Consider the following 72,089-nt stretch of genomic DNA (forward strand, 5'->3'; position numbering starts at 1 on the left):
TTTGCACTCCATCTCAACCTATCATTTACTCTTTATCCCCTATCTCCTGCAGTCTAAATATGCAGGTTCGGTAAATTGGCCAAGCTACATTTCCCGTAGTGTTCTGGAATGCATAGTTTAGGTGCATTAGTTAGGGGAAATGTAGAGTAATAGGGTCGGGGAATGGGTTTGGATGGGATAATCATTGGAGGGTGGGTGTGAGCTTGTTGGGCCGATGGCCCTGTTTCCACATGGTAGCTGGGAAAATTTAGAATTCCTACAATCGGATCTAAGGAAGGGTCACAGGTACCAGAATGACCCTTGGTGTGTGAAGGAGGTGGAAACGGGAAAGGGGGAGTGGCAGCGGAAACCGAATTAAATGTATCAGTTTAGACTGGGAGGGGTTTAATTACACTCTGTACAGGTCGCTAGTCCTGAATTAGAAACTCCTGCTCCCACGTTTGCAGCAAATGGGAAAATGTCTGTGGCCCTCAGGCAATGATAGGTCCTGGGTTATAGCCGCCATCTTTATTGGGGGCAAGGTACAGTGAGGCGCATGGACATGTCCTCTTCCTGGGTGGAGACGGGGCGATTTGAGGAGGAGCATTTACACATCAAACACATAACAGGGAAATATTTGTCTTTAATATTCATCTTGTACTGACTGTGAGCTTTGTCGTGTGAATTTTTTTATCAGATATTAATTGAGAATAATTGAGACCTGGATCTCAAAAGCATGTTTCTACAGTCAGCGGAGTCATCAGGATCTGAATATCATTGGCATTTAACTGTGGAACGAGAAAGGTTTGTCTGTTCTGTCTGTCGAAAAGTGGCTCATATTCTTAGGTAAAAATAATGTCCTGTGGCCCAACATTTCAACTCCCCTCCCACTCAGCAAGGACACGGAGGTCCTTGGCCTCATTCACCGCCGCTCCCTCACCACCCGACGCCTGGAGGAAGAACGCCTCATCTTCCGCCTTTGAACACTTCAACCCCAGGGCATCAATGTGGACTTCACCAGTTTCCTCATTTCCCCTTCCCCCACCTCACCCCAGTTCCAAACTTCCAGCTCAGCAGTGTCCCCATGACTTGTCCTACCTGTCTATCTTCCTTTCCACCTATCCACTCCACCCTCCTCTCTGACCCATCACCTTCAGCATCACCCCACTCACCTATTGTACTCTTTCCTACATTCTCCCCACCCCCACCCTCCTCTCATTTATCTCTCCACCCTGCAGGCACCTTGTCTCTATTCTTGATGAAGGGCTTTTGCCCGAAACGTCGATTTTACTGCTCCTCGGACGCTGCCTGAACTGCTGTGCTTTTCCAGAACCACCTGATTCCAGACTCTTATATTTTTGTCAAGCAAATAGCAGAAATATGTACAAATTCATGGTTGGATCACCCTTGGGGTATGTGCTCTGTTCTGGGCCGTGCAGCCCGAGAAGGAGATATTGGTCTGAGAGGGAACATAGATTTATCCAAACTACATCTCGACTCTTTGCAGGAACTCTCATGTTTAGACCCAGTCAACCACTTCATGACTTTAACCTGTGAACTCCTTATTTTCAATTCCCTGTAAATTTCCTCTTAAGATTTCTTATGGACTCAAATTCCAGTACCTTTTCAGATGGAATGTTCCAGATTCTGACAATTATCTGTTCATCTAGAAACTGCTGAGGTCCATGTTGACTCTGGGGTTACAAAGGGCTGAGCTGAAAGATGGGATGCTGTCCCTGAGCTCCCATTGCGATGCATTGGAACAGGACAGGAGGCTGAGGGCAGTGTAGGTGTGACCAGACAATAAAAATGACAGGGCTGTACTGTGGGTGCTGCTTGGCTCAATGAGAGTGTTTTAGAGTTGGGTGAAAACAGAGTGAGATGAGACAGGGAGAAGGTGACGCTGAAACTCAGTTTTACTTCAGGCCATTCAGAATTTCGCATGGTCCCAATGGGAACAGCCAATTTGTAAGCGACACTGCGGAGTATTTGTTAACAGTTTTTAAAGTATAATATATCAGCTTAAGTAAAGATTGGGGCTATTGATTATAATGGACATGTTTGAAGTGAAGGAAGGTTGAAAGCTCTTTTAAATTCTCTTAATGGGAGTAACGAGCTGAATCTAGAGAGACATTGAGACAGGAATCCTCAGACCCGTGGCGGGCTCCTCTTGTGCAATGTGGGAAATAAGGGAAGCCTCTCGTGTCCCTGACGGCTATGTGTGTAGGAAGTGTGTCCATCTGCGCTACTGGGAAACTGCTTTTCAGACCTGGAGCTGTGAGTGGACCCACTATGATACTGAGAATATTATGGACAGCACGTTTAGTGAGTTCGTCACACTGCAGGTGAGGGTTACACAGGCACAAAGGGAATGGGTGACCATCACATCAAGTTAAAGGCTCAGCAAGGGAGTGCAGGAGTCCCCATTGATCATCCCCTACTCAAACAGATACTGTATACCGATTGGAATTCTGTTGGGGGTGAATGAGTGGGGTGGCCTCTCGGGGAAATCCGCAACAGCCAGGGTCATGACACCACAGATAGTTCTGCTGCACAGAACAGGAGGAAAGACAGTTGCAGGGCTATAGTGACATGGGATCAATCGTCAGAGTAAGGGCAGGTACTTCTGTGGCCACAGACATGAATCAAGGATGGTATGTTACCTCCCTGGTGCTAGGATCCGTAATAGCATGGAGTGGCTACAGTGAGTTCTGCAGCTGGAGGGTAAATAACCAATGGTTGTGGAACACACAGATACCAACGACATCGCGAAATAAAGGGATGAGGGCCTGAAATATGTATAAAGGAAAATCAGAGATATATTAAAGTGAAAAGTAATAATGTCAGACTTACACCCAGTGCCATGTGCTAGTGAGAGCAGGAACAAGAGGATAGATCAGCTGGATGTGTGACTGGAGAAATGGTGTACCAGAGAAGGGTTTAGATTTTCCAGGCACTAAGACCGTTTCTGGGTTAGGTGAAACTTGTACCAGCCTGACTGGTTACCCCTGGGCAGGGCTGGGAGAAATCTCTTGGTGGGGTGATTGCCAGTTCCATTGGTGAGATTGTAACTAGTCTGGCAGGGGGTTGGGAGCTAAAGAGTGGCTTAGATGGGCCAGATTCAGGTCAGGGGATAGGAGATAGAGTATTCGTGATGCAGGCAACAGCTCAGAAAGACAAAGGAAAGGAGAATTAAACGAGGATTGAGTCCTCTTCATCCATCAGTTCTGCCATCCCAGGGGTAAGAGTCAACAAAATATGAAACCTTTTAAATGTCTATGACTCTAAATGCCTCAGCAAAATCGTGGAAATCTGAAATAAAAACAAAAAAAAAATTGCTGGAGATCCTCAGCAGGTCTGGCAGCATCTGAAATGGTGACAGTTGTATTTTTGGAAACATTGCAGTTTGAAGCCGTTGTATAATGCCATCCCACATCGTCCACTACTCCAGGCAAAATGTCCTCAGCCCCTCCTTATGGTTCACATGTTTCAATACTGGCAGCACCCTTATAAATCTTTTCTGGACATTTTCAGGTTTCCCAACATCTTTCCTATAGCAGGGAGACTAGAATGTAAAGCAGTCTGGGCATTCCAAAAGTGGCTGAGCCAATAAACTGTACAACCGAACCATAATCTCCCAACTCCTATACTCAATGCACTGCCCAATAACAGCTAGCATACCAAACAGCACCTTCACCGACCTGTCTACCTTCAGCCCCACTTTCAAGGAACTATCAAACCACTCTGCACAGTGTATTTGTTCGTCAACACTTCCCAGGAACTTGTTATTATGGCGCTGAGTCCTATCTTCCTGAAATCAGCGAGACTAGAATTGAATGTAGTATTCTAAAACCGGCCTTACCAATGCCCTGTACAGCCACAACGTGACCTCCTAACTCTTATACTCAGTGACAGAATCCATACAGTGTGGAAGCAGCCCATTCAGCCCATGAGACCTTACCAACCATCGGAATAGCATCCCACCTGAACCATGTGACCCAGCATTACCCACAGTTAATCCACCTAACCTGCACGTCTTTTGATTTTTTGAGGAAACCAGAGCGCCCAGAGGATGCCCGTGCAAACACACAGAGGGAGAATGTGCAAACACGACACAGAGTGGAATCGAACCCAGGTCCCTTTATTGATGAGTGCACAGACCAATAAAGGTCAGCGTCCCAAATGCAGTCTTCAGCACCCAGTCTCCCTGAAACTCGACTTTCCAGGAACTATGCAGTTCTGAGCTCTTCAGAGGGATTGAAAGTGAGGAGAAGAAAACAGGAACAGGGTTGAGTTGTAGATCTATAAAATAACTTTCTGTTTCCCCCCCCCCCACCGTTTCCCTCCCCCTCTGTTCCACTCCCCGTTCTCTGATTCTCCCCTGCCTCTGCCTGTCCTCCCCTGCCCCCATCTCTGTCCTCACCTGTGCGACCACTCTCAATCCCCACATCCTCTCTTTCCCCCCACCCTTAGCCCACCTTCTCTGCCTACTCTCCCCTCCCTCTCACCTAGTTCTGTATACTCCAACCACAGGGAAAGTACCTTGTCTATTTGCCCTACCCATGACTAGCTGATTTTATAAATCTCTATCAGGTCACCCCTCAGCCTCCGACGCTGGAGGGAAAACACCCTATCCAACGCTGGCAATATCCTTGTAATTCTTTTCTGACACCTTTCAAGTTTGAGAACATCATTCCGATACGAAGGAGACCAGAATTGCTGGAATATTTCAAAAGTTGCCTAATCAATGTCCTATACAGCCACAATATGATATCCCAACACCTATACTACATTCTCTGACCAAGAAAGGAAAGCATACCAACTGCCTTCTTCACTATCCTATCCACCTGTGACTCGACTTTCGAGGAACTATGAACCTGCACTCCAAGGTCTCTTTGTTTCGCAACACTCCCCAGGAACTTACTATTAACTGCAAAAGTCCTGCTAAGGTTTGCTTTCCTAAAATGCAGCATCTCACATTTTTCTAAACTGAACGCCTCAGCCCATTCGCCCATCTGATCCAGATCCCACTGTACTCTGAGGTAATCTTTTTCACTGTCCACTACACTGCCAATTTTGGTGTCATCTGCAAACATGCTAACAATACATCTTATGTTCACATTGATATATTTGGCAAACAGTAGTGGATTCAGCACCGATCTTTGTGACATTCCATTGGTCACAGGCCTCCAGCCTGAAAAGCATCACTCCACCACCGCTCTCTGTCTTCGACCTTTGAACCAGTTCTATATTCAAATGGCTAGTTCTCCCAGTATTCCATGAGATCTAACCTTGCGAACCAATCTCCCATGAGGAACCTTGTTGAACGCCTTACTGAAGTCCATGAAGATCATGTTCACCGCTCTGCACTCATCAATCCACTTTGTTACTTCTTCAGTAAGCTCAGTCCAGTTCATGAGACATGATTTCCCACGCACAAGGCTGTTATTGATATCCAGGACTTAACTCTGTACATTGGGGTCTGTGTCGTCCAGTTATAGGAATTAATATTCTGGATAATGTTCACATACACCAGCTTTGTGTTTGTGACTGCGTATTGAGTCTTGTTAATAAAATCAACACAGGTGAGTTCCTTTTGAAAGGCAGTCCCTATATCCCTACCCCCTCCCAGCTGCTCTGTCTCCTCCATCCCCACCATAGACAGTAAGTACGAGGAGCTCATGGAGTTTCCATGTGAGTGAGGTTGAGAAAATCTTCCTTTCTTTCCACTAGCCCACTATGAAATGGTGGTAGTGTCCTTTCCTCTGGACCAAGAGGATCGGGTTCAGAGTTTGGTAACAGCGGCTTTGAAGAGGCTGATTAGTAAACATGCCCAAGCCACCAGGCCATACTGTCTCCCAGCTGTCCCAGCCTGAGTCTCCAAACAGAACCTTCCTGTAGTTCTCTCCTGTCAGACTCTCCCATTGCTCCCTTTGTCCAGGATCCCCTCCTGCTGCTGCACTGAACCTGTCCCTTACTGACCTGTCCATCCCCCAGTGTCCTCCACATTCATTCATTGTTTACAATCCCATTATTTCCTGTCCTCCAGCCCCGGCCCCTCCACTCTATTGGGCAGCAACTGATGTCAATCCTCCAGGCTCCTGTGTGATCGAGAGCATGTTCCGTAGGAAGGGAGATCAGTGCACGGGCGCAGTGCTGGCCAGTTGTTGGCGTATGTGCAGGGCGGGTCAGTGCCAGGGAGGGAGGCTGTGGGATTAATCTGTCATTAGCAGCTCCCTTCCTTCTTTCTTCTGAGGACACGACCCAGGGGAATAGCCCTTTGCCTGGTATCCTGACGAGTGGTCAAAGTATCAATGGGGGAGCATTTTGCAGCAAGTTGTCAGAACTCTTATGAATAGTCAGCATTGTTATGGAAAATGACAAGGATGGGCCTCTAATTGGAGTTCTAATTTGGTTAATTTTAGTTCAACCAGATATGATTTGGCCAGTGTGTGCAGAATGGTTCTCAACAGAGAATGGGGGTTCTGGGAGATGGGGGGAGGATTCACCAACACCCTGGAGGCTCCAAGTCAAACTCATTAATTTGGTTCTTAGTCTGCAGACAGCAGCTGGGAAACTGAATTCAAGGCGAGGAAAGAGATTGTGAGAACTGGGTGTGGAGGAAAGGAGGAATGAGATTGGTTTGGATTTCAGTTAACGAGAGAGAAATTGTGAGACTGAGATTTAAAGCTTTGGGGGAACGAGGAATCTACAATTTAATACTATCATTGTATTATAAAGTTCCATCCTGTATTAACAATGGTGACTTGTTTTTTTCTGTTGTAGGGTACTGAAAGGGTGGATTTGCAGATGAGAAATTCAAATTGAACTTCATGGTCAGATCTGATAGTTACTTGATCCGTGCCGATCTGAATATCATTGGCCTTTTCATCTGGAAGGAAAGGTGTGCATTCTGTCCGTGGGCGAATATTTCAAATGTCAGTGTGACTGGAAAAAGTACTGAGACACAGCCAAGTCCATGTTAACGTACTTTGTGGCTTTGAATGGAGGCTGGTTGTCAGGATTATCTCCGTGGCAACGGCAATTTAAAAAGTCTAGTTCTATTCAGCACTTTGTGTTTAAACAACACACTCCTCCCCAACACCTCCGTGGCTCAGTCAAGTACTTGACAGGTACTTCAGTTTCGTTGGGGTTGTCTGTCAGGATTCTCATGTGGAGGAGCCGGTGTTGGAATGGGGTGGACAAAGTTAAAAATCACACGACACTAGGTTATAGTCCAACAGGTTTATTAGGAAGCACTAGCTTTCCAAGCACGATGTAATTTTTAACTTTATCAATTAAATAGGCCATATGTTCCCCACGCAATAGGTTCCCTCGAGCAGTGTAAACTGCTATTCTTGCCCTGGGGATAGCTACTCATTTGTAGACCCAGTCAAAATCCCATCAAGCTTTTTGTTGATCTTTAAAGTTTTTCTAATCTCCTAGTTTCTCCTTGGTCTTTGCCAATTTGTATGCCTTCTATTTCAATTCGATAGACTCCCTTATTTCCTTAGACACAAATGGCAGATTACCCCTTTTCCTACAGTCCTTCTGTGCGAGATAAGTGGCTGTCCAGCCCCATCTACGGCACTTTTTATTTCCCTTCCCAGGAACAAAGACACGGAGGAGTCTGTCCAAAACTTTTTCATTCAACTTTGCAAAGTCGGGTGTTGTTCCCAAAGGTACACACACACAAGCATAGTAATCTCCACGCATTATATACATGTATATGTGGGCTGGGTCTACTACTGCTGTCTTGACCAACGAGTGCTCGGGTTCCCCACTGTTTTCCTTATTTGGGTTCTGGTGCCTGCGATTATTTTGTTAGTCACTTGGCCAATCAGTGTTTGAGCTTCCCGTTCTTCCCTTATATGGATGATGTTGTCCAACTGTGATTAAGGGCGGCCTCTCAACTATCGAGGAAAGCTGTTACAACTGTTTCATTCATATAAACGTGGGGGAGGTCCGGCAACAGTTTCGAGTGTCTGCTTGTGTTTACTATGAGGTAGAAAAGACTAAAAGGCAGCTAACCGTTTAAAAATTACACTACCCCCTACAAATCCCCCGTGTCTTTTCTTACGGCCTGTAATTTTTCAACCGTAAGTTTCTTCTCCAGGGCATTTAATAACTCCCGAGCTTGTTCATCAAACTGCCCGTCTCTAATACTACCCCCGCCCAAGAGGGATTCACGTTGTTCCATCTAGAGATTTATTCGTTCAACCTGCCCATAGGGAACATCCTTCTTAGTAAGGGCGGTTTCGATCAGTCGTTGAGTTAATCCCCGGACACAGGGAATAACGCAACACCCAAGGGCAGTGAGTACCCCTGCCACCACTATACATGAGACAAGAAAGGGAACGACCACCCCCGTCCATTTACCGAACCAAGCTTCCAACCAGTCCGTGAGGCCAGAGTCGATGCCCGAGTTTTCGGCCAGTTCGTCCGCCAATGTGGTGAGTCCATCCAGGGCGCGGGTGATGGACCCATCAGGGGCTGTGTTGTTGGGGATGAAAGTGCAGCACTGAGTGCCTATCATGACACAAACACCCCCCTTCTCTGCCAACATCATGTCTAAGGCCAACCTATTTTCCCACGCCATCCTACTAGTGGCGTCCAGTTGTTCTGCTATTCCATTCACTGCATCCCGGGTATAATTAATGAACCTCTGCTGATTGTAGTAAATATACTTAATCCAATCCACATTCTTATTGATGGTCACCCACCAGAACAGTGACGACTGAAAACCTGCCGCTATCTGGTTCCTAGCCTTGTATTCGTCAGGAACACCCCTGGGGACCCCTATGGCATCTAAATATATGTTATCATCGAAAGAGGTCTCCAAAGCTCTCTCAGTTCTTCCACTAGAACAGGGTTGCTCTTGTTTTTCGAATACCAGGGTGAATGGGATGGCCAATTGAACGATTGCACAAGTGCCCGTCCATTTTTGGGGCAGGGTCGGTCGCAGAACCCTCCCACCACAGTACCACCAGAGGTCTGCCCTAGGCACATGAATGTGGGAGTAATTCCCGCCCCCGGTAGTTTCATTGACCAGCCGAATTGATCCGCTGCACTTGTCAAATGTCCCCACATCGTCGTCCCACTGTAGTCCCGTCCGAGAGACGCAGGCCTGGTGCGTACCCGTTACCCCTGAGAATGATGGCGGGCGGGGCGCCCCCTCAGACCTGACAGGGGGGAAACTTCAAACTCAAGGGTCGACAAGTGGGGTCGTTCCAGGCCTCTCGGTCCTGGTACAGCCTTATCATGCAGTCCATGGCTCGTGGGTGTTTCTCCCATCCCAACGGGAATGGGACCACCTGAGGGTTAGGGCGGGCACTCGTGCATGCGTAGCAATCACTCTTTTTCATGCTCCTCACAGTATATTTGACCCATTCCATCCAGGCATTCGCCTCCCCGTATCCCGTTTCTATTTCAAAGGTCTTTTCCAAATCCGTCGTCTCAATTATTCTAATCTTTTCCTGCTTATCAGTGGTGGATGAGCCCCCAGACTCAGCTTCAATGACCGTGATATACGTGCAGCACAGCTGCATCCCCCCCCCATCCTGCCTGGCCCCCAACTCTAATACCCAGTATTGTTCTATTAAGGCTCACCTCGTTCTTTTCCAAGTTCTTTATGGTCAGATAGAGCGGATTGCACTGATTCTGCCCACAATCTCATCCAGGGGTGATGGGATCACGGACAACTGACACCATAGCCTGGACCCCGGGGGCTGGAGGCCTATTTAGGCCTTCCCTACCATGCAATTGTAATACTAACGTCTGACCTTGGAATCCGCTTTCTCTCTCTAGGTTCCGCTTAGTTTGATTCAGTTGACTTTTAGTCCTACAGGGCACCAACTCACATAGGTCTAAGCTAAATGTCTGTGTTGATTGGTTGGCAAGCACGGAGATGGTGAACCACTGACGGTCCTCTGCTTGTTTTTTCCAGAGGCCAAATTGGGTAACACGCACACTATGACCCAGCCCAAGGATAATGGCATAGCAATTTAACAATACGATTGACCGCATTTTTTTTTTCGCGACACCCGTAGCCCAAGGGCACAGTTCCTTTAGACTCGCAAAAGTCCGATTAGTTCGTTCTCAGGGTCTCTGTTCCTTAGATGCCTTTGTCAGAGAGGTTCGTTTGTCCTCCGTCGGTTGTGGCACTGGTCCCTTGACTCGAGTGTAATGTGTCCAGCCCTTTTCGGCCGTACGGACCGCCGTTTCGGTCATCAAAAGTACCAGGAAGGGACCGTCCCAAGTTGGTTCGAGGGTACGTTGCTTCCAGCTTTTAATCAGGACCCACTGACCCGGCTTGACGGTGTGCACCGCAAACTCGAGGGGCGGCGTCTGTGCCAAAAGTCCCTGTTGGCGTAAACGAGATAGAGCAGACCCCAGAGCCACCACATATTTTTGCACAAACATATCCCGAGACTCAAATACAGGAGGTTCCCCCTTTGGCCCATGGAACGGGAGGCCAAATAACATTTCGAAAGGGGAGACGCCCAAATCCCGCCTTGGCTGGGTGCGAATTTGCAACAGGGCAAGGGGTAGGCATTTGGTCCAAGGCAGGCCGATTTCACTAGTGAGCTTGGTTAGCTGCTTTTTGATGGTCTGGTTCATTCTTTCGACCTTGCCCGAGGAGGAGGGATGCCAGGGGGTGTGCAAATCCCAGTCAATCCCCATTGCTTGCACTACATTCTGGAGGACGGTCGAGGTGAAGTGGCTCCCCTGGTCAGAGTCAATAGCGCGGGGTAGCCCAAATCGTGGGATGATTTGCTCGAGTAGAATCTTGCTAACCTGAGTTGCCGTTGCCGTGGTAGTGGGGAAAGCTTCCACCCATCCTGTCAGGTGATCTACCACTACTAATAGATACTTCAGGCGACCTATGGGGGGAGCTCAGTGTAATCTACCTGGATATACACAAACGGCCTATAGGCCGGACTCCTACCCCCTTGTCTTGCATGCTGCCGCAGCCCCCTTTTGTTAATCTTTCGACATGTTATACAATCTCCTGTGACCTGCTTGGCTACCGTGTACAGACCAGGGTGAGCATATCGGCGCAGGAAGGCATCACACAGTGCCTGGGCGCCCCAGTGACCCCCTTGGTGTAAACGGGCAATAATGTCCCGCGTCAACGGTCGATTTAGTAGCTGGCGGCCATCGGGTAAGGTCCACTTGCCTTCCCTATCCTTTGTACCCCCCAGAGACGCGAGAAGAGTTTCTTCTTTGTCAGTAAACGTGGGCACTTCGGTAATTTCGGATATCTGTGGAATCCTTACCAGGCAGTTTATTACTTCCTTCCCCATCCCAGCCAATTTTGCCTGTTCATCTGCCAATTGATTCCCCAGGGTCTCTATTTTATTGTCTTTCTGGTGTCCTTTCACATGTACTACAGCAATCTCTTGTGGCAGCAACAAATCCTCCAAGATCATGGCTACTAGTTCCTCGTGGACCAACTCCTTTCCTCTACTATTTATCATTCCCCTTTCTTTCCAGATCTTCCCAAAGGTGTGTACTACCCCAAAGGCATACTTAGAGTCAGTGTAGATTGTCCCGGCTATTCCCTTTAAATTCCTCAGAGCCCGGTGCAAGGCGTACAATTCGCACGTTTGTGCGGACCAGGCATTCGGTAGCCGTCCACTTTCCACTAATTCCCAACCAGTCTCACTAATGACTGCATAACCGTTGTGTCTCTTCCCATCTATCACTCGAGAGGACCCATCAATGTACCAGCGCCTACCTGCATGTAAGGGGGTATCCCTCAGATCTTCCCTCACTTTACTCTGGTACTCTATTATGTCTGAACAGCAGTGTTCCAGTTCCTCCTCCCCTTCCCCTTTCCAAAGAAAGTCCGCCGGGTTCTGGCAGCCCTCGGGAGACTGGATCCAGAATTTTTGACAGGAAAGCCACGGGCTTCCTTTTCCCCCCCCAGTCCTGGGTCAATACTCCAAGAGCAGTTCCCTTTCTGGAGTTCACAAAGAGGCGAAATGTCTTACTAAAATCCGGCAAGCTTAAAACAGGTGCGGCCATCAATTTTCCTTTTAGGATTTCAATTAACTTTTTCTCCTCCTCCTCCCATTTTATTCTGTTGGGTGCCTCCTCAATGAGTTTTAGGTACAAGTCTTTAGTAAGGGGGGCATAGTTGTCTATCCATAACCGACAATAGCCTAAGAGTCCCAAGAACTTCCGCAACTCCCTCTTGGTCGTTGGGAGGCCTAGTTCGATTATTGCCCGCACTCTTTCCGGACTTATTCGTTTCTGTCCCTGGCTTATCAAGTGTCCTAGGTACTTAACCTCTTTCTCGACATATTGGAGCTTCTTCTGACTCACTCTTAACCGCTTCTCAGCTAGGTAATTTAACAGGGCATTAGTCCCAAGTAGGACGTCCTCCTCCGCCGGTCCGGATAAAAGGAGATCGTCCACGTATTGTATAAGCTTAAGGGCCGGGGACAAGGTTAGTCCCTCCAATAATTGTTCCAGAATCTGCCCGAACAGAGTCGGGGACTCAGTGAATCCTTGGGGGAGTACGGTCCACCTGTACTGTTGTTTTCTGCCAGTATCAGGATCCTCCCATTCAAAAGCAAAAAGATCCCTACTGTCCTTGTCCAGGGGACATGCCCAGAAGGCATCCTTTAAGTCTATAACACTAAACCAGCCGTGGTCCGGGGGGATTCGCCCCAGAATAGTGTATGGGTTCGGTACCACAGGGTGCCGTACTTGGACAATTTTATTTACTTCCCATAGGTCTTGGACCATTCGGTAGCTCCCATCCGACTTCCGGACCGGCAGGATGGGGGAATTGTATCGTGACATACAGGGCTCTACCAATCCATCTTTTATTAGGTCTTCCATAACTGTCTTCAGGCCCTGCCTCCCTTCCCAAGAGATGGGGTATTGGCGCACTCTGACGTCGGGGCTCTGGGGCTTTAATTTTACCTCCACAGGTCGAATTGCGAGTCCTCCCCGGTTCCCTTTGGCGACCCAAACCCTAGGGTCTATCTCTGTCAATCGGGACACACTAAGGTATGACATGGTAACGGCTAATTCTTCCTCTTCTCCCACTTCTATTCGCAATCCGAAACGGACTATCAAATCCCGTCCCAACAACCCATAGGGAAGATGGGGGAGGTGAAGGAGTTCCACCTGGAGCTCCTCCTCCTCCAGCCGCAAGGGTTGTGGTTCGAATATTTTCGCATTTAAAAAAAAAACCACCCTTAACTCCTGAAATGTTTAATGTTTTAGCTTGGAAGCCAACCCCCCTCGGATGGAGGGGAATTGAGGACCTGCCAGCGCCTGTGTCAACTAAGAAGGTAACATCTTGTCTAAATGTGCCCACCCGTAAATTTACCAGGGGTTCTTGGTAGGCCCGTGTTTCGATCCTCCCCTGACTTCCCTAATCCATTTGTTCACACTCCATTTCATACATCCATTCTCTTTCCCTTTTAAACTCGGGACAATCCCTTTTGAAGTGTCCCAGTTTCCCGCAATGGTAACATCCGGCTTTCTGAGGGCGCTCAATTCCATAAGATCCTCCTCTCTCACTTCTGCCCCGTCTCGCTTCTCTCCCTCTCCAACTTTTCTTCGACGTTCCTCTCTCCACCCCATAATCTCCCTTATTACATCCCTCTGAACGTACACCTTCTGTGCTTCCCGTAATAATTCTGCAACATCCTTTTCAGCCCAATCCTCCACTTTCTGTAATTTCTTCTGAATGTCAGGCCATGACTTAGTCACAAAGTGCACCTTAAGCATGCTCTTGCCTATTTCCCCATCGGGGTCTAAACCTGAATACTTTCGCATGGACTCCCGCAAACGGTCTAAAAACTCACTCGGGGATTCATCCTTTTTCTGTCCAACTTCAAATGCTTTTGCTAAATTCCGCTGTTTGGGCACGCAGGTTTGGATCCCCCTGATTATAAGGCTTCTGAGGTCTGTCATATTGGCCCTTCCCCCCGCATCGTTATGATTCCACCGGGGTCCTCTAAGGGGTACTTCTGCTCTCCACGCTGAGGGCCGTCCTGATGCTCCCTATCCCAAATGGCCATTGCACTATTCCGGATCATAACAATTTCATCGTAATTAAATAGTATTCTCATCATGGCCTGCAGTTCAGCCCATGTGTATATACTGGGCCCCAGAAATTGGTCCAGTTGTATTCCCACACTGATGGGGTCATCCAGGAGACGGGGTAGTTCATTACGGAGTTGCCGGATATCCCCAGAATTTAAAGGTTGTACTACGAACCCGGTCCGTTCGTTCCCAAATGGCACCTCTCGTAAGGGGTTCAGCTGTTCAATATTGTCACTCCTCCCAGCTCTCAATCCCTCTTCTCGACCTCTCCGCATCTCGAGTCGGACTGATTTCCTAGTGCCTGGGGTGAGTTCTGCGCCCCCTCCTGTGCCCCCCCGCCCCCAGCAGTCCCTTCTTCACTGGTCGTAGCCTGCTGGGACTCGGAATTATCCGTCGCAGGAGGGAGGTCCGCGCTGGACGCCTGGTCGTGCGCGGGTGGTATATACGGGGGCGGGGAAGACGGTGGCAAACCGTCAGTGAGGATGTCCCAAGACTTCTGGGGCTTCCTCGGGTCTGTTTGGGGAATCAGAGGATAGAGACGCGTGGGACTCTCGCCGTCTCCCGCCAACCAGGCGGCCGCATATTTGCTCTCCTCTGGGTCAAACGGTTGTTTTCTGTTAACATATACATTTAGGATTTGACACACCCAGTCTTCATCAGACCCATACTCGGGCCAAACTACCGAGGGGGCGCGGATAGGTTCTTTGGTCCATATAAAACAACAATATTTTATCATGGTCTCTTTCTTTAAGTCCTTCGTTCTACTACTGTCCGTCCATAGACTTAACTTCCGACCTAATGGACTATCGGGGGGTATTTATTTCCCATGGTTTATCTTCGGTCCTGGTCTTAAACGCCCAAAGCGTTTTCACAGATGACCGTCAAAACCACAATTTCCCGTGGTTTATCTTCAGTCCTGGTCTTAAACACCCAAAGCGTTTTCACAGATGACCGTCAAAACCACAATTTCCCGTGGTCTATCTTCAGTCCTGGTCTTAAACGCCCAAAGCGTTTTCACAGATGACCGTCAAAACCACGCGGCCAACAAGGAAGAACAAAAGAATCTCTTACCTTGATCCGTGCACGGAGTTGTCTGGCCTTTTTAAATGTGTGTACCCCCGTGTACAGTCACTAACCGGTCGTCCCAGCACTCGTCCGTGTGTTCCTTTTCCAGGATTCAAAATTATTTTTAAATGAGCCGGGTCACATCGTCTCTTGGCCGACGGCCAACGGACCAAGCCGATCAGTGAGAAGTATAAATATATACTAGACGCGTCTTTGTTGTAATCAGGCTTGATCCGTGAGCCGAAGAGACTGCCCCCCCGGCAATAATTATTTCATCCCGGAGGAGCCCCCAATTGTGCGAGATAAGTGGCTGTCCAGCCCCATCTACGGCACTTTTTATTTCCCTTCCCAGGAACAAAGACACGGAGGAGTCTGTCCAAAACTTTTTCATTCAACTTTGCAAAGTCGGGTGCTGTTCCCAAAGGTACACACACACAAGCATAGTAATCTCCACGCATTATATACATGTATATGTGGGCTGGGTCTACTACTGCTGTCTTGACCAACGAGTGCTAGGATTCCCCACTGTTTTCCTTATTTGGGTTCTGGTGCCTGCGATTATTTTGTTATTCACTTGGCCAATCAGTGTTTGAGCTTCCCGTTCTTCCCTTATATGGATGATGTTGTCCAACTGTGATTAAGGGCGGCCTCTCAACTATCGAGGAAAGCTGTTACAACTGTTTCATTCATATAAACGTGGGGGAGGTCCGGCAACAGTTTCGAGTGTCTGCTTGTGTTTACTATGAGGTAGAAAAGACTAAAAGGCAGCTAACCGTTTAAAAATTACACTACCCCCTACACTTCCTTTTCACTAATATATATAATTTTGCTGTGCACTTTGAAAAATTACTGCCTCATCCTGTTGTAGTCTACTTTGTTTAAGCACAGGATCTTGGGATTGGACTTAATCTTCCAGCTTGCCATCTGTGTTATAAATTCATACTGATTTCTCACACATTCTTAAAGTGCCTCTTTGGATTTATCCTAATCTTCTCAGCCAAGGTTCTTTCATGTCCACTTTGTCGCCCTCCTGATTTCCATCAAAGGTAAACTCCTATATCCCTTATTGTGCGCCAGGGACTCCCTTGATCCCAGTTGCCTGTGCCTGAGCCACGCATCCCTCTTTTTCCAGTCAATGCCTAAATATCTCTTGTCATCCTGGGTTCCCCATTCCTGCCAACCTTGCCCTTCACCGTCACAGAAACATATAGACCTTGAACTCTAGCTATCTCAAGTTTAAAGGCTTCCCACTAGCCAGCGGGCCATTTACCTGCAAACAAATTACTCCAGTCGACCCCTGCAAGATCCTGTCCAATCCCATCAACATTCCCCTTGTCCCAATTTAGAACTTGAAACTGTGGAACAGCTTTGTCCCTATCCATAGCTATTTGAAAATTAATACGACGATGGTCACTGGTCCCAAAGTGCTCCCCCACTGTCACCTCAGTCACCTGTCCTGCTCTGTTTCCCAAGAGTTGTTCGAGTTTTGCCCCTTCCCAAGTACGACCCTCTACATACTGCTGGAGGAAACTTTCCTGAATTCACTTATCGGATTCCACTCGATCAAATCCCTTCCCTCTCTGGCAGTCTCAGTCTGTTACAAAAATTAAAATCCACACTTATGGCAACCATATTGCTCCTGCATGTCTCCCTTCTCCCTGCATATTTGTTACTCAACTTCACGTTGACTATTTGGAGGCCTGTGGTACAACCCCGGTGACATCATCATCCACTTCCTACTTCTTACCTCCACCCGCGAAGCCTCACTGGATGATTGGTCAGTTATTTTATCTCTGATTACTGCTGTGATAATCCCCTTAATCAAAATTTCAACTGCTCCTCCCCTCCTTCCACCATCCCTGTCCCGCCTAAAGCACCTGCACCTGATGCATGAAGCTGCCAGTCCTGACCCTCGCTTAGCCATGTTTCTATAAAGGCTATATTATCCCAATCCATGTTCCTATCCACGCCATTAGTTTATTGGTCTTACCTGCCAACCCTCTTGCACAGAAATAAAAGTAGTTTAATCCAATAGGCATTCCTTACTCCTTATCATATTCCAGCCTGACCTGTCTCTTCACTTTATTGTTTCTGATTACTGTATCTCCTACTAGCCTCGTTCTTGCCTCCCTGATCATGACGGTATTGCTCCTCGCCAATATAGTTTAAATCCTCCCTTGCAGCATGAACAAAATTCGCCAACAAGATACTGGTCCCCTTCCCAGTGCATGCACCACCTGTCCCTCCTGAACAGGTCAACTCTGTCACAGAAAAGTCAACAATGAAAAAATCTGAATCTCCCTGCCCCCCCACCCCTGCACTAATTCTTTAGTTACTTATTTATCTGCTATATCCTCCTGTTTTTACTTTCATTAGCTCATTACAATGGAAGTAATCAGGAGATTACCACCATCAAGGTCCTGATTTTTAACTTTTCTCCCAGCTCTCACTAATCACTCTGTACGACCTCATTCCTACATCGACCCGTGTCATTTGTGCCAACGTGCATAATGATTTCTGGCTGCTCCCCCTCCCCCTTGAGAATATTCTGCAGCCGCACGGAGACATCCTGGACCCTGGCACCTGGGCGGTAACTCAACATTCTGGATTCCCATTTGAGGCCACAGAATCTCCAATCTGTCCCTCTAACAATCGACTCTCCTATCTCTAAGGTCCTGTTAACTGTTACCCTTTCCCACTGTGCCCCAGAGTCAATGGTTATGCCACCAACCTGGCTACTGCTGCTTTCCCCTGGAATGTATTTCCTCTGAACAGTATCCAAAACGGTGTACTTGTTTTCGCGGGGAATTGCCACAGGAGATTCCTGCATTCTCTGCCTACTCTGTTCGCCATTCCAGGTGGTCGCCCTCCTCCTCTCTGTCTTGAACACAACAGGGAGCAAGGACTCCTATTGGATTAAATTGCCTTCATTTAAATGCAACAGGACAGATAGGTAAACCTGATGTACTCACAGCATGGATCTTAACGCGGGACTGGGATATAATAGTCATTACAGAAACATAATTGGGGCGAGTCTTGGATGTGACCACAACACGAAAGCTCTTATCTATGAAGTTCTCAATATCTCAGATGATCCTGAGGGCATCCAGCTCCAGCTCCCGAAAACGGTCTCCCCGGAGTTGCAGCTGGGTACATTTTCCACACGTGTAGTCACCAGGGACTGTGAGAATTTCCCTGAGCTCCCCACATCCCGTAGGAGGAACGTTCAACAGTCCTAACTGCCATCTCCATTGCTGCAAGACTAAAGTTGAAAGGACTTTATTTGAGCTTGCCTGTAGTTTTCTCTGAGCTGCTGCTGTCCAAAACCTCTTGAGCCAAACATTACTACTGACTCTGCTACCAACCGCATGTCTCTCTACCCCTTCATATTTAGCTTTGGTTAGGGAAGGAGGGAGACACTGCAGTGATGTAGCACTTGGGCATTAAGCACTCCTTGACACCTGGCCACTGACGACCTGCTCTCCATCCAAGATCACTGATTGGCCTTGGAAGATGTCTTCCTGAGATTTTCCTTCTGGTAGTGCTAACTGCGCTGATGCTAATCTTCACCCCGACAGCCAATCTGCGTTGTCACAGTCCCTTGGTCCTTTCTGTCTAAGAAGACTGCATTTATTAATTCCTTTAATCCATCGACTGCATTCCAAACTGTGTCTCATTCCACAGCGAGAGAGGTTAATGTTCCAGTGAATACAAGGCTATTGTAAAAATGATACAATTCGACATAGGGACAACAGTATGTCTATCCGCTCACTGAGTCTGCTTTTCCACTCAATTAGGTGAGATCGATTTTGATAATCCCCCATTCCACTTGTCTATATTTTCCCCATAAACCTTGTATGAAAATCAGTCTGCCTCAATCCTGAAGATATTTAATGAGCCAGCCTCAACAGCCCGAAGAATTTTCGAAAATGATTTCCCTCTCACTGATGTGAGACTTGGTGGTCTTTAACTCCATGCGGTATTTCTAGCACTCTGTTTGAAAGTTGTATCAATATTAGATATTATCCTGTCCTATCACACCTTCTCTGTGGCCAGAGGCAAAACAAAATTGAAAAGTTAAGAGTCTGTAATATCCTTACGTCACCCTAAGATACAGCTCATCCTGGTCTGTGCATTTGCCTACTCTCTATCCCGCAAAAACTTCCAATTCATTGTCAGCCTCTGTATCAATTCACTCAAGGATCACACGGTCACTCTCCTTGAATCCAGGAACTCCTTCTTCAAACTGAAAATCGGAAGAAAGTCAGTGTTTAACATATTCTCTGGCTCCGTGCACAGGCTGTCCCCTTGGTCCCGAAAGCTCCCCATTCTCTCCCGCGTTATCCTCTTCCCCTTAATAACCCCAAAGAATGTCTTTGAATTCTTGCTAATCTCTACCATCGAATGTTTTAACTCCCCGCCACCACTTCTGCTCTTCTACTGACTTTTTAAGTTTTGCCCTACACTTTCTATATTCTTTTCGGACCTCCGTTGACCTGCTCACTTTGTCACTGCTTTAAGCTTCTTTTTCCTTTTTAATTCTGTTCGGAAATGTGCCGAAACCCGAGGTTCTCTGGGCTTGTATTCCTAAAATTCATCTTAGGTGTAACATGCTGGGCCGACACTGTCATCAATTACATTTTGCTCAAGTGACGCTCTAACTCGCGCCCAACGCTGTTCTGCTACAGTTGCACCTAGAAACATCTGCACTTTGGCCAGATCCTGTCATATTTTTTCATAAAATCGGTCTCCCAAATGCAAAAAGCTTTTATTTTTCAAACATTTTTGGGTCTTTTCCTTAGTAAACTCAAGACATAGGAGTCACGGACACTGGTCCTTTCATGCTCAACCCAACCCTGCCTGCAACATCTGACTAGCTTCGTTCCCCACGGTGAGGCCCAGCACAGCCCCGCCCATTGTTGTATCTGCTACACGTTGACATAACAAGCTCCCAGGAATAAATTTCAAGGCATCTGTCCCATCTTAATAATGTTATCTCTGTCCGAATGAATGTTTGGAATTGAAATGCCTGAATATAATGATCCTATTGTTGTATTAGCACACCTCAGTAAATTGGTTCTATATCAGCTCCTGTATTTTCTTTTGTTTGGGAGTCTATAATATATCCCCAGCGGTGTGTCTTCATGGTTTTGATCCTGAGCTCTAACCAACAAGCTTCATTAGATCATTCTTACTGCAGTTACTAACTCCACAATTAGTAATGCAACCCCACTTCCTCTTTTACCACTTCTCCTGTCGATCTTGTATCACAGGATACTGAGCTGTCAGTTCTGACCTCCCTCAAACACATCTCTGTGATGGCAAAAATGTCACACTTCCCCATTTCACCTCATTCCATTATCACATCTGTTTATTGGATATTCCCACCGTTAAGGTAAACAACATCCAGCCTGGAATATAACACCTGGAATGCTCTATAACGCGGAGATCTTTAGTCATTCATTGTTTGTTCTCACGCTGCCCAATTCATGAACCAAAACTGTAACTCTGGGAATGAATGAATATTTGTTGAATTGTAATTTCTCTTTTAATAAATGTATTCGTCAAATGCAACTTTCCAGAGCTAAACAGTCAGCTTCACATGCAATGAGTTTCTGCTAATGAATTCCCTGTTCAGTGTGCAGAGGGGAGAGCTCTAAGTAATGGAGAAAGTAAGAACTGAAGGTACTGGGGATCAGTGTTGAAACGTGTGGCGCTGGCAAAGCACAGCATCTGAGGAACAGGAGAGTCAAAGCTTTGGGCATCAGCAGTTCATCAGGATCTGCAGGTCTCACTTTCTCCATTACGTAGTTCTAGAAAGTTGCATTTGATGAATTCAATGGAGGATGAGAGATGACTTGATAGAGGTGTATAAGATGATGAGAGGCAAATATAGAGTGGATAGCCAGATACTTTTTCCCATGGTGCAAATATCTATCATGAGGGAAAAAAAAACTAAAGGTAAGTGGAGGAAGGTTGAATGGAGATGTCAGAGGTAGGTTCCATGCACAGAGAATGGTGGATGGTTGGAATGTACTGCTGGCAACTGTAGTAGAGTCAGCTGCATTGGGGATATATGAAGAGACCATTGGATAGGCAATTGAATGATAGCATAATGAAGGGTATGTAGGTTAGTCTGAAGTTAGAGTAGGATAAAGAGTCGGCAGGACGTCAAGGCTAAAGGGTCTGCACTACTGTTCTATGTTTCACTCAGCATGTGGATTCTTTTCAATTGTTGAATGTGTGAGAGAGTGATGTGTGTGAGATCAGGACGCTCTGTAGGGGCGTTAGGCCAAGGCGTCCACTTCTGGGGTGCATTCTTACAATCATCTGAGTACCAGTACAATATGTGTGTGATGACCTACACCAGACAGAATCCGTCAAGTTCTGTTATTAAGGTGATTCTAGACTTGTCATTTTCTGCTGTGTTCTTCAGATAGATTTTGTTGGTTGACCCATGTATTAATTTTTATCCATCAACAGAGATGTACAATTTTATTTGTATACTGGTGAATGTGAAGGTGACATTTATTGGACATGGTTTTGGAGCTTTCTTTGCCAGACACAATTTGCTGCACAATACTGTCAACTTGTTAACATCTTTACCCAGTGTCTGGTCCAGATAGCAGATGCTTGGAGTCTGGGAGGCAGGCCAGATATCATCACCATAATTAACTTGTGCGATGTGATTCTGACACTCCATGTCCAATCATCTGCCCCTAGTCAAGTCGCAGACCGAAGATGGAGTCGAAATAATTTGTTGTGAAATAATGTTTGAATGACTGCCGTGACCAGGTGGAAGCTCTCTGGATTCATTTAAGAGCAGACAAATGTCTTACCCAGTATCACAGGCAGCTGTGACTGAATTCAAATCTTTTAAAGTCTTTTTTTCAATGTAGGTTATGATTGTAATCTGATCTGAAAAAATCAGATATTTGCTATGTTCGTGAATTGTGATTCACAAAAGTGTGAAATATCATTATTCAACCAAACAATTATTGCATCAGCTCTGAAAACAATTAGGTTGATGTTATATTTATGGAACTAAAATATACTTTCCTGCCAACATTTTATGATACAAAAATAAAGATTGTATGTTTTATTTAATACCGAACAAAGAACATGTTATCTGACTATAGTGTGGATCACAATTACATGCTTTTGCATACATGAACATCAAGTAACCACAAAAATACATCATCCTTTCTCTAGTATTCTCATATACAGATGAGAAAGGACACCACTTCAACTGGGACAACACATCCATCCTAGGACAAACCAAATAAAGGCACGCACGAGAATTCCTAGAAGCATGGCATTTCAACCTGAACCGTATCAACAAAAACACCGAGTTAGACCTCAACTATCACCCCTGAGAAAAGGACCAGGATGTGACTTCACCACAGGAAATAACATCACACAGGAAATGACATCACCAACCCAAAGAAACTCAAACATATAAATAGAAAGCAGGAATTTTCAGCGTTGGTTCCCCTGAGGCCGACTGAAGATGAAGATGGTAAAACATCTCGAAATGAACCTCCCAGCTCAGCGAAGAAGCCTACATCCAAAACTGCAACCTGAGCTACAAATCTTCTCAAAACTCGATACAATTACATACTCATTGTCAGTATTCAAATGAATACATCGTTTTTTCCAACATTTGGAAAGTCGTTGGCTTCTGAATGATTGTACTTTTCGAGTGAGAAAACGATTGAACAGTCATATAGAAATTGCGTTCTTACATATTTATACATAATCGATCAGTTTGATTTCTCACTAAATGTGCGAGCTTCAGTTCTTTTCCAACAATTGAAAAATGACAATAATTCAATATGAACATAGAATATTAGATTAAATAAATGATTTGTGTTATTAAATTGAAGTGAACAACAATTTGAAACCTTGCAATTTTCAGAATGAATGGTATTTAATGTGAAATGTGAAAAAGAACGAAGAACATATGTCTGTGTGAGTGAACAGTCAGACATTTTCGAAAGAGTTTTGTGGCAAAGCAAGGGAAATATTTGTTTTATTTGTTGGGATACAAAATTTAAAATATTCGTGTGCTGAGTACTAATTAGACTTCATCATCAAGCTGAACTTGCAATACTTGCATTATAAATGGTTATGCTGCAGCAAAATGATCAGATATTTGCCAACATTTACAGCTGGAAATAATCTGATACTGGCTTTGACTTGCATCTGTACATGATAGAGAACAGAACTTTAATGTACACAAGGAGGCGATTGGGACAGTGTGTATGCATCAGCTGATGAAGTGTCTCCCAAATCCTCCCATTTGCCACCTCTATCACTGTTGCCCTTTAATTTGGGAACGTTAAAATATATATCCAGTTCCCTCTTGAGTCTTCATTCACAAATCTCCCAGGTAAGGCATTCCAAATCCTAACAACTCTCTCAATAAAGAGCTTTTGACTTATCTCACTCCAAGGTCTTGTGCCGACGATCTTGAAACTGGGATGCTGTAATGCCAGCTAAGAGAAACAAAGTATTCTTATTTTTCCCTGTTTTATTCATAATTTTGATTACTGCAATAAGTTCACATCTTCGTCTGTTCTGATCAATCAGGAGTAATTTCATTACTCTAATTTCTCGCATCCTACCTTTTACTAATTTCTTCATTCCACTTATCATTCTGATTATTTATAAGGTTCCAGGTATTCTTCTTCAAAGTAATGAAGGGTGTGTGTGTGTGTGAGAGAGAGAGAGGGAGAGAGAGAGAGAATTCTCTGTAATGTCTGAATTACACACAATGCCTCGTGTAAAAGAGGCAAGGATTAGGTAACGATTAACGAACGTATGGTAAAAGAGCTAGTTCAGGAGCGATGGTTTCAGATTTCTGGATCATTGGGCACTCTTCCAGGACAGGTGGGGGCTTTAAGAAATGGAGAGATTGCATCTTAACTGGATGAGCACCAACATCCTAGTGGGGAGGTTTTCTCGTGCAAATTGGTTGGATTTAAGCTAATAAACCAGGATGCTGGGAAACAAAGCAGCAGGTCAGGAACGGAGTAGAATGTAGAGGTGAGTAGGACATCAGGCCCGGCCAGTCTCATGCTGCGAGAAGGAATAAAATCAGTCCAAAATGTGAGTTGGAGATTGAAATAAATGTATGTATTGGAGATGTATGTCAGCGATTAACAAATGAAGATGGAATGTATGGGGTTAGTGAAGGAGTGAGGTGTGTGAGATCAGGAAGCTCGTACTCAAGAAACTATTAAAGGGGAAAAATAAATCGAAAAAATCTTATTTAAAATCCTTAGGCCTAAAAGCACACAGTAATTGGAGTAAAATTGATGAGCTGGCAGTAGGTACTGAGATAAATGGGTATGACCTGGTAAGGATGATTGAAACATGGTTACAGGATGATCAGGACTGGACAGTGAACTATCCATGGGTACTTGGTATTCCGAAAGGATTGACATGAAGGTAAAGGAGGTGGAATTGGTGTGTTGGTTAAGGATGATATCAAGGCTATATTAAGAAATGATATTGGCACGAGGGAACAAATTAAAATCAGTCCAGGTGCAAATAAAAAGCAACTGAAGAAACCTCTTTGGAAGAGTAATTTTCAGCTACCGTCTCCCCAAAGTACTTCTGAGGTCGGAAATAATGAGGGCTTGTGACAAGGTAACAACGGTGGGATGAACGTGCATATTGAATCAATTAATCAACTTGGCAAAGAGTAGGCTCCAAGTACAAATCGTAGAGTACATGAAGGATTGTTTCTAAGAACACATGTCATGGAGCCAACCAGAGAGCAGGGTACTTTAGATTTGATATAAGCAAGGAATGAAAAACGATCTTGCAGGAAAGGATCCTCTTGGAAAGAATGACCACAACATACTGGTGAGAGCAGAGTCACATACGAGAGACTTAGTGTTGGGTAAGAATACTTACAGTGGCCTAAGGAAGGTGTTGGTGTGTGGTGGGGGAACAGTCAAAGGCAGGACAGATGAAGAAATTTGGCAAATACTTAAGGGGATACTAAATACGTCTCAAATAAAGTATGTTTGTGAGAGAAGAGGAATTGCATGACAGAGAAAATTTATCCATGTCTAGAAAAGGAATTCAATGACAGCATGAGGGCAAAAACTAGGGCAAATCGTACTGCACAAGTTAGTCATGCTCCGGGGATTGGATAAGGCGGTGGCCTAGTGCATTACAGCTGAACTGCTCATCGAGAGACCCAGATAATGTTCTGGGGAGCTGGGTTCGAATCCTGCCATGGCAGATGGTGGAAATTGAATTCAAATTTGGGATTAACAAACTGATGGTGAACATGAATAGATTGTCAGGAGAAGCTCACCTGTTTCACTAATGTCCTATGGGGAATGAAACTGCCATCCTTACCTGGTCTGACCGATATGTGACTCCAGACCCACAGCAATGTAGATAACTCCTAACTGCCCTCTGGGAAATCAAGGATGGGCAATTAATGCCCGCCTACGCAGCAATGCCCACTTTCTGGGAATTGATCAAAACAAACAAAAACAAAATCAGCAAAGGGCTAACGCATAACATTAAAAGAAGCTATGACAAGAAATGAACGGAAACATAAATACTGATACCAGTAGCTTTCACTAGTACATAAAAAAGAATCGCAGAGTGAAACTAAGTGATGTCTCTTTGCAGGATGAAACTGACAAGATAACGATGAAAAACTCAAAAATGGCAAAGGCACAAAAGCAATGTTTTCTGTTTTCACAGACTACACTAAAAACTGTAGTTCCTACAGAGGAACTTGTTGGGATTACTGCTGTTTGTCATTTTAATAAATTACCTAGATGAGGGCATAAAATGATGTGTAAGTAAATTTAATGATGATACTAAGGTTGGTGAAGTGTGGATAGTGGCGAAGGATGTTGCAGGTTACAGAGGGACATAGATAAGCTACAGAGCTGGGCTGAGAGGTGGCAACTTCAGTTTAATGTGCAAGAGTGTGAGGTGATTCATTTTGGAAGTAGCAAAATGAATAAAGAGTACTGGTCCAATGGTAAGATTCTTGGCAGTGTCCATGAGCAGAGCGATCTCGGTGTCAATGTACGTAGATCACTGAATGTTGCCAATCTGTTTAATAGGCTTGTTAAGAAGGCGTAGAGTATGTTAGCTTTTATTGGAAGAGGGATAGAATTTTGGAGCCACATGATCATACTGCAGGTGCACAAAACTCCGATGTGGCCGCACTTGGAGTACTGTATATTTCTGCTTGCTACATTACAGGAAGGACGTGGAACGTTTGGAAAGGGATCAAAAGAGATTTACAAGGATGTTGTCTGATGGTGATGGAAGGAATTATAAGGATAGTCTGAGGTAGTTGTCGCTGTTTTCATTCGAGAGAAGAAGGATGAGAGCTGTCTGAGTTGATCTACATTAGATAATCAGAGGGTTAGATAGGGTGGACAGTGTTATGAATTTTTAAGTGTACTATACCTTCAAGAGAGTTGAAAGGCTGGCCAGAGTACTGGAAAAATTAAAAATGTAATATTTGGTCAAACAGTATCTGGGTTGCTATGAGACAAATTCAAATTCAAATTCAGCCAATCAGTTTAAATAATGTGCCAAGATGCCAAATGCTAATCAAGTTTGTATTAGCGTTTTTACGATATTAAAACTAATGAAACAATCCAATCTTTTGGAGTATAAATATGAAGCATTTTGAACAGTTGGCCAGAGCAGCAAAGAGCAGCAAGCCGCCAACAAGTCCAGCCTGGCAGCAGAAAGATCTGCTCTCTGACAGGGACCTTTATCAACCAAAGACCTGGGAAGCGGAATCCCCAAGAATAAGAAAAGAAGACAGGAATATGGAGACGAATCGACAGCTGCCTGGTTTTGAAATAAGAGTTTTTTTTTAAATCTTCATCAGGATTTTTTGATCGGACTATTATTATAGAGGTGGAGGTATCAGTGTGCATATCAGTCTATTGGTGCGTAAAAACGGCGAACTTGCAAGATTTTGGGCAATACCATGATGACCTTTGAAAAGGTAAGGTGTTTTTCGGTGATTAAACAGAAGAACGAATGTCTGTGGGTAAACAGTTTGCAGGTGCCCAAATTGACAGAATGGATCAAACCCGTTCAGTTAGCAGGCCCAAGCAGCTTTTCTATCCAGGCAACAGTTCAAATGCTGCCAATCAACTTAAAACGACGCTTGGAGATTAAGGATCCATTTTAGCGTTAACAATATGAAACCAATCATACACTAAGAATTTCTTGTGTCAAGGAGATATATATATATATAAAACAGAGAGGCAATTGGACAGAGGGGGAGAGTCCACTGCTAGCTGAAAAAACGATGACAGGGAAGTGTCATCTGTGAAAGAAATATTGGGGTCTCACAAAAAAATCTCCATGCTCTGCCTAAAAAGCCCTATCCATCAATAAAGGTACACAACACGCTGAACAAATATTCTTGGAACCAGAAAACAACTGAAAAGGCATTTCAGACAGAGAAAGACGAGGGACTAAGATACAGAAATTTCAAGAGATTCCATTCTGGATTAACTTTGAGAAACTAAGTTTTAATTTTACTCTTAGTAATAATGGATTTATGAGTGGAATCTGCATTAGTGAAACCGCATATCAGGAAAGTCTTGTTTTTTTTCCGGAAAACGCAATTAGTTACAGACTGATTGTTCAGTTTGTTCGTGATTTGTTCACTGTTAAAGTTAGAATCATAGAATACGTAGAGTAGGGAAACTATTTTACTTGAACAGATATCTCGAAGTCGCTGTATACCAGAGAACAGAAAGAGATAATGTATGATTGTGACCTGTGTCACAAGCTGAATCAGCTTGTCTCTACAGGCACCTAACATTTTTATTGTGGGTCAAAGAACCACAGAATTAATAGAGCACAGACGGAAGCCATTCAGTCCTTCGTACATCCACGAGCTCGCCAACTATGCAATCAGAAAGCAGAGAGAGTTATTGGAGATAGACAGAGAGAGAGAGAGAGAGAGAGAGAGAGATGAGTGAAATAGAAAGAAAGAATGTGAAGGGAGATGAACAGAGAGGAGAGAAAACGGAGTGACCGAGTGAGTGAGAAATGAAGGGGTGTGAATCGGGGGTGAAATTAGATAGATCAGGAGACAGCATGAGGAGAAATAGACAGAAGATGGACGTTTTATTTAAACATTTCCCCCGAACCATAAGCTCTTTGTTTGGGAGCCCTCCCCTGTGAGCACCATGCTAATACTGGTTGTGATCCCAGATCACTTATCTCCTATAATATCACAGAGTTGAGTGGCTGACAGCTAAACAGAATCCAATAGACCAATTGACTGGCTCCAGAGAGAAGGTAGATTAATTTAAATATACTGTTCCAATAATAGCAGGAACTGATAACCCCCTGAGACACTGTGCGAGTGACTGAGCCAGAGAATCTCAGTGAGGGGGATCACTGTCAGAGGGGAAATCAGCATCTCAGCTGTGGGTCAAGTAATGACTGAAAAGGTTTGCACACCACTTCCATGGTTTAGTAATCCACATTTCACTTCATATAGCTCGGTATCATGAGGGTATTTTAACAATCTTATCTCTTTGTACATTTCATATTTTGGTTTGTCAACAAAATCATTTTGTCGCTGTATTTTGTGTTGAATAAACGCATCTCATTTTTGGGGAAGAAAGGACCTGTCCTGATGGGACAGCCTTCATCGGATCCATGTTGGGACCAGAGTCCGAATGAATCGCTTAACTAGGGCGATAGACAGGGATGTGAATGGAATAGGAGTGGGGGAACGGGAATCAGTTATAGGGGTAATTAGAATCCTGAATTAAAGAGGAGGTAAGAGTGCAGAACTCAGGATAGATTATTAAAATCTCCATCACAGACAAAAATAGGATAGAGTATCTAGAAATGATTAACAAACAAGCTTCTGGCACACTGGAATACGAATGACAATGAAAGGAGAGATGGTTATACAGGACTGACAGTGTTATGTCTGAATGCAGGCAGTATGAGGAATAGGGTAAATGAATTCGTGACCCAGATCGAAATTGGCAGGCTTGACGTGATGGGCATCACGGAGACATGGCTGCAAGGGGATCGGGATTGGGAGCTAAATATTCCAGGATATGCACCCTATCCAAAAGATACACTGGTGGGCTGACGAGGTGGGGTTGCCTTATCAGTAAGAAATGAAAATAAATCAATAGCAAGAAATGACATAGGGTCAGATGGTGTAGCATCTGCATATGTAAAATTGAGGAAGCACAATGTTACAGCAACCACAGTTGGAGTCTTATACAGGCCTCCAAACAGTAGTGAGTTGCTGGGCCATCAGATATATCAGGAGATAGAAAAGATGTGTAGGAAAAGCAAGGTTACAGTGATCATGGGCGATGTCAATATTCAGGGGGACTGGGAAAATCAGATTGGTCGTGGATTGTAAGAAAAGAAATTCATGAAATGTCTAAAGATTTTTTTTAGTAGCTTGTGGTGCAATCCACGAGGGAACAGGCAATGCTGGTTTTAGTGTTGTGCAAAGATGCAGACTAGATAAGGGATCGTAAATTGAAGCAAGCCGTCGGAAGCAGCGATCATAACATGGTTGAATTTATACTGCAATTTGAGAGGCAGAAGATAGAATCAGAGGCAACAGTACTTCAGCTGAATAAAGGCAACTGCAGAGACATAAGGGAGAAGTTGGGTAGAATTGACTGGGAGAATAGCCTAGCAGAAAAGACAGTAGAACAGCAATGGCAGGAGGCTCCAAGGGTAATTTAGGAGACACAGCAGAGATACATTGCAAGGACAAAGAGGTATGGTACAGGGAGGATGAGGCAACCATGGCTGACAAGGGAAGTCAGGGATAGCATCAAAGCAAAGGAGAGAAGTATATAATGTGGTGAATGGCAGTGTGAAACCAAAGTATTTGGAAGCTTATAAAGACCAACAGTGGCAACAAAAATGTTCCAGGAGGGAGAAAATTTAATAAGGAGGGAAGCTAGCCACTTAGATATATAAAGTACAAAAGAGAGGCAAAAGTAGATATTGTAAATGATGCCAGAGAGGTCGTGGTGGGGAACTTTGCGTCAGTCTTCACAGTGGAAGACAGGATTACTTTCCCAAAAAAATCAACAGAGTGAGGGGAAGAACGGAGTATGGTGGTCATGACCAAAGAGAACGGGTTGGAAAACTGAATAACCAGAATGCAGATAAATCATCTGGACCAGATGGACTACACCCAAGCCTTGTAAGGGAGATAGCTGAAGGTGCAGTGCAAGCGTTAGTTGTGATCTTTCAGGAATGACATAATCAGGAAAGGGCAAAGTGGACTGGAAAATCGCTAACGTGACACCCCGTTTAACAAGAGAGTAAGACAGAAGACAGAAAATTACAGACTGATTAACCTAACCTCAGTTGTGGGTAAGATTTTGAAATCCATCATGAAGAATGTTATTTCTGAATACTTGGATTTAGATGGTAAAATAGAGCAGAGTCAGCATGGCTTCATCAAAGGGCGGTCATGCCTGACAAACATACTAGAATGTTTTGGGGAAGTACTGAGCAGATTAGGAGAGCCAATGAATATTATCTACATGCACCTCAAGACGTCCTTTGACAAATTGCTACACTGGAGGTTATTGAGAAAGGGGACCCATGGTGTCAGAGCCAAAGCATCGATTCAAGCTAGCAGAGAGTAAGGGTAAAATGTGCCATCTCACGATGGCAGTCAGTGACAAGCATTGTTCCACAAGACTCAGTGTTGGGAGCACCAAATTTCACCTTATACAGCTAACGATCGAGATGAAGGAACAGAGGGTACTTTGGCTAATTTTTAGTATTAGAATCACTAGAGTGTAGAAACAGGCCTTTTGGCAAAATAAGTCCTACATCAACCCTCCAAAGAGTAATCCAAGCAGACCCATTTTCTGCTGACTAATAACGTAATATCTGGGCAATTTAACATGCCCATTTCACCTAATCTGCACATGTTTGGACTGCAGCAGGAAACTAGAACACCCACAGGGAACCCATGCAGATATGGAGAGAAGGTGCAAATTCCAAAATGGCAGTCACCCGAAGTGGGAATAGAACCTGGGTCCCTGGCACTGTACTAACCACTAAGCCACCGTGCCACCCTCAGCCTGATGTACAGACAAAACAAAGATATGAAGAGGGTCAGGTAGCATCGAAGAGATGGAGAGCTTGCAGAAAGGTGCTCCACCGATTCTCTTCAACTTCCCAAGCCTCTGTACTTGAAGACCACCCTTCCTACCACATCAAGGATAGACCGCCATGGTCCTCAAATTCCATCCCACCAACCTCCAGATACAAGTCATCATCCTCCACTATTTCTGCCACCTCCAGTCAGACCCCACCACCAGAGATATATTTCCCTCCCCACCCCTATCAGCATTCTGCAGAGACCATTCCCTCCACCACACCCTCATTTGGGCCACGCCCCCAACTCCGCCAAGCCATCATCCACTCCCGGCACCTCCACTTCCCATCCCAAGTTGTGCAAAACGCGCATACACCTCCTCCCTCACCTCCATCCAAGGCCCAAATGATCCTTCTACACCCCGTAGACATTGTACTGTGTCATTGTTCCCTGTCTCCAGTACATTGAGGAGACAGGATGTCAACTTTTGGAACGTTTCAGGGAACATCTCTGGGACACACACACACACACACACAGACACACACAGACACACACACACACACATACACACTCACACACACACAGAATGACCCCACCACCCTATGGCCGAATACTTCAACTCTCCCTCCCAATCCGTCAAGGACATGCCAGTTCTGGGGCTGCTCCACTGCCAAACCCAAGTCACCCAACACCTGGAGGAAGGACATCTCATCTTCCACATTATGTGCAACCATATGTTGTCAATGTCAATTTCACCAGTTTCCTCATCTCACCTTCCCCCACCTTATCTCAGGTCTAACACTCCAACTTCGCACTGCCCCTTTGAACTGTCCAATCTGTCCATCTTCTCTGACATTCACGATCACAATCCACCTTGGTCTAACTATCGCCTTCCACGCTTCCATCCTCCAAGACTCACCCTCTCGTATTTATCTTTCAGCCCCCTGCCGCCCACCCTCCTCAATCCTGATGAAGAGCTTATGTCTGAAATATTTCACCTCCTGCTCCTCGGATGTTGCCTGACCGGCTGTGCTTTTCTAGAACCACTCTTTTGGACTGTGATCTCTTGCATCTGCAGTCCTCACCCTCGCCTGCAGAAAGATATGGGTAGTTTGGGAGATTGGGTAAAGAACTGGTCGATAGAGTACAGTGTGCAAAAGTGCGTGGTCGTGCTCTTTGGCAGAAAGACAAGAGGCATGGACTATTTTCAATTTTAAGAGTAAAATCAGAAGTCTGAAGTGCAAAGAAACTTTGGAGTTCTCGTCCAGGAGTCTCTCAAGGTAGACTTGCAGGTTGTCAGTAGTAAGGAAGGCAAATACAATGATGCTATTTATTTCAAAAGGGTTTGAATATAAAAACAGGGATATGCTTCTGAGGCTGTATAAGGCTCTGGTCAGACTACATTTGGAGTATTATGTGCAGTTTTGGGCTCCATATCTCAGGAACGATGCACTGGCACTGGAGGATGCTCAGAGAAGATTCAGAGGAACGGTTCCATGAATGAAAAGCTTTACATATGTGGAACATTTGAGGACTCTGGGTCAATATTTGATGGAGTTTAGAATGATCTGGGGCATCGAATTGAAACTTACCAAATACTGAATGATTTGGACAAAGAGGATGTTCGAAAGATGTTTCTATTGATAGGAGAGATTAGGACTCGAGAGCCCAGCATAAAGGGAAAACCTTTTAGAACAGAGATAAGGAGAAACTTCTTCAGCCAGAGAGTCGGGATCTATGGAAGCTGTAGAGACCAGGTCATTAAGTATATTTAAGACTGAGATAGGTTCTTGATTGTCAAGGGGATCAAGGGTCATGGGGAGAAAGCGGGAGAATGATGTTGAGAAGCTTAACAGTTATGATCAAATGGCGGAGCAGACTCAATGGGCTGAAAGGCCAAATTTCTGCTCCTATGTTTTCTGATCTTATGGTTAATGTTGGCTGTCCTCATCCCTCACTAGAGATGCGTCCTGAATCTGACCTTATGATTTATAAAGTGGCACGTTCTAATACTGATGACTGGCAATATCATTATCTCTCCCTCAGTCGCAGCAGCCATTTCCTCCAATTCTCTCTGATTTCTGTCTCCACCCCAATGTCATAATCACACATTAATTGAAGTCCAATAAATGATACTTCATCAGAGTTCATTGACATCAATAACATCAACAGCATGACCCTCACTTGCCACTTCTGATTCTTCAATAACAATCTGAATTGTATTTGTCACGTACAATTCTCTGTTAACATATCCATACAGTTTACCTGTTATCATCCATGTTTTCTAAAGCACATTTTCCCATCATATTATGGACTAATAAAGTTCACTCATCAATATAATCACTGATCAATAATTTCAGGCTATAAGTTTCCATTTATAAATTTATAACTGGTTTATGTTCCAACAATCCTCTGTCATTACTGTCATATCCAAGGCAGATTGAATGATTACAGTCTGCCATCTCCAACATCCCTTCCCTCAGTCACTCCCACATATCCCATGCTGAATGCATAAATTTTAAAAATTATTTTGAATTTTAATGAAATTAATATTGAATTGAAAGGGGTTAACTGGACCTATTTGTTCACCGACTGTGATTATTTTCAATCTCTGTGGTTTCTAATTATCACATTGGAGGGTTTCCATTGTTAAACGATAAATGGGCTCTATCAATGCATTATCCCATAGTGTGAGAGGGAGTATCACTGACAACACTAACAGGGATCAGCAGCTCCAAAGGGAAGGGAGGAGAGATTAGAATCTGAGAACATTACACTCGAATGTTCCAATAATGGATCAGAATCTGTGAACATTAGACTTGAATGTTCCCACAATCAACAGGAGTTTATCCTTGGGTCTTTACTTTCTTTCTCAGCCTTGGATATCATTAGCATGGCGGATCCAGGAAATCCTTTGGATTATTCAAGGTGGTTACTATCCCATTTTAGCAAGTCATTCTCTTTGACTGCTAAACTGGGTTGAACTGAATTTCTGCTCATGATATGTAAATTTTAGAAAATGGAAATCAATGTCTTCGGTTCCAATCAAAAATTCCTTTCCTTATAAATTATATAAAGCAAATTACTATTTACAAATTACTCACTGATATGCGAGAAGGAACCGGACTGTCCTCAAACTCCATAACCCTTTCTGTCCTGCACAAATTTGCATTTCCATATCTTCCCCACCCACCAATCCTGTCTAATACCACCATTATGATATCCCAGTCGTCGCCTCAGCCTCAGTGCAATTCCCGAATGAACCATCGTTTGTGCTTTTGTTAAATCCGATACAGCTGTTTCATCAAGTCTCTTCAAACCACGTGCCAAATACAAAATAATTGCACTTGAGATGTTTAACTTGTTCTCTGCACAGAACCTGTCACATGTAAGACAGTGTATAGTACTCAAGTCATACACTCTTAACCCACTGCCATCGAATAATAATCCATTGATATCTCATGAAGGAAATTGATATAATTAAAATGAAACCATTATCATTTGTGAGAAAAAGCCCATCTGCTTGCCTTATGTCCTTTTGAGAAGGCAATGGGTCATCCTTGGTTGGTCAGGTCTCCGTGTGACTGCAATCCCACAGTAATGTAGTTTACTCTTTACTGTCCTGTGGAACAGCTGAACCAGCCACTCAGTTTGAGATCGATATAACATGCTGGCCTGACCAGGGCTGCACAACATCCCGTAAGGGCAGAACAAAAGGAAAGAGAGCTCCTCCCTCTGCCTGTTAACCATATTCCGACAGCTCATTCCCATTGGGGTAGGTGACCATTCCTTGTTTTAGGTGGATTCTATATCTTTGAAGTTCTCCACAAGAGTGATGTTCATCTCCATCTCTGGTGTTGGATTTATTTATGTTGATGTACAGACGGAAGGAACTTGTAAATTTCACGTCAGTCTCAGGGCATAGAAAAGGAATGGTTTTTTCACACCGCAGGGAAGAAACAGAGACGGCAAAGTGAGGGAATGGAATGATTATGATCATCCCTGAGAGTGTTGTTGAGGCAGTATTTAGGGTATTGTGGGCAGATTTTCTCTCCTTTATAAGGAATGATCTCCTCGTCACAGAGAGAGTGTGAAATAGTATCAATAGACTAATCACTGGGATCAAGGCACCATGAGGAGCGAGTGAAGATTAATCTCTAGCGCTGTGAGAGAATAAGAGATGATTGCATTGAAACTTGAGGGGAATGGACAATTACTCATTATGTTCTAAACAGACACTATGAACATGATAAATTCCATAGTTTTTTTTTACTCGGATTATAATTCTCGACAGTTTAAATGCCTCTGAGAACGTTTCCCCCACTTCAGCCCCACTCTCCATGTCGATTGACAGAGACAGGTTCAGGCTTTGCATGCAGTGTCCCCGCATTAATACAGTGCATTTGGTGTGTGATTCTGCACTGAACGGCATGTTATCCACAATCCCGACAGCAGCCACAATACCTTCATTCTAAAACAGTTAACTATTCTCAACAGCTTCTGCCCTTGATGGAGAACATGGGTCTGTCTTCTCGGAGGTGGAAGATGCCTCCTTGAGACATCGCACAAAATATTTCGCTTCTCTTTTCACTACCAGGATACCATGTTAAAATAGCATACGTTCCACATGCAATGGAGCCATGAGGAACATCATGGAGCCATCTCTGAGTGCAGTCTCTGCTCCATTGCTTTCTCACGTTGGATCATCAATTACACCCTCCTATTCCTGAATAAGCCCTGGAGGAGATGAATGTTCTCGCCCTGGTCGCATGGATCACGTTTAACGGTCTGATTGGACTTTGCACGTTCCTGTTTAGCAGTTAGATGCACTGACCAGACTGCTTCATTTCCTGTGGAACATGCAGAATGGTTAAATGGTTTGTCCCTCTTCTTGTTCATTCGTTTTGATGGACTGAATGACTCCCACATACCCATGTGCAACCACCTTGAGGTGCTGAATGAGCTCCTCTTTTAACTGTGGAAATGTGCAGTGTCTGGCCGTGCTGTTACATGAATGTTACCGACACTTTAACAGCACAAGCCTGAATATTGTCTTGGTCTTGCTGCATATGGACACAAACTGGTTCAGAATCTGACAGTGGACAAAATGTTCTGAAAATTGCCTGATCTTCAGTGACCATCACAACTTCTGATGTTTTGGTGGAGGAAAGGATTGATGCAGCAGCTGGAGCTGTTTGTGTTAAGGAAGCTCCCCTAAGGATCTCCCGAAGTGATGTCCTGGGACTGAAAGGATTGATGTCCACAAACCAAACATACCTTCCGTTGTGCTATTGGATGACCCCAACCAGAGGAGATATTGTGGCTGATGCCCATAAATTTAATTTAGTCAGCTTTCCTTGATATCATCCTGAGCCAACTCCTGCCTTGATGTCAGGGTCTGTCACTCTTAGCTGGGCTCCTGTGTTCACCTCTTTTGAACATATCAATAGGTTATTGTGTCTGTGTGGGGAGTGTTTTCTTCTCACAGTGGGTAGTGAATTTCAGGAACTAGCTGAACTGGAGAGTCCAGGGAGCTAGATCATTGAAAGTATTTACAGAGGAGGTAGATTGGTTTTTGCTTACTATCATTAAGTTGAAGGGTGTGAAGAATTGGGAATTGAATGGAGTTGATGCGGACAGTGGATCAGCCATGATGGTACACAATGGCATAACAGGATTGACTGGCCGAATTACCTCATCCTGTTCCTTATGAGCTCATATCCTGTAACTGTAAAGTTAATGGTTGTTATTTTCCTGAATGTTGCAGTCAGAGAGAGCAAAGTATATTGAGTATCATCTCTGAGCGATGTCTGTGGGCTGTATTCACAGTGAATCTGGGTCCATTACATGACCAACAAATGAAACACAAGTTGCAGAGAGGAGGCTCTCTGTAAAGAGACCAGAGGCATCTTTCGAACCCAGAGTGGATTTCCAAATAACATTTTCACAACCCCCACCAAGCTGTGTGTGTCAGTCTGGAGGGACTGAATGATATCCTATGTAACTGTGGACCAGGTATTTGGAGCAAGTGGCCTCCATCTGCTCCTGTGCTGGGCTGAATAGAACATTGGAACATTTGAGTGAGGAGCAGGAGTGGGTTATTAGCCACTTTGCCACTGCTGTACCAGGCACTAAGTTCGTGGCTGATCTGGTTGTGGTCTTAGAAGCACTTTTCTGTATGCACCATTTTGCTTCATCAATTCTCTGATCAATGCAAACACTTAGACATCACAAACTTCTGGGAAAGGGAATTCCCACTTGTACAGCTTTTTCAGAATTTCTCATTCGTGTTCCAACCAATGTTACAGGGTCACTGATTCCTTTTGCAGTCACACTTCTCCACTGGTTAAAACAAATTTCAAAGTTTCGTGATAAGGCCAATAATATTAGTGTCAGCCTGGCTCATCTTCTCGAAAAATGTCACAAACACACAAACGTGCAGCTGCATGCACACACTAACATTTTAAGACAAAACAGAAAAAAATGAAAACTTTCCAGAGTTTCATAATGGCTGAACTGGTAACAAATGGAAAGATGACAGAATGTCCCAAATGTTACTCTGTCCTCTGAAGATCTTCCGCTCACACAAGCTGCTGGTAATGCGATATCTCCCCGGAACAGTTGGATTTGGTTCAATTCGCTTTGCATCAGATAGTGGAAAAATAAAAAAGAAACTTTCATCAGGAAACCTCTCCGATTGGTAAAGATAATGCAGGATTTTTTTCTCTTGTCAGGCGGAACAAAATGAGAGAGAGAGAGAAAAGGGGCCACTAGGCTGCTGCTTCTGAGGCAGGTAACATTTTTCTCCCACCCTGTGCTAAAATATGCAATAATGCCAACTGAACACCAAAAAGGACCATGTGAGATTTCCTTGAACATTCTCTGGAATGGATGATAAGGTGCTATATGCAAATGCATAATTACTGCTGTTGTACACTGTGTCTTTCCTTTGCAACAACAACAAAAAAATCAAAATCCCAGCTGTATAATTTGATGACATGTTTACATGTGTCTGCATTATTTTAAGAAATCGGTTGATGTCTTCATTACATCTGCGTTAAAATCAATGTTACGACAGAGTGTGAACCCCTTTGTTGTGGTTCTGTTCGCCGAGCTGGGAATTTGTGTTGCAGACGTTTCGTCCCCTGTCTCGGTGAGATCATCAGTACTTGGGAGCCTCCTGTGAAGCGCTTCTGTGATGTTTCCTCCAGCAATTATAGTGATTTTGCAATTCCCATGCAAGCACTGCACACAACACTACATAGGACAAGCTGGAAAACAGCATCCATGAACACCAACTAGCCACGAAACGACACGACCAGCTATCCTTAGTAGCCACACATGCAGATGACAAGCAACATGATATCAACTGAGACAACACAACTAATATAGGACAAGCCAAACAGAGAACAACCTGGGAATTCCTAGAGGCATGGCACTCATCCACAGATTCAATCAATAAGCACATCGACCTGGACCCAATATACCGGCCACTGCAGCGGACAGCTGGAACTGACAACCGGAAGCGGCAGAGACAAATCACTACAAATGCCGGAGGAAATATCACAGAAGCGCTTCACAGGAGGCTCCCAAGCACTGAGGATCTCACCTAGACAGGGGACGAAACGTCTGCAACACAAATTCCCAGCTCGGCGAACAGAACCACAACAACGAGCACCCGAGCTACAAATCTTCTCGCAAATTTTGAAGCCCTTCTGCTAATTTAAACCAGACACACAGAAAAAAAAGTCGCTTCGCCTCATAGTCTGTAAACGTGTGTAGGACAAAGAACGACCAAATCCCACTTTTTATAGAAAACAATAACAGTTTATTCTTTAACTCGAAGTAAAAAAGAGAACGTCGATTTTCCTGTGAATCTTCCTCTGTATGTTTTCCTGGGTCTTTTCTTCGGTCTTCTGCTGCACAGATTTCATCGAAACAGGTACCTTTCAGAGAGCGATTCTGCAGGCAGTCTGCATTCTGCTCTTTGCTGCTCTGACTAACTGTTCAAAATGCCCGATTTTATACCACAAAACATCAAATTTTCTCATTGGTTTTATATCATTCAAATTCAAATTCAATAATACTCAGCTCAGTTATTTGTTTCAGCCAAATGTTACTTTTTAAAAACTTTTCTGCACACTCTGTGCTTGTTACGTCCTTGCCAACTTTCACACTCTTAAAAAGGTACAGTACACCCCATGCATTCATAATAATCAATACATTTTATTCTTAAAATGTATTTCGTAGTTTTAAACACCCTAACAAGCGAAAATATGTATCCAGCTGATTTTTCTCAAAATCGTGTATGGTTCAAAAAAGATTTCACATCCAATTCTGATAAACTGATAATTCTTCACATCCCAGGAACGTGTGTTCAGGGAGTAGGAGAGGCGTGTTTCGGGATGTTCCTGATGAAGGGCTGTTGTCCGAAACATTGACTTTCCTGCTCCTCTGATGCTGCCTGAACTGCTGTGCGTTTCCAGTGCAACACGGTTCGATTCTGACCTCTAGCATTTGCAGTCTCGCTGTCCAGATGCAGTAAAACATTGCTACGACTAAACCCGATACCCTTTCCCAGAAACAACATCATTTCAAACCACTTGCTACATCTGCAGACTAACTTCATGGATAGGAGCAGCAGTTGACCATTCGGCTGCACCATTCAGAATGCTCATGTCTGATCCAAGTGTGTCTGACCATCCGACTCCAGTCTGTTCCCAATAAACATTGACTCTCCTGTCCAGCAAAGATCACTCGAGCTCAGCCTTGAATATCGTCATTAATGGCGTCTTTACTGCTCTCTGAGGAAAAAGGTCACCACAGATAGCACAGCACTAAAGGGAAAGGAACGTCCTTATTTCATTGCAGGACCCGCTATTTTAAAACTGCGTTAATCTAACATCAAATTGTCACTTTTTTTGAAACAGAGGGACAGAATAATTAGGAATAGACACAGACTATACAGCCCTCTAAACGTGTCCAACATTACCACTAACTCATTCTTTGCTCCTGTCCCAGGAGGAGAATAACACCACACGAGCATTAAAAAAAAGGAGCAGAATTAGGTCATTCGGCCCATCGAGTCTGGATGTCATTTAATAATGGCTGAGAGGTTTCTCAACATCATTCTCCTGACTTCTCTCTGTAACCCTTGGTACCCTTATTCATCAAAAACCTATCTATCTCTGGTTTATAGACTCAAGTGTATGTGTTTCTTTGTGTCTGTCTGCGTGCGCGTCTGTTTGTTCATGTGTTTGTGTATCTGTGTATTTGTGTGTATACATTTGTTCTTCCGAGCATTAGCCTCTGCATTTTATCTGTTTAAGTCTGTTTGTGTGTGACAGTGTATGTCTCTGTATGCCTCGACATGGGTGCGGGTCCATCTCAGTGCATATGCTGTGAGTGTTAGTATATTGGGGTGTTGACATATGTCTCTAAGTATTTCTGTGTCTGCATCTTTCTGCAATGGGATATTTGTTGTTTTGGGAGGGAAAGAAGTAGCAGAACAGACAGAGCGGTTAAAGTGAGTATTGCCCTCCACAGAACATTGTTTCTTATTCAGTTGGTTGGATGTGGATATCACAGAATCATACTTTGTACATTCTCAACAAAATCATTGATAAAGATAACAGCAATGTTCCCAGCACAGACCCCTGAGGCACTCCACTTGCCACAGGCCTCAGTCTGACAAGCATCCTTCCACTATTACACTCTGCTATCTAACATCAAACCAATTGTGTGTTCAGTTTTCCAGCTCCCTCTGAATTCCATGTGATCGAACATTTCAGAGCAACCTATCATGTGGAACCTTGGGGCTACACGGTGGCTGAGTGGTTAGGCCTGCTGCCTCACAGCGCCAGGGACCTGCATTCAATTCCCGCCTTAGGCAACTGACTGTTTGGAGTTTGATCATTCTCCCTTGTCTGCGTGGATTTCCTGCGGGTGTTCCGGTTTCCTCCCACAGTCCTAAGATGTGCAAGTTACGTGTATTGGTCATGCGAAATTGCCCGTAGTGTTAGGTGCATTAGTCAGGGTGGGTTGCACTTCGGAGAGGTGGTGTGGACTTGTTGGGCCGGCGGGCATGTTCTCACACTGTAGGGAATCTAATCTAATCTAAAGGCCTTTCTGAAATCTATGTAGACTACGTTTGTTACCCTACCCTCGTCTACATTCCTGGTCAGTTCATCAAAGAACTCTAAAAATTAGTAAATTGCGATCTTCCATGCACAAAGCCGTGCAGACTGCTCCGTGTCTTTCCAAATGTATGTGTATCTTATCACAGAGTCTTCTCAAGTAACATACCTATCACAGTTGTGAAGCTAATTGGTTTATCGTTCCCATGTTCTTCGTTGCAGCTCTTCTTGAATAAGGGGACAACATTCGCTTCCCACCAGACTTCGGTGACTTCACCCGTGGCTAATGATGATGCAAAATTATCAGCCAGGGCTCCCGCAATTTCTTCTCTCTCTGATTGCTGTGTTCTTGGATATATCTGGTCAGGGCCAGGAGATCTATAGAAATATTGTATAGTATGAAAAATACGTCATTCTTTAAGGTGCACTTACCAAAGAAAGGGGAAGTGACTTAATGATGGTTAACATAACAAATTAAAAATTATATTAGTCATAGGAAGTGACCTCAGAAGAATTTCAGACATTGTGAAAACGTGAGAATAATCAGAAATTTGTCTTTGTGGAGTTTCCATTGCTCCCCCTGTCTCCGTTGCTTTCCTCTGGGTGCTCCGGTTTCCTCCCACAATCCAAAGATCTGCAGGTTAGGTGAATTGGCCATGCTAAATTGCTCCATAGTGTTCAGGGATGTGTACATTAGGCGCATTAGTCTGGTGTAAACGTAGAATCGTATGGAAATGGGTCCGTGTGGGTTAATCTTCGAAGGGGCAGTGTGGAACTGCTGGGCCCAAGGGCCTTTTGCACAATGTTGGAGCACAAAATCTGCATAAATCCACAATCTGTATTTCAAAGAAAACAAAATAAAGCAAGGTCAAATAGGAAATTGTGTAATCTGGAGAGGAGAATATATTGTTGGAAACAGGGAAATGACTGCGATATCAACCAGTTACTTTGCATCTGTCTTCATGGAGGAAGAGCCAGAAAATCACGCAGAATTACCAAATTATCATATGGAACTTGTGACACTAAAGACATAAAGTCAATTTATGTCAGTAACAAGGTAGTACGTGAACCTGTAGATGGATTGCGCATTTCTAAGTCTGACAAACCAGATGTACTTCACATCAAAATATTAGCAATACATCGGCAAGAGAAGTATTGACTGTGCTGTCGATGACTGTGTTTTATTTTCCTGCACTTTGTGCAGAGGCCGGAAGCCATTGTAGATAGATGGAAGAAAGTTAACATGTTCCAAGAATTGTAGGTAAATCGAATGGATCCGAGCATCTGCAACGGAAGAAGAGACAGTGTGGACAACTGCAGACCAATTAACTTGACATCTGTAAGAAAACCGTTGGAATCTACTACATATCACGTGATGTTAGACACTTAGAAATTAACAGCAACATTTGATTGTATCAGCAGGTGTTTCTGACAGAGAAATCATACTTGACAAACTTCAGAATTATTTGAAATTTTTTCTTACAGCGTAGGTAATGGGGAACCAGTAGAATTGGCATATTTGGATTTTCAGAAGGCTTTTGATAAGAACTCAAACAATGAGTTCGTAAAAAAAAAATCATGTGAAAGGCATTTTGAGGAATATATGTAAGTGGAAAGTTAAAGTTATATTCGCCTTCATTTAAGGGAATCAGAATATAGATGGAAAGACATGTTGAAGCAGTTTCACAGCGTGTTGATGAGACTGTATTTGGAGGATTGTGTACAGTGTTGGTGACTCAATCTGAGAAAGAATACACTGACCGCAGAGGAACTGCAATGAACATTCTCCAGATTAAACCCTCAGATGGCGAGATTGAGAGGTGACCGCAGTGATTCCAACACTCACAGATAATATCTGTTCTTTATCCTTTGAATGTTCACAGAAATCATTGGATTAATATTCGGTCTTACATATTAACAGACGTCTGATTGTTTTGCACTCCAATAAATACTGTTCATTTTTACACATTACTGGCAGCTATATGAGATTTCTAATCATTTTTAAGTTTTCTATGAAATGATTTTTAAGACTAATTGTTGCTTATATCTAATATTTAATAATTGATCAAATCCATTATATCCAGCTTTAAGTGTGAAATTAAGGCTCAGTGATGGAAACGTATTGCACTTTCCAGATACCATTGGTAGCGAATGGTGATTTTTATTGTAATACTTGAGTCTTTGTTGATTTTCTGTTGTGGGTGCGGCCTGTCCCCATCTGGAACAGAATGGTCCATACTGGCTCATACAAAATGCCTGACAATCAAACAGAGGCAGCCTACCTTCGAACTATAACACAAGGTGTCAGAGGGGTGATAAACAAGATTAACAGTCTCTTCCAGCCTTTAATTTAAAAAAAAAACCACACTACCAATGGACCTACTCCAACGCCAGGACTACAGAGTTCCAGATAGCATACAGACAAATGACCAATCCCGATCTTCATAAATGAAAGGATAGTTGTCCCAGTAAATGAATAAACAGCAGCTGCAGGGTGCAGCCCAGTTAACTCTCTAAGCAGCTATCATAACAACAGAAGAGTTTGTTTGTCAGAAATAGTTATTATTTTAAAGTTACTCAGAACACTAAACAAAGGTTCTAATTGCAGATTCTTGAGAATCATCGGGGTAATTTGCAACATAAGTTAGATACATGTAACCAATGTCTATTAAAAAGCATTAGAGAAAAGTATTCAGACTTAGAAGTGCAGTTAGCTAGTTTTAGGAATTAGCTTCAAGATATGATGTTCACTGCCTATTAATTATAAAGTCCTGACAGTAAGAGTAGCTGTTTAATCTTACACAATATGACGAACTTTATAACACAAGTCATATTACTAATCTTAAAGCAAGTAAGTTAAAACTAACTGTCGTTTGTATTTCTTTGTACATAAATAATTAGGACAGTGAACAATATGAGGAGTAATTGACTTTGGTAACGTAAAATATAATAAACAGTAGAATTCAAAATGTCACACCAGATAAGGCATCCTGAGAGGCCCGAGGGAGTGCTGCAATAACTTTGGAATCTGAATGAATGAGATGCGTGGAAAGATCCCAAGGCCTGGAGATTATAGTACCTGTTAAACAACATGAGATGATAAGAATCTGGGACTGTCTATTAGGATGCCCATCTGAGATTATGTGTTTGGTTTGAGTGTCTGGATGAGGAGGAGAGGGCTGTCACATTATATGTGCATAACAATGCTGCTTTTTACTGTACATGTTACAGTGTGTCATGGATCTCCCTTCCGAGATTGGTCTCGGGGGACGATCCCTTCATTAACTGATTGTTGCATGAGTAAACATCTTCCACATGTCTGAGCTCAGCCTGCCTCCTGAGTCTTCATTCCCTGTCAGGGAAAAACACTTCTGCAGCTGTGATGACATTTCAATTCAATGCAAACATTTATTGTGTGTGAAATGATTACATTTTGAGCAATATTATTTTCATGATAAAATTGCTTTACATTTGCATTTTTTCTGGTGTACAAGAAAACAATGGGGGTATATCCATTTGCTCTTTAGTTGAACTAACACTAAATTTTAAATTATGGTAAAGACTACAATGGGGAAACGGGAACTAGTCTTCAGCTCAAATGTCATATTAAAAATGTCATTTTAAGAAAAACATTGCTTGGAGATGTTGACAATTTTCCTTTTCCTTTCATGTTAGTCGTCAGTGACAAATGCTCACCCAATTATGAGAATTCCTTTCCGGACGAAATGTCATTGACCTTTTGTTCACAGTAATAGTCACTTCCATGGCCTAATTCGTTTCCTCCTAATTCTGAAATAAATGTCGAAGCATTTATTGTGATAAAAGTTACATTAATAAAATTGACATGACTCTTCAAGAAAACAGCTGGAAGAAAGCATGTAACTCTTACGTTGCCTGCATTATTGAACAAAATCAATTTTAAACAATTATCGCTGAATGATTCTTTTCAGATCATACAGCTAAGTTTTATGCTTTAATTTTCAGTTTCTTAATCTTAATGAATATCCAATCAACATCAGAACAAAGTGCTTTCAAAATATTAAGTCAACTTATCTGTCAGGATTCCAAAAGCAATTATCAATTACAATAATTAAACAGCAATTTAACTTAGACATTGTAAAAATGCAGTGTTTTTAAAATTTCATTCATTATTTCTTATTGTCAATGCTACTATATGAATACAAATTTGTTCAGGCCATTGCAAATACAAAACGACCAATAATATCCCTTGCAAAATTCTTTGTAAGTTTCTGATTTTTGCTCATTTGAATGATAATAATTATCTCAGTCGTTGAAATTCAGAGAGCTACAATTCCTTTTCCCTGCAATATTACTCTTCATTTCTCCATATTACTCAGTCTAATATCAAGATGCGATATCTCATTATTCTCAATTTAACGAATATGATTTTTAAAATCCCTTTGTTGCTAATATATATTATATACAATAATTGTGCAATGCAGTAAGGAATATAAATGTGGAATTATTCTTCCATACAATAAATACTGCAAGGACATTGCAATGTACAATCTCTCAGTCATTGTGAATATTGTATTTACTTTTAACTTAGAAACATTTTTGAATTGATTTGATTAGAATTTACTTCGATGCTAATACTTACTTTATACCCAATCACAATATCAGTAGATTTTTTGGAGGTATCATCGTCCATTCCAATAATCACAGTAACTGCTATATACTTTCTTCTGGTCACTAATAGCAAGATGTATCTAATTCCACTCAATCAATATTCCTTGGAAAATATTTGAGAATGTTGCAGTCATAAAACTGAAATATACGAAGTATGATAGTCATTAATTTTCTCTTGTTCTGTAGATCTTAGTTAAAATAACACATAGAATTTTATGTTCCAGTGCTAAAAATATGAGAAAAGATCAATTACTTCTTTAGTAAAATAAACAAATGTCACTTGCTATTATTTATCAATTTTTAATTACTGGTCAGTTTATGAATTGTGTGAGATTTGTTTTTAGCTTTCCAGTCACCTATTTGTATTGAATGTGACATTGAAAAGGTGTGAAAATATCAGGGTGTGTTCATTTGAAAGTTGGATTTGCATATCTCTCACTTACCCCATTGATTGCATGACGGTTTAAGAATGTTTCACTCAACAATCCTCATAATATCAAAAACCGCCTGATTTTAAATCAGATCATTCGCACCCAATTATCACTCTGTTCCTAATTCATGCAAATATCTCAATTTTAGCGAACCAATGTTCACACTAAACAATACACATAAAGCAACACAAAGATTTTCATCACTATCTGATTATTGTTCAGTAGAATAACCTGAGTAAGTACCTTATTGCTCCTGAAACCAATGACAACAGTCAACATTTAGGCAAAAACAATGACTGCAGATGCTGGAAACCAGATTCTGGATTAGTGGTGCTGGAAGAGCACAGCAGTTCAGGCAGCATCCAAAGAGCTTTGAAATCGAAGTTTCAGGCAAAAGCCCGATGTTTCATCGATGTTTCCTGATGAAGGGCTTTTGTCCGAAACATCGATTTTGAAGCTCTTTGGATGCTGCCTGAACTGCTGTGCTCTTCCAGCACCACTAATCCAGAAACAGTAAGCATTTGTTTACTAATCCATGCAACAAGTGCAATTGATATCTTCTATTTCAGTTCAGGAGAAGTTAAAGATGATTTATGTTGCTTAAAACAATGCTTCTACTTTATCACGGATATTGACTGTAATACAATCATGCAAACGACAAATGTTTTGTCATTCTAATAATCTTTAAGTTTACTTATTTTAAATTTGTGTGCAAGCGATATTTCAAATTACAACCATTTTTGTTGTATAATTCAGCAAACCTAAATTTTGAATTTGTGAAAGTCTCCATTTTTGCAAAATGGAAGTAGTCTTCAGTTTATATAATACATTAAAGGACTTTTTTTTCAAATCACGTGTTCTGCAAAATGATTATTGGTTTCAGTTAATTGTAAGAAAAGAACTGCTTTGAACATGTCGATTCTTGTTGTCTTTTCTATTCCAACATTATTCATCATTGTACAATAATGACAATTATTATAATTCCTTTATATACCAAATGTCATTGACTGCATCATTTGTTCACTTTCATGCTCACTTTCATTATCTATCAACTTTCTTTCAAATTCTGACACAAATGTCTGTACTCTGATCATAAAATTAATCATCTAAATTGAAATAACGTGTCTCTATGAGGAAACCAAGTGATAAAAATTCATATTTCTTGTGTTACCTGCATTTTTTAGTAAAGAAAGAAACAAAATGTTCTAATCACTGATTGACTCATTTGTTCTTCAATTCATATTTTATTCCACAATTTACCAATTTTAATAAATATCCAATCAACATCACAGCAAAGTGTTTTTGTAATATTGAATCATTTTAATTGCTCATAGTACATTAATTATCAAGTCATTGTCATGATAATAATTACACAATGATTTAAGAAAATCTTTTGAACAAGTAAAGTGAGATTCACATTTTAATTTAACCAATTGTTTCTGAGTACCAACACTGCAATATGAAGCTTTACTTTCAGGTCAAGTATCCCACAATGGATCCAAGGACTTCCCATCCAACATTAATTGTGAATGTCTAATGTTTGCTTATTTGAATGATCTCCATAATCACAGACTTTAAATTCACAGAACTACAATTACTTTTCACTACAATAATTCCTGTTTGTTTGCACATATTCCTCAGTCACATAGCAAAACGAGATTTCTCATTATTCATTGATCAAATTTTATATTCAGTTGTTGCTCATACCTAATAATTATTCAATCCAGTATTTGCCGTAAATGTGGAATTATGACTCTTTACATGAATAACTAAATATATTGTAGTGTACAATCTTTCAATCATTGTTAATATTAATTCTTATTTTACCTGTGGAAACATAGTTGAATTCATTTAAATATATTTCATTTATTGTATTTCTAATCACAATAAGATTTAAGTATTTTTCCTGCAACAAAATCATGTAAAATTCCTGTGTTTTGTTAAGTCCAATGAAAAAGAATTAACAGCTCTGTATTGTCTCATTAAACAATGACAATGCATTCTGAATTTTTCGAAATTGAGCATTTTTGCAAAGAAGGGATGTTGTCTTCAGCTGAATAATCGCATTGAATGACTAATTGAAAGAATCTGCTGTTTATTCTCTTTGAGTTCCTAAGAAACCAAATTAACTAATCCTGCTGGTTCTAAATTCCTGGAAAGTAATTGAGAATGTTTGAGTCTTAAGGATGAAGAAGTCGATGTGATTGTACTGATTTTGTTATTGGAAAGAGCTTAATTCAAACATTTCAGGCACATAAATCATTATTCTGCAGTGTTGCAAAGATGAAAAGCAAATCAATTTCTTCATCAGTGAAAGAAACAAATGTCACTTCCCATTATTCTTAGTTAGCTCATTCCCAAATTTGTTATTAAACAATGCAATTCACCTGAATATTGTTGTGTCCTTTGATCATATTAATTTTCTAATTATTGTTAGGGATTTTTACTTTTTGTTTTGCACGTCTCTCACTTATTTGCATGGGGGCTGGGCATTGAGAACAGAGGATCAGTGGTTAGCACTTCTGTCTTACAGAGTTATGCACTTGGATTTGATTCCATCCTCGGCCACATGTTTGTGCGGAGTTTGCATGTTCTGGTTTTCTCCCACAATTCAAAAATGTGCAGGTTAGGTAAATCGGCCATGCTAAGGTGCACGTTCTGTTCAGGGATGTATCGGTTATGTGCATTAGTCAGGGGTAATTGTCCAGTAATCTGAGAGCAGAATGGTGCTGAGTGGATTATTCTTTGGAACGTCCGTGTAGACTTCTTGGGCCAAATGGCCTGATTCCACACAGTAGGGATTCCATATAATTTGAATTGTGTTTCGCTAAACAACACTGACAATTTTTAAAAAATGTTGCATTTAAAACTTATCTTTAACAGTCAATTGTCAATCTTGTAAAATATCTCAATGTTACTGAAATCAATGTTTAAACAAAACACTGCACATAAAGCCGCACAAAGATCTTCATGACCATCTAATTACTGTTCAGTGGAATAATCACAGTAAATATCTTATTGTTCCTGAGATTAATCCCCACTATCACAGTAAGGATCTAGTTAACATTTCTTCCAATAAATGCAATCGTTGTCCCACTGGTATTTCAGTTCAGTAGTTATACACCATACTGGTTGTTCAAAGCATGGTTATTTTTTTTATTATGAATGGCCAAGGGTTCTAACAGCAAGAGATGTTGTTCGATCTGATTTGTTGCATGTTCTCAAACAGGTTTTCTCTATAAATATTGCAAAAAATGTGTTAATTTGGTTTTGTTCAACTGCTGATGCTAACCTTTTCAGTTCATGTTCATTAAACATATTTGGAGAAAGTGAGGAAATCTGAAGCTGAAGATCAGAGCCAAGAATGTGGCAATAGAAAAGGGCAGGCACATCCAAAGAGCAGGATCGACCTTCCAGACATTAGGCCGTCATCAGAAAAAGTTCCTGATGAAGGGCTTATGCCCAAAACTTGATTCTGCTTCTCCTCGAATGCTGCCTGACCTGCTATGCTTTTCCAGTGCCACACTCTTGACATTAGAAATATTTGACTGAATGTTCAGAGATTATACTAAATGTTGCCTCTGTCAATTTATTTTACTTGGCTTTCTATTCACTAAAGCTTTCATGTTAATTGCTTCTCCTTTTCTTCTTAAATCTGGCACAAATCTCAAAATACAGAACACATTAAAATTCACATGAACTATAAATTTGCATTCTCGACAAGAAAACCATAGGAAGGCGATATAGAATTCTTGAACAGTCTACACATTCAAATGAAAAAGCAATTCCTTCCAAAAAATGTTTGCCCGTCTGTATCTCTCTTTCAATTCAATAATCCTGCAAATAGTTTATAATTGTCAGTTGATCCCTCTGAATGAGTACCTAATCAATGTCAATGTAACAGCTGAAACATTAACAACAGATTGATAACTGGGTGTTAAAGACCTTATTTGAAGTGAACAAATGTTTGATATTTACTTGAATTCCACCAGAAAACATTCTTGAATCATAATACAAGAAATGAGATATGTGAGAGATGTGCAAACCTTATTTTTAAATGAACAAACTCCAATATTTCCAAAACATTTCAATCTTACGGTCAAACTGAACAGGTGAATGGAAAAATAAAAACAAGTTTCTGATAATTCATAAACTGAACAACAATTACAAGTTCACTTTGATCAAAGAATAGAGTAATATTGAGATGAATCACAACATTTAGTTACAAAGTAGGTAATCAGCTGACTGACAAGTAATAGGTGGTAGCATTTGTTAGTTTACTGAAGAAAATATCAACTTTAAACATTATTATATCATACTATAAATTTGAAATAATGTGTTTCAATTGTTTGGACTTGTCCCTTTGCAACAAAAAAGATCAATCTCGTTACTTAGACATCGTAATCTTTAATTCTGCAACATTTTCAAATATTCTCCAGGAACTTATAAACGACAAAATTAGATAAAGGTATGCTCACTATCCGAAAGTAAAGCATTATTATGAAACTTTTCATAAGTTGAAAAGGCGTAAATCGAAGAAGCATTAATTCATGTGGGAAACATCTCCCCTTTTTTCGTAAAAGTGAAAATCCTCTTCAGATTTCTTTCAGTTAGAGAAAACAGAGACAGATATAAAAGCTAAGTGGCTAAAGCGAATTTTCCAACACATATTTCTTGGTAACCTGACTCAGATAAGTATCAGATTTTGTGATTATTGATATAATAGATAAAAGCAGATCTAATGTTGGATTGAAAAGCAACTCAGTCTGTGCTTAGCTACTGAGACAATTAACATTCAGAGCAGCTCTTGATATAGTTCTATTGAAGGTGTAATTTGAAACCTTCCCTTGGGTCTAGTAATAGAGACACTGCCACAGCTCCACAAGCTCCTTTCATAATGTTCCCACTCAGGACGGCAGGACTATTATGTTTAATGTGGTTTCTCAAATGAAAATTAATCAGCTGTTTATTGCAATGATTTGAATGGGAATTAATTATGTCATTTGTGTGTGTAATGGACTGGAAATTAAACAATATTTTACAATAACAATAGAATAAATGAATGAGAGTCTTAAATAAACAGGAATCTCATGACAATTCTTTGAAAGACAAATTGACAAAACCGAGTGATCATTGTACTTTGATTTAAAAATGCATCAGTCATTCAATGTGAATATTCAGCTGAAGACAATTTCCCTTTCTTTTAACAATGTACAACTTTCACAATTTCAAAGTGAACAGTCATTGAAAAAGGAAGGAACAAGCAGATTCTATTTTCTGAACATAAATGTGCGATGAATTTTAAGTAAGTTTCATATAGGTAAAAAGGAAACTCTTATTGTGGTTCGAAATACAATAAACATTAGCATGAAGTGAAATATAATCAAATCAATTCAACTGTGTTTTCTCAGTTAAAATACAGTTCAATATTCAAAGTAATCGAGTGACTTCACACTGCAATATCTTTACATTAATTCAGTCCTGAGACATAATTCCACATTTATACCCCTTATAGTGAAGCAAACTTGTGCCAGGAGTCAGAGGGGGTAGGGGAGGTCTTTAATGAGTACTTTGCTTCAGTATTCACGAGTGAGTGGGACGTTGTTTTTGTGAGGACAGCATGAAACAGGCTGATATGGTCGAACAGGTTGATGTTAACTCTGAGAATGTGCTGAAAATATTGAAAAGTCATGGGGATAGATAAGTCCTTGGTTCAGAAAGGATATAACTTAGGTTGTTATGGGAAGGGAGGCAAGAGATTACTGTGTTTTGGCAATGATCTTTGCATCCTCACTGTCCACTGGAGTCATACCAGATGATTGGAGGGTGGCAAAAGTTATTCGCTTATTCAAGAAAGGCAATTGAGATAATCCTGGGAATCATCGATGAGTCAGTCTTACATCAGTTGTGGGCAAATTATTGGAGAGGATTCTGAGAGACAGGATTGATGATTATTTGGAAAAGTATAGATTGATTAGAGATGGTCAGCATGGCTTTGTGAGCGGCAGGTTATACCTCACAAGGCTCATTGAATTATTTGAGGATGTGACAAGCACATTGGTGAGGACAGAGTAGTGGATGTGGTGTATATGGATTTTAGCAAGGTGTTTGATAAGGTTCCCCATGGTAGGCTCATTTAGAAAGTAATGAGGCATGGGATACAGGGAAACCTGCCTGGTAAGATAATATATTTGCTGGTCCATAGAAGACAGGGTGAGATTACATAGATAGTTTTCAGCTTGGAGCACGGTGACCAATGGTGTTCTGAAGGAATTAGTTCTGGGACCTCTGCTCTTTGTGATTTTTACAAATGACTTGGATGATGAAGTGGAAGGGTGAGTTAGGAGGTTTGCCAATGACACGAGGGTTGGTGGAGTTGTGGATAGTGTGGAGGGCTTTTGTCGGTTGCTAGAGGACATTGACAGGATGCAGAGCTGGGCTGAGAAGTGGCAGATGGAGTTCAACCTGGGAAAATGTGAAGTTATTCATTTTGGAATTTCAAATTTGAATGCATATTTTCAGATTAAATGCAGGATTCTTTACAATATGGAGGAACAGTGGGATCGTGGGGTCCACGTCCATAGATCCCTCATACCTGACATCCAAGATGATAGGGTTATTAAAATGGTGCATGGTGTGTTGGCTTTCATTAACAGGGAGATTGAGTTTAAGAGCCACGAAGTTATGTTGCAACTCTATGGATCCCTGGTGAGACTACTCTTGGAATATTGTGTTCGGTTCTGATCACCTCATTACACATTGGATGCGGATGCTTTAGAGAAGGTGTAGATGAGACTTATCAAGATGTTGCCTGGACTGGAAGGCATGTCTTATGAAGAAAGGTTGAGGGAGCTGGGGCTTTGGTCATTGCAGTGAAAGAGGATGAGAGTTTACTTGATAGCTTTGTGTAAGATGATGAGAGGCATAGATAGAATGGATAACGAAAGACTTTTCCCCACAAAATGGCATAATTTTAAGGTGAATGGGGGAAGTTGTGGGGAGATGTCAGAGATAGTTTCTTTATCGGTAATGGTGGGTGCGTGGAATGCACTGCCAGTGATGGTAGTAGATTCAGATCCATCAGGGACATCTAAGCAATTCTTGGATAGGCACATGAATGATAGTAAATGAAGGGCAGGTTGGTTAGTATGATGTTAGAGTAGGATAAAAGGTCGGAACAACATCGTGGCCAAAGGGCCCATACTGTGCTGTACTGTTCTATATTCTATAGATGGAAATGAACATTTATATATTAGCAGCATATAGATTTGCAAAATTGTATTAGCATACTTACAAATAATGATAAATTTCATCTTGCTATTTGACTGTGCTATCTGCAAAAATGAACAGGAACTGTTGCACGGAAAAGTAATTAGGTTTTTCTAAATTTATAAGTCTGGGATTACACAGATCATTCAAATGAGCAAAAGTCATATTTTTAACAGTGCGTGTTGCATCAGAAATAATGAATTCTTTTGTAAGTGTGTTGATTGGAAATAAAATGATTTATTATATTTCTGTATAGGTACTAGGGAAGATTGGATTAAATTCAAATATAAACTTCACTGTAGTTGTTAGCAAGATAAACTAAAACATATAATAATTATTGTCATGCAAATTCTTTAATAATTACTGTTAGAATCCTGAAAAAAGGATATACTGTACCATTTTTCAAACAGTCAATAAATTAAATTGTGAACCTCAGTATACTTGTTACCCAGACCAATTATTATGCAATTATTGTAATGATAATGACTTAATAACTAATGCTAAAGCCTAAACAGATAAATTGGTTCAATACTTTGTCAGAATGTTGTTCTGAAATTGATTGGATATTTATTAAGATCGGTAAACTGAGGGATCAAATATAATAGCTTGCTTGATAGAATTGAAGGAAAATATGAGACAGTGTTTATTGAACAGGATTGCTTTTGTTTAAAAATGCAGTTGATGCAAGAATAATATATTTTCCTCCATTGGTTTTCTTGTAGAGACATGTTCTTTTTAAAAAAATTGTCCTGATTCAATGTTGAGACACTTCTGTCAGAGTCTGAAAAGTGGACAGTGAGAGAGAAAGGAATTTTTAAAAAGGAGAAATGAAAGGAACTGGCGAGAAGAGGAGCTCCAACTGTAGTGTCTCACCCTGCTAACATCTTATTGGGTGAGCTGGAACGCAGACTAGTGAAGCAACAAGCTGACACAATCATACGCACAGAATCATAGCTTACAATGTCCTAGACACCATCGTCACTATCCCTGTACGTCCTGTCCCACCGGCAGGGGTCATGGATGTAACTGAAATGCTGGAGCATGCAGGGTAATGGACTAAGATCTGCAGAATATGGTCAATGTGATTTATTTGACACTCCTCCAGAATATTAAACTCCAGTCCAATTTTAAAAGTTACTAGCATCATCAGACTTTAACTACAAATGTCAGGAAAAAAATTATCAGAAAGTTACAGCACAGTTGGAGGCCACTTGGCCAATCCTGAGTATGTGTTGGCTGTAAACTCCCCAGGCTTTACAGCTTTTTGTACTCACCATTGAGAGCAACAATTTCAGACTGTACTCTGCCCTCTATGCTTTTATAATCTGTTTTTAACATATTTCTTTGACAGCTGCACACCTTGTTTCCTTGTTTCTTTCCCAGTCCTAATTCTATCCCCTGTGACCTTAGGGGGCGACCATTTCTGCTATTTAATCTCCCCTGCCTTCCCCAGTGTGACAGACTGTCTTTATGTCCTTGTCTCACCCCCACCTTGCTCACAACCTGTTACATTTCTGATGGGTCCCAGACCTCTGTAACTATCACTGCGCCCCCTGGGTCAATGGTACGAGTTTGGAATTCTCTTCCTCCTGAGATAATCAGAAATCTTTCTGGTTGCAGTTACCCCCTGATTTTATTTTGAAAAGCAGAGCATTTGTGTCAGAGTCAAGTATTTGTGAAACTTCATCCACAATTCCGAGTATTTGGATGTAATTTGTGACCCTCCCACAGATGTGTAACGTTACTGGATTGGCCATGCTAACATGGCTGCAGTGTGCAATTTATGTGGGTTGGGCTAGCCATGGTTAATCTGGGGTTATGGGGGTAGGGTGGGTGAGCAGGTCATTGCAGACATGATGGGCTGAATAGACTCTTTCTGCACCCACTGGATTCTGTGATTCTAACGAGTGTTGCGAGTGTTGTCCCATTTTCCTAATGCCAGATTCATTCAACGCACACATATGATTCTGTGGGTGCTCACTCACTCATTTCCTTCAGTTTTACATCAATTTCACACTGTATGTGAGGGTGGGAATGGATTTGTAAATATAAATACTCCAAACAAAACCCCTCACAGGTCAGGAGCTGTTTCTGCTCCTTTCATTACTCACAAGGAACAGGAAAGTAAAGGTTCCGTCACAAATCTTACAGGAACATAGCGGTTATAATCACCAGGAAAGGCTGAATAGCTCAAAACGCTTTTCTCAAGAAAAGAGGTGGCTCAGAAACAGCCTGGTACAAGTAGAAAGCTTTGAGTCTGTGTTGTCAGAGATTTGTGGTTGAAATCATTGGGTTGGAAGCATGTTTCATTGCACTAGATAATCAAAGGTGCTATCTAAATGTGCATCTTTCTTTCTATCTATCTGAGTTAACAATCAGATGGACAGGTCAATGTCTGTGTGTCTTACCAAATCCCTGATTGAATGTCTTCCCCTACAAACTCAGATGTCTCGCCACTCACTGGGTAACGGAGAAACTCTGCCGTTACAATGAGAACGGTCTTTGCTGTCGCCTCTCCTCGTGTTTCCGCCTAATCCCCACTCCCCTTCATTAAATCCCAGTTGCCTCTAGTCCACCCACACGGGCACATTGAAGAGCATGACAGGAGAATGGATTGAAACCGAGAGTTCAATAGTCAGAATGAAATAGGAAGAAGGAAATAAATGGTGATTGTGGATCCCAGGGGATACAGACTCCAGGGATTAGTCCTTGTGGGCATTCCTGCAGTAACACGAGACAGCATTCCATGATGAGAGTTAAACCCGGGTGGCTGGAGAGGGAGCCACTGAACATGAGCAGGTTTAGTTCAAACACAGGAGGTTTGTTCAGTCGGTAACAGTGTGTTCGACATGGAGGTGAAGTGATCAGTGAGGGGAAATGTTACCACAAGCTGCCGATGGGTAACTTTCATTGGAACAGGAGGAGGCCATTCAGCCCCTCAACTCTGCTCTGCTCTGCCATTCATGATGATCATAGCTGATGTGTGACCTAATGTACAACTTTCAAACCTCTCTAATTTCATCAACAAACTCCTCTGCAACAGACAAGATGAGTATTGGAAAACTAAACATCTGCAAATGCTGGGACATCAGAAACAAAATCAGAAATTGCTGGAAATATTCAATAGGTCTGACAGCATCTGTGGAGAGTGAACCGTTCGTGTCCAGTGATCAGTCAGGTGACCAGTTGCAGCTAACCATTCTGCTGTTTCTGTAACACTGGAATAGGTTCTGGTGAGAGGGGAATGAGATTGTCAATAATAACTGAGAAAACAGGAGAACGTACTCAATCAGAATTAGGAATTCACTTACCCCTCCCAGCAGGACAGTCACCAACACAGTCACACTGCAGAGAGGCCGTTCACCTGCCCCACGTATGGGAAGGGATTTACTCGATCTTACAACCTGCTGAGGCACCAGAGATGGCACAGTGGATTTAGACCCTTCACCTGCTCCATGTGTGAGAAAGAATTCATTCAAATCTCTCACCTGCGGAGACATCAGTGCATTCCCACTGGGGAGAGGCCATTCACCTGCTCAGTATGGGGGCAAGGATTCACTCAGTCCTCTGACCTGCTGAAACACCAGCGAGCTCACTCTGGGGAAAAGATCATTCACTTGCTTCCAGTGTGGAGGGAGATTCACTCAAATGCAGCACCTGTGGAGTCCCCAGTGAGCCCACACAGGGGGAAGAGGCCATTCAGGTGGTCAGTGTGGGAGAAGGGATTCAGTGATTCATCCCTCCTGCTGAGACCTCAAGGAGCCCACACAGGGGAGAGGCCATTCAGATGCTTAGTGTGGGAGAAGGGATTCAGTGATTCATCCTGCCTCCGAGACTCCAGCAGGTTCACTCTGGGTAGGAGCTGTTCACCCCTCTGTGTGACAAGGGATTTGCTGCATCCTCAACACGATTGAGAGACCAGTGAGTGCACACAAGGAAGTGGTCATCCCCCTGCTCCGTGTGGGGCAGAGTTCACACATCACTGTAGGACTCAGATTCTGTAGTTACTGTTCATCAGGGACAGGACTGCACCTTGTACATGATGACATTGTTGGAGAATTGTTGTTGTTGTTAACCACATTAACTGGGCTGGAGGTGACTGAACTTACATTGCCACTCTCTGAACCTCAGGATGTCTCTCTGGGCAGTAAGTCTCCACAAACAGCACTGTGACAATGAGCAGGGATCATCTGCTTTGATTTAAATTGTGACTGTAGCACGGCTGCTTCACAGCATCAGGCACAAGGTTGGAGTCCAGCCTTGGTCAATGGCCTGTGTGGAGGTCCCACATTCTCCCCAGGATAGTGTGGGTCCCCCCGAGGTACTCTAGTTTCCTTCCACAGCCCAAAGATGTGCAGGTCAGGTGGATCAGTCGTGCTAACTTGTCCACAGTATCCAGGATTGTGCAGACTAGGTGGATCAGCCATGGGAAATGCAGTGTTACAGTGATAGAGTGCTCTGGGCGTGATGTTCTTCGGATGGTCGGTGGGGTCTGATGGGCCAAGGCTCTTCTTCCACACTGTAGGGATTCGAGTCTCTGATTGAGGATAAAGGCTACACAGCAGGGTGCCCTTGGAGAAGGAGCATGGCGTATGGATCAATGCTCTCGATGCCTTTAGATAGAGGTGGGCACCATAGGAGATACAGTACTTTATCTCCACCGCAGTCCCCCTCCCCACAACTCAACTTTGATTTAGTCCTTCTCACTCTGTCACTTGCAATGGTTTGTTTGGTGCGTAATGGGCTTTGTTTGGAAATATTCAATTGGTTTACTGCTGGTGATATGTCTAGATTAGAGTGGTGCTGGAAAAGCACAGCAGGACAGGCAGGATCAGAGGAGCTGGAAAATCAATGTTTTGGCAAAAGGCCTTTTCCAGCACCACTCTAATCTCGGCTCTGTTTTCCAGCACCTGCAGTCCTCACTTTTGCACTGCTGGTGATTATATGTTAACCAAAAGCAAAATGGCATAATGATGATTTTGATGGTGGGAAGGTTGCTGTGCTCACATTTCTGGGTCAGAAAAATGGGGAAAAAGAACGCTTCACAGCTAACAGAATGAGAACTGAAAAGCTATTAAATCAAACCAAAGGTTCAGACAGGGAGGGAATATTTCCCTGGAGTTTGAGTAGCTGGAAAGTGATGGCGTCTTGGAATAGACAGGATTTTGTTTTACAAAGGTTGAAAGCTTTAAAACTGTTATATTCAGAAAGTTCAATTTATTTTCTTTAATTTTATTTGCGGTGCAAAAAGCTTTTACCATATTTTAAAGCCAAAATTTACAAACCTGGTGTTAAAGATAAATGTTAAATAAAATCCATCAAACCATCCCTCACTGAATACTGATGTGGAAGTGCAATCTCCTGGAGAATCCCTGCCCACTCCTTCCTACCCGGGCTCCATGACTACATACATACCTGGGAGATAGCAGCAGGAGGAGACCATTCAGCCTTTCAATCCTGTTCCACCATTCAATAGGAAACAGCTGACCATCCAGCTCAGTCTCCTGTTCCTGCTGTGTTCCAATCCCCTTTCATGACTTTACCTTGAAGAACGATACCCAAGTCCTCATTTAGCTTCATTGCCTTTTGTTCCAGTGGCGTTGCGGTGTTACTGTGTGGGTGTAGGCAAGTGTAATGTGATGGTGCTGCCTCCTGGAGGATGCACTCAGCCTCCCTCATCATCCTGCAGTAACAGCAACTGGATTTCAGCAACGAGAGATCGAACCCATTTCCAGGATACGGGCATCACTGGCTCAGCCAGCATTTATTCCCCATCTCTCGTTACCCTCGAGAAGATGGTAGTGAGCTGCTGTCTTGAACCATTCACAGTCCATTTGGTGCAGAGAGATCGAAAAGCTGGGAGCGAGAGTGTTGCAGGATTTTGGTTGAGTGATTCTCCATCTTTGGTTCTTCAAATGTTGTTTAACTTAATCACAATCTGCACGTGATTTTGAGATTTCAGTCTGCAAATCTTCACTATCTAGCACCCTGTATAAAGGAATATGTACATATTAGAAATTCAGAACAGACAATTCTAGTTTCTCTGGAATAGCCATTTCCCCTTTCTTCCCCCAAAGCTGTAACCCTCCAGCCCACTTACTCTCTCCCACCATTCTGACTCTACTGCCCCCTAATGTACACCCTCCCCACTCTCATGGAGTTGTTGATAAACAGATCCATGCCACCACTTCCCGTCCCTGGTTAGACTCTGCACCCTTTCTGGGTTCACTTCCTTTCCCTTCAGTTGCTGCAAGTCAATAATGTAACAGCAGAATGAAACAAAAGGAAACAGAAAGAGAGGTGGCAGATCCTGGACAGAAGAGGAACCTTCAGTCTGGGAGAATGGGTCAGATCCTTCCTTGTTTCCCATTGGTCAATTCCCAGTGTTATGACAAGTTGTGAATGGAACTTGGTCCCATCTGGGCGTAGTGACACTTTGACCACCCCCCCAACTGATCAATACTATCGGCAGATGCGTCCCTTCTCCTGCCAATCACAGTGTGAAATGCTTTCCACTAGTTATCCTAAAGAACGTGCTCCAAAACCCACCCACATTCTGTACATGTAGTGCTGAGTTTCCCCACACACATGTGGCCCCTGCCTCAGGGACTGTGGGAGTTGCAGTCCCCATGAAGCCTCTGGAGACCTGTCCCTGGAAAGTGAGAGAAAGTGTGGGCTGGAGGGTGTTGTGTATAGGATACCCATTCAGACACACAGGACATGTAGGCTGTCACTGGGATTTACTGAGACATCCGCTTAGACACCTCGGTTTCTGACGGAAGGAATATACATTCGGCCAATTGCGGGGTGGGGAGGTTAATAATGGGCAGCAGATTTTAAGCAGAGGTGGCTCAGTGGCTAGCACTGCTGCCTCATAGCGTCAGCGACCCGGGTTTGATTCCAGCGTTAGGCAACTGTGTGGAGTTTACACATCCTCCCCATGTCTGCATGGTTTTGTTCGGTGCTCCAGTTTCCTCCCACAGTCCAAAGACGTGCAGGTTAGGTGGATTGGTCATGCCAAATTGCTCACAGGGTCCATGCATGTGCTGGTTAGGTAATTAGCCACGGGAAATGCAGGGTTACAGGGAATGGGTGGGTCTGAATGGGATGCTCATCATCGGGTTGGTGTGGAATCGATGGATGAATACCCTGTTTCTGCACTATAGGGACTCTATTCTATTCTCATGAAGAAGAATGTACCTATCTCAATGTGTTGTGAATCTGTGGAATTTCAAAATGCGGTGGATGCCAAGACATGAGCCAATTTAATGAAGAGATACAGATGTTGAATTTGCAATGAGTTGAAGTGTGAGAGAGAGCAGGCGGGAAAATCCAGCTGAGACCGAGGTGAGCTCAATCATCACCGTATTAAATGGTGGAGCTGGTTCGAAGGGCTGCATTGCCTCTCCTGTGCCCAGTGCTTATCTTCTTACGGTAATAACTGGAAAGCTGAATCCAAAACTCACCACCTTCACCAAACGAGATTTTCAGAAACAGCAGGATAGTCAGGTGGATTAGCGTTCCAAACTTAGGTAGTGAGGAAGCGTGTAGGAGATAACGATTTTGCAATTTTAAACTGAGGGGAGACAGTGATTTATGGTTTTAGACTGTGTAGTACATTCACAGCGTCCAGAATACTCTGTTGTGAATATCTATCCTGTACTTTATTACAAAGCCAAGGTCACTGACAATGAAATCCAAAACACCCAGGAAACATTGCTCCCCTCGTAATCTGTTAAAAAGACTTGTCATTAATCTGGTTGAATTTAGAGCACAGATGGAAAGCGGGAAGATTAAATCCAATCCCAAGATACTGTGCTTAAACAAAGGAGACTACAATAGGATGAGGCAGGAGTTGGCTAATGCAGATTGGAAGTAAAGACTTTACTGTGGGACAGTTGACAGACAGTGGAGGACTATCAAAGTAATTTTTCAAATTTCTCAGCAAAAGTATATATCAGTGAAAAGGAAGGACTGTAGGAAAAGGAGTAATCTGCCATGTCTAAGGAAATAAGGGAGTCTATGAAATTGAAGTAGAAGGCATACAAACTGGCAAAGACCAAGGATAAATTCAGTGATTGGAAAAACTTCAAAGATCAACAGAAATCATGATGGAATTGGGGATAAAAAGTGATGAGTAACTATCCCCAGGGACAGAATAGCAGTTTACACTGCCAGAGGGGAACCTATTGTGTGGGGAACATATGGCCTCTGTAATTGTTGAAGTACTTAACTGTTACCATATAGATAATCCTGATCAAAGTAAAAATCACAGCACACCCCAAAAGCTTGTACTTCCAAATAAACCTGTTGGACTATAACCTGGTGATGTGTGGTTTTTAACTTTGTCCACCCCACCCCAACCCCGGCTCCTGCACATCACCATCCCGATAGACAGCCCCACGGAAACTGAAGTGCCTGTCAGGTACTTGAGGGAGCCACGGGGGCGTGGGGGGAGGGGTGTGTGGTTTAACCACAAAGTGCTGAACTGAACTAGACTTTTGAACTGCCGTTGCCATGGAGATAATATTGCGAGACAGTCTGTATTCAAAGTCACAAACCACAAAATGTATAAGAAGGGGAGCCATACATCGGACAGGCGGGGAGTTATCTGATGCTGCCTGAAGGCGTTTTGCATGTACACTATCCAGGTAGCTGCCGTGTCTCATCAATAAAGACTCAAAGAAGACCTCTCAGAGTTCTGTGCCCAGTTATTCCTATCCAGCAGAGTTCTGGAATATGAGTACACAGCAGTCAGTCTTCACAGTGGAGGTTACAAAGAACATCCTGATGAAGGGCTTTTGCCTGAAACGTCGATTTTGAAGCTACTTGGATGCTGCCTGAACTGCTGTGCTCTTCCAGCACCACTAATCCAGACACGAAGAACATGCCAGTAATTGATAAGGAGACTGAGGAAGGTGAGGACCAAGAAACAATCATTATCATGAAAGAGTTAGAACTGGGCAAGCTAATGGAGCAAAAGGTAAACAAGTCTCCTTGCCCCGATGGAATACATCCCAGGATACCAACAGAGTTAGGGGGAGAAATAGCAAATGCACTTAGAGTTATAGCGTCCTGCAGCAGAGACAGGCCCTTTGGCCCAAACTGGCCCATGCCAATCAGAATGTCCATCCATGCTAACCCCATTTTCCTGCACTTGGCCCATCTGCTTCTGAAACTTTCCTATCCATGTATATGTCCAAATGTCTTTTACGTGTTGTGAATATACCCACCTCAACCACTTCCACTGGCAGCTCATTCCATATACATACCACCTTTGTGTAGAACAGTTGCCCCTCAGGTTCCCATGTATTCTTTCTCCTCTAACTTTAACCTGATGCCCTCCAATCCTTGAGTCCCTGCGAAAAAGACCGAGTGCATTCACCTTACCCATGCCTCTCATGGTCTTATACACTTCTACAAAATATTCCCCCTTCGGTTTCCTCTGCTCTAAACAAAATCGTCCTCACTTGTCCAACCTCTCCCTGTACCTCAGACCCCTGAGACCTGGCATCATCCTTGTAAATTTCTTCTTCAACTTTCCTGTTGAATAACTGAAACCTACACTGCATTCATCAAATTTCCTGTGTTTCCCCACGGCGCTGGAACCGATGTGACAACGCCAATGGATTACAATCAATGATCGATAATTCACTCCATTACAACAATCCCATTTTCATAACTTTTTCCATGATGCAGGAATCCTTTTGTCTTTCTGGTTTCATGGTTAATTCTCCTCATCCAAAACCAATCTGTGGCTTACCTGTTCCAGGGAAATGTGCCATGATTGTTTAGACTTTCGAAAACCAATGAAATCTCTCTCCACAGTCCCCACGCTAACATGGACTTCGCTGTCTCAGTACTTTTTTCCAGTCACACGGACATTTGAAATATTCGTCCACGGGCAGAATGCACCACCTTCCCATCCAGATGAAAAGGTCAATGATATTCAGATCGGCACAGATCCAGTAACATGAAGTTCAATTTGAATTTCTCAATACTCTATAACAGAGAAAACAAAAAGTGCTGAAGATCCTCAGCAGGTCTGGCAGTATCTGAAATGGTGACAGATGCAGGAAACATTGCAGCCTTGAAGAAGTGTTTAGATGATCACACCAGGCATGTGTGCTTGATGATTATGGATAAGATGGGGACAGGGATCCCTTTCTGGAAGGGCCTTGGTGAGACCACACCTGGAGTACTGTATACACCTTTGTTCCCCTTTTCCAAGGAAGGCTCTCCTGGTTATTGAGAGAGTGTGAAGGAGGATCACCAGATGAGTCCTGGGATGTGCAGATCGTTAAGGACTGCAGATGCCGGAAGTCAGAGTCTGTAAAATGTGGACCTGGGGAGGTGCAGCAGGTCAGACAGCATCAGAGGAGCAGGAAGGTTGATGTTTTGGGTCGGGACCCTTTGTCAGTCTTGATAAATAGCCCTGACCCGAAACTTCACCTTTCCAGCCCCATCGTATTCATGCTGGTCATCAAGCACCTATTTATTCTAGTCCCACGTTTTGGTACTCAGCGTGTAACCGATATTGTAGTGCTTGGTGTGATCATCTAAACACTTCTTTAAGGCTGCAATATTTCCTGCATCTGTCACCATTTCAGATGATGACAGACTTGCTGAGGATCTCCAGCGCTTTTTGTTTTTATTGCAGGTTTCCACCATTTTCCTGAAGCACACAGAGTCATAGATATGTAAACAGCTCCAAATTTTGTGGACTCACCTTCCTGGGATGTCAGGACTGATGGCTGAACAGGGACTCAATCTTCGTTTAATCCTCCTTTCCTTTGGCTTTCTGAGCCGCTAACTACATCACTAATATTCTACCTCCCATTCCCTGTCCTGAATCTGACCCATCTAAGCCTACACTTTAGTTCCCATCCCCCTGCCAGACTAGTTACAAACTCACCAACAGAACTGGCAAAAGCCCCCACCAGATTTGTCTCAGATCTGCCCGGGGTAACCGGTCAGGCTGGTATAGTTCCCACCTAACCCAGAAACAGTCCCAGTGCCTGAAGAGTCAAAACCCTTCTCTGGTACACCATTTCCCCAGCCACACATCCAGCTGATCTCCCTTCTCATTCCTGCTCTCATTAGCACATGGCACTGGGAATAAGTCTGACATTATTACATTTCAGGAGCTACATTTTAATGCATCTCTGCTCTCCCTAAGTCCAGCTTTCAGGCCCTCATCCCTCTGTTTAGCGATGTCCTTGGTATCTGTATGTTGCACCACCACGGCCTGTTTACCCTCCAGCTCCGGAATGTCCTGCAGCCACTCCATGATATCATGGATCTTGGCACCAGGGAGATTACATACCATCCTGGATTCATGTCTGTGGGCACAGAAGTGTCAGGCTGTACCCCTGATTATTGAATCCCCTGTAATGATAGCCCTGCCACACTCAGTCCTCTTGTTCTGAGCAGAGCTCTGTGGTGTCATGAACCTGGCTGATGCTAATTTCCCGAGAAGCCACCCCACCCATTCCCGCCCTTACAGAATCCCAAGCTGTATACAGTATCTGTATGAGAAGGGGATAACAACGGGGGACGCCTGTACTCACTTCCTGAGCCTTTTACTAGATCTGATGTTCACCCATTCCCTTTCTGCCTGTGTAACCCTCACCTGCAGTGTGACTAACTCACTAAACGTGTTGTCCATAACATTCTCAGTATTGCAGATGCTCCACAGTGAGTCCACTCCCAGCTCCAGCTCTGAAAAGCAGTTTCCCAGGAGCTGCAGATGGGAACCCTTACTGCACACATAGCCATCAGGGACACTGAAAGCGGCCCATATTTCCCACATTGTACAAGAGGAGCACACCACGGGTCTGAGGGCTCCTGTCACAACATCTCTCTACATTCATCTAGTTACTCCCATTAAGAGAATTTAAATGAGTGAGTAGCCTTCCTTCACTTCAAACATGTCCATTACAATAACAAAAAAGATCTTTACTTAAGCTGATATGTCATACTTTAAAAACTTAAATACTCCACAGGTATCACTGACAAATTGGCTATTCCCATTGGGACTGTGAACTTCTGAAAGGCCTGAACTAAAACTGAGTTTCAGCTTCACCTTCTCCCTGTCTCACCTCACTATTTACACCCAACTCCAAAACACTCTCATTGAGCCAAGCAGCCCTCACAGTGCAGCCCTGTCATTTTCATTGTCTGCTCACGCCGACACTGCCCTCAGCCTCCTGTACTGTTCCAATACAACACAATGGGAGCTTAGGAACAGCAAATCATCTTTCAATTCAGCCCTTTGTAATCCCAGAGTCAAAATGGACCTCAACAGTTTCTGAATGAACAGACAGTTGTCAGAATCTGGAGCGTTCCACCTGAAATGGTGCTGGAATTTGAATCCACAAGGAAATTCAATGAGAAATTTGCAGAGAATTGGAAGTAGGGAGTTTACAGATTAACATTATAAAGTGGATGATCGAGACTAAATCTGACAGTTCCTGCAAAAAGACGAGGTGTAATTTGGATAAATCTGTGCTCCCTCTCAAGCCAATACCTCCTTCCACAGCTACAGGGCCAAGAATTGAACACATACCCCAAGGGGGATCCAACTATGAACTTGAACATCTTTCTGCTTTTGGCTTGACAAAAATATTGAAGATATTTTCCCACAGACAGAACAGACAAACCTTTCTCGTTCCACAGTTAAATGTCAATGATATTCAGATCCTGATGACTCCGCTGACTGTAGAAATTTGTTTTTTGAGATCCCAGTCTCAATTATTCTCAATTAATATCCTATAAAATGAATTCACAAAACAAAGCTCACAGTCAGTGCAAGATGAATCGTGAAGACAAACACTTCTCTCGGTATGTGTTTGATGTGTAAATGCTCCTCTTCAAATCACCCCGCCCCCACCCAGGAAGAAGACACGTACATGCTCCTTGCTGTACCTTGCCCCAAATAAAGATGGTGGCCATAACCCAGGTCCTCTCACTGCCTGAGGCCCAAGCCATCTTCCCCTTTGCTGCAAACGTGGGACCAAGAATTTCTAATTCAGACGAACTACCTGCACAGAGTGTAACTAAACCCTCCCAGTCTACACTGATACATTTCATCTGGTTTCTGCTGCCACTCTCCCCTTTCCGCCTCCTGCACACACCATGGGTTATCGCGGGTCCAGTGACCCTTCCTCAGAACCAATGACAGCTGGGAAAATTAGAATCCCTTCAGGAAACAGGCCCTTTGGCCCAACAATTCCACACCCACCCTCCGAAGTTTATCCCACCCAGACCCATTCTCCTATTCTGTTACTCTCCATTTCCCCGAACTAATGCACATCCCCGAACCCTACAGGAACCTTAGCTGGGCCAATTCACCTCACCTACAGATCTTTGGACTATAGGAGATAGGGGTTAAAGAGTAAATAATAGGTGGGGACAGAGCCCAAACAGACACAGGAACATTTGGAAAGATAAAGGAGTGGGAAGGTGGAAAGCTGTTCATGGAGGAGACAGGAACCTTCTAGAATCTCAGTGGCTGTGGTGGAAATGGCGGCTGATGATCTACATTGTGTCTGAAAAAAGACCCTGAGCTTCCAGTTGCCTGCTCTTTCACACACAAGTCTGTTCCCTGTCCAACATCTCTGTCTCATGCTTACTGCATTGTTCCAGTGAAGCTTGATGCAAGCTGGAAGGACACTTCAGAACATACCAAATGACTTCCTATTTCAAGGACTGTAATTCCCCCTCACATGTGGTCAACAATGCCCTCCAGTGTATCTCCTCCACTTCCCAAACCACTGCCCTTGAACTGATTTCAATGCACAAAGCCATGCTGACTCTCCCTAATCATTTCTTGCTTTTCCAGTGACTTGTAAATCCTGTCCCGGAGAATCCCTTCTAACAACTTCTCTGCCACTGACTTCAGGCTCACCGGTCTATAGTTCCCTGGCTTTTCCTTACCACCTTTCTCAAATAATGGCACCCATCTTCCAGCACCTCACCTGTGGCGATCGATGATACAAATATCGCAGCGAGGGGCCCAGCAAAAGCTTCCCTAGGTACCCACAAAGTTCTGGGATATACCTGATTAAATTCCAGGGATTTATCTACCTTTATGCATTTTAAGACATCCAGTACCACCTCCTCTGTAATATTAACACTTGCCAAGTTATCACTATTTATTTCTCCAACATCTCTAACTTCCATACCCACTTTCAGTAAAAACTGACATGAAATACTTACAGAATCTCTCCCACCTCCTGCTGTTCCATAGACAGTCTTGTTGATCTTTGAGGGTCGCTATTCTCTGCCTCGTTATTCTTTTGTCTTTAGTGTATTTGTAGATTCTCTTTGGTTTCTCCTTAAACCTATTTCCCAAAGCTATCTCATGTCCCCTTTTCTGCCTCCTGGTTTCCCGCGAGTATACTCCTACTGCCCTTATAGTCCTCTAGGGACTTACTCAAACCCAGTGGTCTGTACCTGCCATATCCTTTCTTCACTTTCTTGATCAGAGCCTCAATTTCTCAGGTCATGCAGCATTCTCGACGCCTCCCAGCCTTGGCCTTAACAGGAACATACTATCTGCGTACTCTCATTGTCGCAGGCCTATGGAGGCAATGGCAGATGATGACAGAGAAACAATCATTATCAGTAAAGAGGTCGGGTTGGGAAAGGGAACAACTCATCCTTATCTCTATAATTCCTCTCTAGCCTCAGAACTATCACTATCTCTGGTATCAAAAACATCTCAATCTCTGCAACATCCTCCAATCTCTAATCTCCTCCAGTCTCAACACCCTCCCTGTCTCTAATCTTGTCCACCCTCACAAATCTCTGTGATGTGCCTTTCTTTAATTCCAACCTTCAGGATAACCCACTTTTATTTCAGATTCCTGAATCCTGAGCTCCACAATGTCCCGCTTAACCTCTGTCACATTTTCCTGCAATAAACATTAATCAATCACCTATCATCTATTCTAATATCACCTTCTCTGACCTGGTTTCTATTGTGGCTTGTCATATTCCTATATTACGTGTCTGTGGTCTACATGACAGAAAAAGGTGTTGTGGTCCATCAGGTTTTTGCTGTAAAGAAATCTCCCAGCTAACTATTTTAATTCCATTTTCCAGCACTGAGCCCATAGACCTGTCAGCCTTGGCATTGCAAGTGTGTTCCTAAATACATCGGAAATGCCATCGGGATTTCTGTCTCTCACTCACTTCCAGACAGTGAGGTTTAGTGCAACTGTTGCTCTATGATATCACCCACAGGAACACAGAGCAGCTGGGTCTGTGCAAACCAGAGATCGCCCACACATTGGGAAGGATGGCAGGGTCCCTGAGAGGGGGCACAGGAGAGTTACCAGGATTGTTCAAGGAATGGGGGATTTTAGTTGCAGAATTTGTGGGGCTTTTTTAACATTAATTACTCATGTGACATGTCTGTTGCTAATACACATCAACAATAATCATCCACAATTAATAGACTGTCCTTTTCAACCTCTCTCCTTGCCTGTGCTGTGGTAACCTTCAGGTTAACCACCACCAGACATCTCTCTCTAATGAGAGAGCAGTCCTATGGTCTGGGAGGACAATGCTGACGTGATCTTTCACACAGTTATGCCACTGTCCCTCGGGGGTGGGGAGAGGGAATACTGAAGGTGGTGGATGGGAAACTACTCAGGTACAGTGCTTTACCCTGGAGGATGTTCACTTTCTTTAATATTGTTGGGTGAGGTGGGGGGGAGGGGGGGGGGTGTGCGCACTGATGCAGGCAAGTGGAGAATGTTCCAACACAACCCTGATGTGTAACTTATAGAGAGCAAACAGACATTGGGGAATCAGGGGTTTGGAAAAACTGAGAGTATTCTCCTTGTAGCAAAGGAAATTGTGGGGAGCTGTGACAGAGCGGTTTACAAAAGTTACACATTATAAACCTTACACCCGTCAGCTCATTATACAAGGATCCCAGGACAAATGTTGAAGATTTGGGAAGATCTATTGATAGGATGGTTTGTTTCAAAGAAGAACTTTTATGCAGCAAATGGTATTGATCTGGAACACAATACTCTCACACAATATGAATATCCAGGTCCTGATGTATTGAGTAATTCTGTCAGTTTGGCGTTACAATGACTGAGATTACCATCTGAATATCTGCCTGTAATACAAGTTGATAAAATCCGTCACTGTCAGTTCAAGTTTGAAACTCATACAATCCCCTCCTCCCGACCCAGGAGGACTGTACACATGACCCCTGGCGGAGGTCAGCAGGCAATTCAGGGGCAAATCTGTGTGGGTTTCTATGAGTTTCCACCTTGGGACTTCATGTGACTGAACATGGGACAGAATGATCCAAGATTCAGTGAGATATGGAGAGAAGGATTTGCTTCCTTTTCTTTCCTTCCGTACTGCCGCTGTGCCTCATCAATAAGACATGGGGGTGTGAAAGGCTCATGCAGCTCGATGGGCAAGATGTCTCCATTCTGACCAAAGGGCAGCAAGATCCTCCCAGTTATTAAACAGAGCATCCCTGAAAAGATAGCAAATGCGCATGCTTCCCACTGCCCAGTGCTCACAGTAAATATTTTGAATAATGAGGGGGGAAAATCAAGACAAGGCATAACAGGAATGTTCCAAGAGAATTATAAACAGTTTACAGAGAGATATTCACAGGAAAAGTGGGCAACAAGTTGGCAAATGGAGTATAACTTGGGATAAACTGTAGAAAGCTGCACCACAAAGGGACTGGGGATGCTCGCACACAGTTACAACAGGGAATCAGGAAGGGGAATGGAATGTTGTCCCTTATTTCAAGGAGTTTGCAATATAAGAGTTTGGAGTATATACCTTAGGGCAACTAAACAAATGGCGAGTGAGACCACAACTGGAGGAACGTGAACAGATTTGGTCGCTTTAGTTAGCGAAATAGAGCAGTTGATTGGAGGCATTTCAGAGATCCTTTGGGATGATCCCTGTTTTATAGGGATTATCCTGAAAGCAAAGGCTGAACAAGTTGGGAATCTACTCACTGGACTTTGGAAGAATGAGAGGAGATCTCTTTGAAACATACAGGATTCTGTCGAGGTTTGACAGAGTAAATATGGAGAGGATGTGTCCCATTATGGGTGAGTCTTGAACCAGATTCTGTGTCAGTCACGGAATCAAGGGTTCTGTTTCAGATTTGTCAAGTTAAAGGCAACACCGACATAGGTTCGGGTTTCAGTAGCAATGGAGCTGGGGTGAGAAGGAGATAAGCAACGTTTTAGAGATTGGAATGCCTGGTGTTTGTGATTGTGTAGATGTCTGATCAGAAGGTCACCTTGGAGTCAGATATGAGAGCAATATTGTGAAGAATGCAGTTCTGCCTCAGACATTTCCCAGTGAGAGGGAGGGACACAGCAGTAAGGGAAATGTATTTGGAATAACAACTGGGGGGGCAATGGGTTTAACAATTGCAGTGTTTCATTGGAATGAATTGCAGCTAATCGAAGCGTGGTAAGCAGTTTGATAACTGAGTAATGGTGGAGTAATGGAGAGGTATGATGGAGAGGGAGAGCTGGACATTGTCAGTGTACATGTGAAACTCAACAGTGCTTTTGGGCGATGTTACCTCCTGGCAGTATGTAGGTGAGAAACAGGACAGACCAAGGATAGATCCTGGAGGGACACCAAATACAATGAATTCAGAAAGGAAAGGGAGAGTGGAGATGGAGCAGGATTTTCCAATGATGGTGAGGTCAAATATCAGTTTTTAGCAGAATGGGAGAGACGGACATAACCAGAAAAGACAGACAGATCATGGAACAATATCTGTGAATTGCAAGGGGAGGGGGGTTGCAGTGACAAGCAGGAGGATGAGAGAGAGATTTGGAATGTCCATGATTTAGCTACACTAGGGTAAATGGTCAAGATGACCTCTAATAAGGCTTGACAAGAGACTCTAGGAAATGAAAGTTTAGGACTAAAATGAGGAGCATCCTTGTGAGGCAGAATGGCTCGGTGGGCTAGTGGAGAGGGAGGGAAGAAACCGAGGCAGCTGATCGGATTATCTCAATGTTATTGACAGAGAAACTCCATGTGCTCCTCACTCTTGTTGTAGGAGGGGAGGATGGAGGAGACAGGATAATGGACATTGTTATCGAAATAATAAAAAACAAAATCTGTGATCGTGATTCTAAAAATAAGTGAACAAACCTATCGTATTTATCATTTATCAAGAATATTAAAATAGACAACTGAAGTTCAGGTTTGAATCCCAAATTGGTACAGGGTTGCTCTGAAGTCAAGAAAAATAAAGAAACTGGAATGAAGAATCTACTGTTTGCCATGGAACCATTCGGGATGTTTTTTCTGCCACTGACAATGTCCTTGAGG

General features: G+C 42.9%; 1 long non-coding RNA gene across 1 annotated transcript; it reads right to left on the reverse strand.

Annotated features, from left to right (window-relative positions):
* Positions 1 to 44,774: 44,774 nt before the first annotated feature.
* Positions 44,775 to 59,209, reverse strand: LOC140475977 (uncharacterized). The gene is made up of 3 exons (XR_011960395.1): positions 59,151 to 59,209; positions 46,007 to 46,173; positions 44,775 to 45,174 (listed from the first exon to the last, which is right to left on the reverse strand). It is a non-coding gene; the product is annotated as an uncharacterized lncRNA (long non-coding RNA).
* Between the last annotated feature and the right edge of the window lie 12,880 nt (positions 59,210 to 72,089).

This window comes from Chiloscyllium punctatum, chromosome 4 (assembly GCF_047496795.1).
Source record: "Chiloscyllium punctatum isolate Juve2018m chromosome 4, sChiPun1.3, whole genome shotgun sequence".
NCBI lineage: Eukaryota > Metazoa > Chordata > Chondrichthyes > Orectolobiformes > Hemiscylliidae > Chiloscyllium > Chiloscyllium punctatum.